The sequence below is a fragment of the Danio aesculapii genome, chromosome 12 (genome assembly GCF_903798145.1).
Source record: "Danio aesculapii chromosome 12, fDanAes4.1, whole genome shotgun sequence".
Lineage (NCBI taxonomy): Eukaryota > Metazoa > Chordata > Actinopteri > Cypriniformes > Danionidae > Danio > Danio aesculapii.
In genome coordinates, this window is record NC_079446.1 from 48,006,458 (window position 1) to 48,078,546 (window position 72,089).

The 72,089-nt window shown below is 35.2% G+C and overlaps 2 protein-coding genes and 1 long non-coding RNA gene across 4 annotated transcripts; 2 read left to right on the forward strand and 1 right to left on the reverse strand.

The window, feature by feature from the left end:
* The first annotated feature begins 8,658 nt into the window (after nucleotides 1–8,658).
* Nucleotides 8,659–14,082, forward strand: LOC130239038 (uncharacterized). Of its 2 annotated transcripts, none has more exons than XR_008838668.1 (5): nucleotides 8,659–8,856; nucleotides 9,935–10,015; nucleotides 11,052–11,177; nucleotides 12,749–12,815; nucleotides 13,672–14,082. It is a non-coding gene; the product is annotated as an uncharacterized LOC130239038 (long non-coding RNA). The 2 variants fall into 2 exon arrangements; XR_008838669.1 differs by having other exon boundaries at nucleotides 12,765–12,815.
* Nucleotides 14,083–37,007: 22,925 nt separating this feature from the next.
* Nucleotides 37,008–41,852, forward strand: LOC130238690 (legumain-like). The gene is made up of 11 exons (XM_056469783.1): nucleotides 37,008–37,088; nucleotides 37,449–37,534; nucleotides 37,658–37,755; nucleotides 39,244–39,325; nucleotides 39,407–39,477; nucleotides 39,802–39,877; nucleotides 40,355–40,417; nucleotides 40,684–40,750; nucleotides 40,885–41,003; nucleotides 41,102–41,188; nucleotides 41,363–41,852. Exons 2-11 carry the CDS (start codon nucleotides 37,469–37,471, stop codon nucleotides 41,423–41,425), a joined length of 792 nt encoding a protein of 263 aa, XP_056325758.1. The 5' UTR covers nucleotides 37,008–37,088; nucleotides 37,449–37,468; the 3' UTR covers nucleotides 41,426–41,852.
* Nucleotides 41,853–44,834: 2,982 nt separating this feature from the next.
* Nucleotides 44,835–49,753, reverse strand: LOC130238403 (legumain-like). Its single transcript, XM_056469404.1, has 11 exons — nucleotides 49,673–49,753; nucleotides 49,227–49,312; nucleotides 49,006–49,103; nucleotides 47,433–47,514; nucleotides 47,281–47,351; nucleotides 46,881–46,956; nucleotides 46,268–46,330; nucleotides 45,936–46,002; nucleotides 45,684–45,802; nucleotides 45,499–45,585; nucleotides 44,835–45,324 (listed from the first exon to the last, which is right to left on the reverse strand). Exons 2-11 carry the CDS (start codon nucleotides 49,290–49,292, stop codon nucleotides 45,262–45,264), a joined length of 792 nt encoding a protein of 263 aa, XP_056325379.1. The 5' UTR covers nucleotides 49,293–49,312; nucleotides 49,673–49,753; the 3' UTR covers nucleotides 44,835–45,261.
* Between the last annotated feature and the right edge of the window lie 22,336 nt (nucleotides 49,754–72,089).

A 72,089-nucleotide genomic window follows, 5' to 3' on the forward strand; every position in this document is an offset into this window, starting at 1 on the left:
CCTCTCTGTAGTAACAGCTCACGGTCAGCAGCTCACGTCACGTGTGATTTCGCTGCCGCAAATACATAATTTCACGAAGACAGAAATGATGGATGAATTATACCTTATCAATACAGTGTGTGACTCTTTCAACACCATTTTGAAGTGTCCATGTCGCTGAGCAACATATGTAAAAAAAACGTGAAGACTTGAAACCACCTTTGCTTCTCTCCTGAACGTGAATATGTGATTGGCAGAATCGTAGAAATGCTGGATTAATGGCTCGTTTCCACTGTACGGTTTGGTTCGGTTTGGTACAGGTCACCTTTATCAGGCTTGCGTTTCCACTAACAAGGGTACCCTTTTGGTGGGCGTGGTGTACGACAGAAAGTTTCAGTCGATGTCATTCTCGCTCGAGGAAATGTCTACAATAAAGCTGTACGGGTCATTTACATTTCATATGAGAAGCACTTCTCACAAAACAGATGCTTTACACATATAAATACTTGTGTATAAATGTTTATTAGTAATTTTTCAATGAACATGAGTTGATTATAACTGCAGATCAATGATAGTGCGAAACAGCCTACTGTAACGTCTGTAATTATATTAAATAACTAAATAAATGAACATATATAGACGCATACAGCCCCTTACAGTCTCCGAAATGTTACCAACTACAGAAGAAATACACACAGCAGACATTTTCGTCCGTATTTAGGTTCAAAACAATACAAATTATAGCCTAGTCAGTGAAAACCTCTCATCTGTGTCTGTAATCTTCAGCAGCACATGTAGCCTCTGTTAGACAGTAATTCCATCAATCTGAGTTCATATTAGTCCAAAATGTGAAGATAATAAGTTAGTTATACATAGCATTTTGTTCATGTTTGCAGATAAATAATGTGCTCCTTTTTTCCGGCTTCTCCTTTGTTTCTTCGCGCTTCACTCTCGCGTTTGTCAGTGTCTGACAGGATCGGGTTTCAAAAGCACATCAATAATCAAGCGCAGGTAATTACCATCAGCTCAAGAAGTTTGTTATTTCAGATATAATGTTAGAGACGCGCGCGAGCGCTAGCAAGAAAGCGAAACCGCTCGCGGCTCAGACTGGCTCGTAAAAAACTACGGGGCACAGGGTAAATCTGCTCTTCTTCTTGGCTTTGTGGATGTTTATCAAGACGACGACAAGGTTTGTTTGAGCCCAGGTCGACCATGGCTCGTTATTATATGTATAAATCATTCCGCTGTAATGTCTCGGCTCGTCGGCTGTGTATTTCAAACATGGCGGGTTTTTTGTTTTCATTCTGGCTTGTTGCGTAAGCGAATGACGTATCTCTGTAAACCAATGGCGTTCAGCTGCGCGTCTAGTTCCGCCTTTTGGTACCCTTTCTCGTCTTTGGTACCCTTTCGAAAGGGTGCCGAAAAAGTGGTACGGTACGGTACGGTTCGGTTCGGTACGCTTTTTGACAGTGGAAACGGCTATAAAAGCGTACCAAACCAAACCGAACAGTACCGTACCACTCAGTGGAAACGGGCCATAAGATCGTCTAGGGGGTCGAATCGAGATCGCGATCTTTTTTTTGATTAAACGTGCAGCTGTAGTAGTAGATCAATAAACCATTGTGCCGCCTCACAAGTCTTTGAAATCATGAGTTGCCTTCGTACAGGGCAAAGGCTAAACAAATAGCCTTAGCATACTTGAATTCTTCATGTTCCATGTCCTGCTCCATATGCCGCTGTAAAATTACTGTAGTAATTTAAAGTGGATCCTCTAGTGTGTTTGAACCATATAGTAAAGTGTGTTATACTGTATTTAGTATGTTTACAACTCTTTGTTAATGAATGATACACCATACTACAGTATTAACTATTGAGCTGATAAACTGTATAATAATGTAGTATACTTTATTTTTACTACAATAAGCTACGATGTGTTGTAATATACCCCAAAAAAATCCATAAATTTCTATATTTTGGGATTCATGTTTTTATTTATTTTATTTTATTCCCTTATATATTTCTGCTTTTGAATTTCATTGTGGCACTTTGATCTTTCTTCCAACAACTTTTAACCTTAGATATGTTTGCACAGCCAAGAGGTTTAATAAATTGCAAAGACACAGTGCCACCTAGTGGATTCTTCTGTCTCAACATTCAACTTGCACACATACTGTACATTGTTGTAGATGTCACTGACTACTGAATGCGTCTATCTGCATTCCTTAATATCAGTCATAGATTAGTTTCATTGTTATCTCTTTTCATCAGTCTTGAATCTGAATGTAACCTCTTTCAATGAAAACTAATCAGTTTATTACTCATTTGCTGACTTTTACAATAGTAGACAGAAAAGTTGGTATATGGAAATGGAAGAAAGCTAAAGTCTGCATGAAATTATTAAAATTTACAATGCTAATTTTGTTAGCGCAAATTATTTGATTTAAGGGTTTTTTTCCAACTGCTAACATGTTCACAGTATTCATTTCCAACATGACTGTAGACCAAAATAAACTTGTTTCACCAAACCACTGACATCAACAATTCTCATTCAGAAAACATTATAATTATAACACACTGTTATAATTATAACATACATTCTATTATAACACACTGATCTAAAAAAAAAAACACTAACAACAGACAGCATTACAGAAATTAACTACTCTTACTTCAGAGTTTTGAATACATTTCCATGTACATCGTTATTAGGGTTGGGAATCTATCTATCGTATAGAGCATGGGTCACCAAACTTGTTCCTGGAGGGCCGGTGCCCTACAGATTTTAGCTCCAACTCTAATCAAACACACCTGAACAAGCTAATCAAGGTCTTACAAGGTATACTTGAAACATCCAGGCAGCTGTGTTTTAAGGCAAGTTGGAGCTAAACTCTGCAGGGACACCGGCCCTCCAGGACCGAGATTGGTGCCCCTGGTATTGAGGGAGACCGGGGATAGTTGTAACACAGGTCAGCTGTAACACTTCCAATTTCTACAATCAGGGATTAGTTACAAATCAGCAGATTCACTTCTCACATGCTCATACTTGTCCTCATTCCACATACAAAAAAAGTCCTGTGACAGACACAGCAGAGGCTAGAGGGGGGAAACTACATTTGAGCTAAGAAAGAACTATTTTTTTACTTTAATTATTATTGGGATATCAATGCCTGAGTTGAAGTTAAACCCATCAAAGTTAACTTATGTCAATAGACCATTTCAATGTGGCAATGTCACTAGCCCATGAACATTTCCTGCTTGTCAAACTATTTCAAAACTGCAACAAGAGGCAATTCAACCATATCTTAAAGTTTAAACAGCTGCCATAACACTATTTATCAATATGTGGTCCTTTTTGGATTCTCTAAAGATATAGAAAAATGTAAAACAGGAAATAGGTCAGGACCATAGTTATTGCTTACATCTGTCACAATCACTAACCACAATAGATCGCTGGAAAACATTCACATTCTGATGAACTACAAATCTGTGGGTTTATGGACTACAGATCCAGTCATGCAACAGACACACACACTCACCTGCTCCAAGTGATCATTGATTAGACACTCACAGTTGAAGCTGCTTTTAGACTGATTACTGCACTATAAGTACAGCACACTAAAGCTGCGGTCACACTTGACTTTTCTTCTCATAGACTTCCATTCATACGCACGCGAATGCATCAGACCAGGTCGAGCAATCGCTCGCTTTTTTAATGTCTAATCATCTTGTTTAATCCCGCCATTTTTCGCAGCGCAGTACGACAGAATTTCAAGAGTTCACACTAAGCTGATGATTAATTATAAGCTTGTTTGGCATGCTGTCCCGGGAGAGAGCCCTGAGCTCATAAGATCCTCGAGCCCGGGGCTCCCTCCCGTTGCAAGGCGAGAGGGGAGTTTGAGCTCAGGTAGATCTCGAGAACTCCCCTGCTGTAATAACCAATGAACAGCCAGTGATTTGCTCTTGAGAGATAACCATTTACTAGGAGCATGTCTATAGTGCCGGTTTGGATTAGTCAATTAACTTATGTTGCATGTTTTTTGGACGGTGGGAGGAAACCGGGAAACCCGGGGGAAACCCACGTGAGCACGGGGAGAAAAAGCAAACTCCGCACAGAAATGTCTGCTGGTTTGGTAAAGCCTAGAACCAGAGACATTCTTGCTGTGAGGCAACAGTGCTAAGCACTGGGCCACCGTGTCATCCATCTAGAAAGAAGGAGGAGTAGGGGTGGATGGGGGGATTCTTCAAAACGAAGATAGCGGTGGTACGTAACCCAGGGTATTTGTAGTAGCTTAGGAGTCGTCTGATTGGTGCATTAAGAATTGGATAATGCGGATCCAGCCGCTAGCAATCATAAGCACGTGATCCTCTTGAAATTTGTTTATAACTAAACTTCACTTCGCACACACAAAGCCAACACAATCTCACGGCAATTCGTAACTATTTGATTTACTGGCTAATTTGTCTGAATTCGTACGATCTAATTCGTACGATTTAGTACGATTTGCTCATCCCCCAATGACGGTTGGGTTTAGGGGTGGGGTTAGGTGCCACGCCTCCTTTTTAAAATCATACAATTTCGTACGACTGAACTCGTACTAATTCGTACGAATTAGCCACTAAACTGACAAAACGTAAAATACTTACGTTTTCTCGTGAGATCAGGCTGCACAAAGCCCAGTGTGACCACAGCTTAACACACAGTTGTTGCTGAGTCTTGAGAATCTGTATGGGGTAGCATTACGATGAGCTTTCCTTTGCCTTTGAATCTAGCCTTGTTTTATTGTTTATCCCTGTGTGCTGCCTTCCTTCTGACCACTCGCCTGTTAGTTTGAGAGTATTCATCTGTTTGCTCCTGTGTTGACAATTGCTTGACTGACCTTTCCATGTTATAAACCCTGCGTTTAGATCCGCACTCCTTGTTGTCAGCATCCACATCACCGTTACAACATCCCTCAAAATGGTCTATAGTGTAGTGCGTCTGTGTAAATATTTTTGATGCATGTTGTTAGTGCTTTATTGACGTTTTAGCTGCAAGATGAGCATGACTACAAGACTCTGGATCAGTTGTAAGAACAAATGTCTTGGTTACTTAACAGTGGATATTAAGTGGAATATTACAAACAACCCCAAGCAGATTTAAAAGTGTATTAACTTAATTTCAGTATTTCTATGGCCCTTGGTAGATAGAGACCACATAGGCAAATAATTTTGGCCTCAGTGTTTGTCTTGTCCTCCGTGGGCTCATGATGGTCCCGGGAATCACGCAATGTGGGGGACGGTGTGAAGGTCGAGGAAATCACGATAAGGGGTGTGATGGGTTGGAAACGCGTTGGAGGGGGAGTTAGGGGTCACAGGATCAGAGGGGCAGTGGGCCACCTTCCTGATGCACACCAATTATATTTAACCCCCCACCCCCCACCCCAACGTGATTTTGCAATGTACAGTGCTCAGCATAACAGAGTACAGCCCATTTTAAAAATGAACATTTTTCAGTGAATATAGGTAATGTATTTTGGTGCATTTAAACAAAACAGATTTATTAAACAGATATATTTATTACAATTATATTTTAGTCACCAAGCATCTTTGGAAATTGAAAGATAACACAATTTAATTCAAGCTAAATATTGCAAACAAACTACAAAATTTCAACAAAATTTTTCATTGTTTTGCTTCACTTGATTTTTCCTCTTTTTATTATTTGTATTTAGTATTTTTCTATAACATATAAATTTATCTGTTGTAGTTTTTTGGACCGTTCCTGTAAGTTATTTTGTTAGATTAGCTCCAGATTTGACTTCAGTACTGACTAATCTAATGTATAGGCACAAATATGATATTGTATAGCTTCCTATTAAAAATATACATTTAAAAGAGTGATTTGTGAGGGGTGTACATATATATGCTGAGCACTGTAACATAAAATAAACAAAATGTGTTAAAGGGACCATCATAATAAATTCATACCCAATAAATTAATATGTTGCAAGCAGGCTATCGCGACTAACACAGCAAAGCATCTGCGGTTGGTTGATGTCATGTACTATAATTGCATCTGTGTCTTTAAGACTGGAAACAGGTGGCATGATTGGTAGTTTTGTAATGTTACGGAGTTCATACACACAAGAGAAGTAAAGAGTGGTGGTAAAATGTTAACCTGCGTGTGGCTGATTTAATTCAGAAGTATGTGCGATCTATAAATGAATATTTAATGATAAGACACACATACATTACAGTTTACAAACCTTGAATTAAAATATTGCACACTGTTTGATTCATTGTGCATCCCGAGTGCAAACAAATGGTGTGTGTAGTTTAACCTTGGGTGTAGCTGAGCAGCTCAGTGCTGGTTTTTGTTTGTAACTTGAGGTAAAACTAAACAGCGCATTTTCTCCGCCTCCTCATTCATAAACGGCAGGACGCGCTGCTGAGGAGACAGATTTACACTCCGTCATTCATAATCTTATACAGACTTTGCATCAAAAAAAAGTACTGTTCTTTAATCTTTTTCTTATTTGTTTTATTTATTTATTTATTTATTTTGCAAAAATCTTCAGCAATTTTTCTTGCGTAATTTCAAAGTCTCATTGCTTTCAACCTGAAGCTCAACAAACTGTAGAAAATATCCATCAATGAGCAGTTTTCCGTATTTTGGGATTCATATTTTTATTTCGTTTTTTCCCCGTTCATTTCTCCTTCTGAATCCCATTATGAGAGCTTGATTTTTCCTCCTAAAATGACATTTATGAACACCTCTAATAGTTTAAAGTGCTATGTTGTCTGGGTTGGTGTTGTGTTGTGTATATTACGCTACAAAAACCTCGTAATAAACAATTTTCTGTTCTTTTACAGACTTATTTCTTCATGTATCATTTCTTATAATATGTCAAAATGCTAAAATGTCAATAAAAGTCACTTTGTTAAACTGCAGAGTGGATTTTTCAGCATCAAAAAGTCGACAGAGCAGAGATCAACATCCAATATCAACATCGTGCAATTCACAACCAGAAATAAACGCAAAACACAAAATAGGGAAACTTAATTAACAGATATTTGTACAGTGCAGCGCCCGTCAATTTGTGTTTTTTCACAAGATATAGCTTTGTTAATGTTTTATTTCATGTGCGTAGTCTTTAATGTGCTTTTTATAATTTCAATCTGTTTAAAGCAGATTTCATAGATGTGAATTTAATTTCTTAAACTTCGGATGATGGTGTTTGTTTGTTTGTTTGTTTGTTTGTTTGTTTGTTTGTTTGTTTGTTTGTTTGCGTGATCTATTCCTGACTCTTTGCATAATGTTTTTGATCAAAGACTCGTAAGTAACTCAATTACTTTCGATGTGCTAAAATTTATGTTAAACGAATTTCAGAAAAATGAAGGCATACATGTTAAAACTGTAAAACATAATAAGGTGTTGCCTATAGGTCTATTAGATCGCCAATAAAGGAAATCAATGATCTATAATTTCATTATTTAATGCATGAAGTAGCCTATTCATAAAGCGTGTTTAATTGATCTGGAACCTTTTAATATGATTGTTTTTCTTGTAAATGATTAAAGTTGCATCAGTAATGTGTTTCCTTTTTCTAGTTTTGATCAGATCAATGAAAACGAACCTGAATATCTGCCTAAATGACTATTTAATCCTAATTTGATCTATATTTCCTAACAAAATAAGTTCTAAGGTATTCCTTTTTTATGCAAAAAATACACAATTGTAAGAGCGCTAAAGCAGGAATCTAGGTTTCAGCTGAATTAACAGTTTGTAATGATTGTCCTTTTGTGGTGAGGTTTTCTATATATTTTAAAATAAATATGGCAAAAAAGAAGGATATTTCCACCAAAAACACTTGCATCTGTTTTAAAATGTTGTTAACAGGTTTAAATAAATGTGCAAGCATGTAAATAAAATGCTGAAAATATATAGTTTTTATTTATTTAACAAAATGTGGTTTTGGCCAGGAAGATTTTATATTTGTCTAAATGTGTGATGTAGTTGTGTTGCTGTGCTAAGAGTTTAGAAATAATATTGGTAAACACTTGTTAGCAATTGGAAATAAATGTAACATTGATATTAGAAACATCATTAGGACAAACTGACCTGTAAAACTAAAACAGCCAGAATTAGAATAGTCTGTTGTGGCATTCTGCAATGAAAAAAAAGATAGATAGATAGATAGATAGATAGATAGATAGATAGATAGATAGATAGATAGATAGATAGATAGATAGATAGATAGATAGATAGATAGATAGATAGATAGATAGATAGATAGATAGATAGATAGATAGATAGATAGATAGATAGATAGATAGATAGATAGATAGATAGATAGATAGATAGATAGATAGATAGATAGATAGATAGATAGATACACGGACGGACGGACGACCGACCGACCGACCGACCGACCGACGGATATATAGATAGATAGATAGATAGATAGATAGATAGATAGATAGATAGATAGATAGATAGATAGATAGATAGATAGATAGATAGATAGATAGATAGATAGATAGATAGATAGATAGATAGATAGATAGATAGATTTTATGTTTTTTTCTTTCTTTCGCTTGGGACAACGGATAATAAAGAGTTCTGTAAGGTCAGATCAGCAATGTAATTTTACCAATATAACAACCCGATCTCATCAATCTGCGTACAAATAACACGACTTTACACTTTCCATTTGCGTGCAATGCTTACGCCAAAATCCATTTTTGCGTGCATATGATACGCCAATTCTCCCCATTCGCTTCTGTTGAGAACAGATGCGTACAAATACCACGCACCAACTCTACGGCGATGACGTCATGAACAAGACGCTCGGTTCCAACGCACAGTTCACCTGATGAGGGTCCATATTGCAGCAAGTAAGTCTTTTTTCTCCTTTTTGTAAAGAAATCACGGCGTTAACCGTATTATTTTGATAGATTTTATGTTTCTGCATCACGTCACATGGAGTCGTGTGTTAGAAACGGCAAATTGTGCGTTCAAAGTTGTTATTCAAGTGGTCGTTCGGTTAGCACAGCTGGTAGCCTAGCATTCACAGCCTGTTGCCATTGGTGATACAAAAATTAATCCGTTTTTATCATGTTGTGATATAATTAGACGGTTTTAAACATCAGAGATGACGGCAGATCAACAAATTAAATCATATGCATGCATTTTTTTTAATGAATCTTTAATATAACTCGGGCACAACGTTTCCGGTTCTTCTTCGCTGATTTCGTTATATAATCAATTACGGATATATTACGCTGGTTATTCTAAATTATAATCAACCCTTGTGTAAATCGGTGGAGGTAATTCGCTATCATTAATGAATTATTGGGGAAATGATTCGTTCATCTTGCTGGACGAGATTTAAAGATTCGAATCAGTTGAAAGTGAGTTGGGACACACGCAGGCATCATTAGTTGCGTGCAGATCAATGATCTCGTATTATGCTCCTTTTCCAGAATATTTTTTGTCTCATCGTAGATTATCAGCATATGATTTTACCTAAAGGAAATTAAAGCAAGAACAGTAGTCTTCGTCTCAAAAAGAAAAAGTAGAATATATATATGAATAAAATGAACATGAACAAAGGAACACATTTCTGAGTTAATGTATGACTGTTATAATGAGAATGAATAGTTACATATTTATGTGCAAAATGACTCAAATTTAAGAGTTACAAAGTTACAATACTATTTATTATATATGTGTATATTATTTATATATAAGGGACATGAAATATAACAATGGTAACAAAAAGGATTGTAACTTAATGCTTAAATTTGAGTCGTTTTGCACATAAATATGTAACTATTCATTCTCAATTATAACAGTCATACATTAACTCAGAAATGTGTTCCTTTGTTCATGTTCATTTTATATATATTAGGAATACGGCATTTTGTTAAATGGGAAATTGATTATTATAAATAATTTTTCTTTTGTTTGTAGATAAATGCCCGGAGCTTCAACATTTGGGAAGTGCTCCATTGTGTGGAAAAACTCAACAGTGCAAATAGAAGATGCTCAAAGGTAAATAATGTAAAATAGGCTGTATGAAACAGCAAACTTCCATTTTAATGAATTCAAGTCAGAGTAATTTATTCCAAAATCAAATAGTCTTCATACACTTGTTATGACTGACATAACATTTCATAGTTCCAGGGTCCAAACACTATATACTGTGATGCTCAACAGTGTGCTTTACTACTTTTGGAAAATCATCATTTATATCATGCATAATATCAGATCGCCTGGTTGTGATAAAATGTTTTAAATCATTAAAATATTTGTGTTTGGGAATCAGCAAATTGATATAATGTAGACAATGTAGTGAAGACTGGTTTTAAAAAGAGGTTGGCTGAAATATGTGATCTGACTAAACAGTGAATATAATAGAAACAGCTATTTTCTCAATTTTAATGAGTATAGGCTTGGACGTGGAAACCATATTCCATACGCCACAACTCACCAGGCAGGTGGACTTTAAATATGTCAGTTCTTGAAAGCCAAATAATAAAAACTTTTTTTAAAAACTAGAGTTTGTAACTTAAAGATAATAATATAAAATAATATTTGTATGTTTCGTTTACAAATTTGCTCCACAGTAGGTGTTTTCCAAAACGTACTTATTGATGTTGATGTCTGACTGTTTGTTCCTGTAAATAATTCCCTCTTAGATAGTTATGTTTTACAGGTAACTAATTATTGCAGTGATTCTAGTGTGGTCACTCAGTCCATTGAGATTTTCTATAATATGATTACCACATTTAAGAAAATAACTAATAAAAGTTCAAGAAAACAAATCTTCACTTGTGCATGCAGTAGTGACAACTTAAATAATTTAAATAGTCAATAATGGACGTGCATAATCTCTGTTCAAATGTGTACATTACTAATTAGGTTTGTAGCATCATGGGTATATTATTACAATATTCAATTTCTCTTAACTTGTTATCCAGTTAATTATATCCTTATTATAAAAGTGGTAGAAAATCAGCAATGCTTGATCAAATAGAGCACAGTTCACAGCCTATTGTGTCACTCTCTCTCTCTTTTTTTTCTATAGCTCTCTATTGGTCAGTGTGGGAAACTGCTGGACCTGAAGTGCAGGAACATAGCACAGATAAAGGTGTTCTGGAGCCAAGCACGGGAATGGGCCAAAAAAAATCTTAAAATCAAGCAAAAGCTTTTGGTAATAAAATGTTATTCTTCCTCTTTTATATAGAATAGGGAATTTTATTAACATTGTGCAGGGAAGCAACAACTATGCTGATTTCATGCAATAGTGTGCAATCAAATCAACCCAAATATCATTTCAGTATGTTAGAATCTACACAAAATCTTGCCCTGCCTATAAAATAATAATGAATAATAACTAATCATTTCAGTGGCGTTATACTGTATATAAGGCTACTTCACACAAAGTTGACACTTACACTTTTTGATTTCTGGTCATGCAGTGAATAGGTGTTCCTGCTACTGATGTTGTGCAGATTCTTTCACAGAAAGGTTTGCTCAGGTGGTTTACCTCTATAAAACACATACTAAGAACAGTGGACTGTCCTCTTACCTTTTTAATGACAACTTTTATGTAAATAATAATAACCATTTCCGCACTTCCCGAAAACTTGTTCTTGCTATGTTGTTTTGGAAGTTATACCTGAAGTTGTAACTTATGATTAACATGTTTCCTGCAACATTTTTATTTAACCATACTTTCTGTAAATCATAGCTTTCTAATGTTGTATGTAAAAAAAGATAGACCTGACATATCCTGCACAAGATGGATATATCTCTCCATACTCTTGACCTACTCTTGATTGTGGGTCGAGAGTAAAGAGAGAGATCATTGTTGAGTCTTTCTTGCTCAGCAGATGCTAAACTTATTACTAAATATTTCATCTTATAAGTCATGGTTCAACTCAAATATCTTGAACTAATGATAAAACATCTAATTGCAAATAAATGCAATCACTCATTTAAAGCACATTCAGTAGCCTACATATTAAAAGAAGCACCCAAATATGCACAAATTATGTACCAAGTTTGTATTTTGCTTGAGTGGTCATTAAATGTGTAGGATCTGGATTAAGTAAAGAGTATCCAATTGTTAACCAGTTCAGAACTACCACCATGGACAGTTCCACACAAGATCGGAAAAGGTATACCTTTATTTAAGAAAAAAACACTTTATTGGTAGTGCGAGAGACATTATCAGGTAGTGGGCTCCAAGTCTTTCTTACCTTGGAAATGTTTTTTTTAATATATTTTTTTCTCTGTTTAGATGTAAAAACCTAAGCATTTAATTAGCTTAGAAATGATTTTAACCTGCAGTTTATACAGTGTAACCCTTGGAAGTTTTCTTCATCTTTGCCTGATATTTAATTAGACTTGGTAAAGAACTTATGCCTTGAAAAGACCCAAATCAACAATGTGCTAACATAGAGGATATTTAAACATCTTGGTAAGTACCAGCGAATTCACAAGAGCTTGCTTATGATAAAATACACATCGTTTCCCATATTATTCCAAAAACAGAATATGACTGTCATCAAAAGGCAACCAAGGATTTATTAACTGTATTTTGATATATTAACTAAACACAATTACACTGGTCAGAAAAAAACAGAAATTTACCAAATGAACTGGGATGTGTAGATTACTGATATGCCAGTCAGGATCACACCTGTAGTGTTGGGTTTACTACTGTTACATCAAGGTGGAATGGTTTGTATTTACAGAATTGTTCTTTTTTCTTCACAGCTTGCCAGTTTCACAGCACATTGGACATTTTCCAGTACAATACGTGTGCAAGACATGTGAAAACAAGGTTAGTAGTTATACAATATAACTGCATTGTGTGAATCAATGTAAACTATTCTACAACAAGAGAATTCTGCTAAAATGTATGCCTTTCTAAGAAACGTTTAAACAAAAGTTAAAATATTTGAAGCTACAATGCTGTATATACAGAAGTAAACATTTAATGTTTGGGGGATTTATATGTTGTCTGATTTTGGTTGGTTGTGTAAAGGATTTGAATTAAATACTTTTGTTTTTTGATAGTGTCTTCCTAAGGGCTGTAAAGAAGTAATGTTCATTAGTACCCATGTCCATGATGGTAATCTCACCTTTCTTGGTTAAATGGCACATCATTTGTCTTTAAAAGGACAGATGAAACCTATTTAATTTAGCATGAATTGGGTGTTATTTACGTGTGTGTGTGTGTGTGTGTGTGTGTGTGTGTGTGTGTATAATAGATAACTGGACCACTGTTGTAGGCTCATTTTGATGGACTGAGACAACACTTTGTCACAACTACAGCTCAACTTATGAACTCTTTTTAAGTGGCATTTTGTTAAACAATGACTGATCCATAAATGATATGCTTTGTTATTTTCTTAAGTACTTACTGTCATAATTGAATATTCAGTTGGAAGGGGATGTACTTCATATCACACAAAATATGATTGGATTTACAATATGGGTTTTACATTTGAATGAAAACAAGAAACAACATCATATAAACAGCCTTCAATGTCAACTATATTTTAGATGTCCAGCCCATTTTGCCTGGGACATTTGTAGAAGTGTTCATAAACCATGTCAGAATCTACAGTTGTTTGTAACATATTTCAGAAACTAAACGTATAATATCTGTTTGTTTATTTTGCCATTTCTTTCAGCCAAAAGACCTGGCCCCCAGCTTGAGAACCACAGGAGAACATAGATGGTGACTGTGTCATAAAGGAAGTCTACTATTAGATCTGTTGTCAGCTTGGTGGTGCAAGGAAAAAAAAACTTCTTCCCATGAAACTGAGTTGTGTGGACAACAATAAATTTAGAATAGAATGAAATGAGTATAATCTGAAATTACGTTCACACAATCTACATTGTAGAAATGCTGTACAAAACAAGATGAATTGAAATGAGTGTGTAGAAGTCCATTCATTCATTAATTTTCCTCGGCTAAGTCTGATTTATCAGGGGTTTGCCACAGTGGAATGAACCGCCAACTCCACTGGCAAATGTTTTACGCAGCAGATGCCCTTCTAGCTACAACCCAGTACTGGGAAACACCCATACACACTTATTGACAGACACACTCATCCACTATGGCCAATACAGCATGTGTTTGGATTGGAGCACCCGGAGTAAATCCACACAAACACGGAGAACATGCAAACTCCACACAGACACGCCAACTGACCCAGCCGGGACTCGAACCAGCGACTTTCTTGCTGTGAGGTGACCGCTGAGCCACAGTGCTGCCCTGCTTGGATGTTAATAAAGTATTTTGTGAATTAAAGTCATGTTGTAGGATTTGTACTTTATTTATACACTCTCAAGTACTAGTCTAGTAACAGTTGAACTTTGAGCTCTGTCTGGGCCCAGTGTTTGACACTGAACACTGTATTATAGAAGCTTTAGAACATCTTTAGCAGTGCTTTGGTCATATTATAGCCAATTTTGATATTATGAATACGTTTCTGTTAACACTAACCACATTACTGAATCAGTACACTATATTTTTTCTGCATACAATGAATGTGCATACAATGAATGTGATCTGATTTAACATAAAGTTAATCATATAAAAGTTAGTCAAAACACACGTCAATTATTTATATATATATATATATATATATATATATATATATATATATATATATATATATATATATATATATATATATATATATATATATATATATATATATATATGTCAAATTAAAACAGTGTGCCACAAACAGTATGCATTTAATTTCCACAGTCTTAAGTTTATGTAAATTATCTGTAGCTTTAGTTCGTTGCTATGGTGATTGACACTTTTAGCCATATTTGCGTAGCTTTGACGTACACAAAAGTATTATTTTTTCATTGATAACTCAATTATATTGTATGTTATTGTTAATGATTTAATTTTGTATTATTTTCTTCTTAGAGTCTTCAATGTATTTTTTGTGTAGTGTAAAATTGCGGAAGTGCTTTGGGCTGTGGGCGGAGTTAGCGCGTTTTACACCTAATTTGTCTCAAATGTCTGAAATGAACCAACTTATTTACTTTTTGTTGACATAGCCAAGCTACGTGTCGTGTAATCACTTTTTTGATTGCACTAGATAGTTTATTTATGCAGTAGATATATCTTTTTGTAACCCTAATTTCAAACCCTACTTTGCAAACCAAAAGAACTACAAATATGGCGCTGATTTGTATGAAACTTCGTGACGCTGCTAGTAGGAATTGTAGTTTTTTTTATTTTTGTGTTTTGCTTAGAATTAGAAGTTGTAATTAGTGGGTTGACAGTTTAATGAGGGAGTTATGGAGATGGTAAACACAAATATGTTTTCAGATTTTAAATATCTTATTGTTAAATGGGATTAAATCAATTATAACCATATTTTACAGCGCCCCCAGTTGGTGCCCAATGCTGACTGTACTCACAAGATTCCTAAGATCAAGAGCTCTCCTTTACAGCTGGGCCTATGTGTGTAGGCTTCTTTTTTGCTGAATTAGAAGCCTTCAAACATGCACCAAAGTACAGATTTGATGCTCAGTTTTTCAAAGCAGGGGACATGTAAAATGTTCATACCAACATGTGCTCCTCTTCAGGTCAATACCTTTCCAACAATGTATTTGTTTCTGGTCTACAAAAAAAAAAAAAAAAAAAAAAAAAAACAATATATATATATATATATATATATATATATATATATATATATATATATATATATATATATATATATATATATAATTTTACAGACACATGCCATCTCAGAGCACTTTGAATATTCAACATATTAAGTGTGTGTGTGTGTGTGTGTGTGTGTGTGTGTGTGTGTGTGTTTGTTTCTGACAATTAAACAAAATAACAACCCCACAACATGAGGAATGCATGGTCCACAGGCACACACAAACACACCTTCTGAGGACATTGTCTAGCCCCTTCCCTTAACCATCACAGCTAAATATGTGCCTAACATAACCTTAACTTAACCTTTAAATCATATGTATTTTTTTCACCCTCAAAGTTCTTTACATGAGTGTCAGATTGCCAACATCTCTTCATTTTACTGTCTTGATCCTCATTTTGTTGGTCCAATACTCAAATCAGCTTCACAAAGACTGAGACACACACACACACACACACACAGAGATGGGTTTTCATATTTTGTGGGGATTTTTATACTGTACATTATAGATTTTATTACACATTTATATTCTTTCTCTCTTACATTAAACCTCCTCTTAAACATTGTTGGGTAATGTAATTTGAAAAATAACTATTTCCTGATTACATTAATTAGTGTTTAAATGACTATTGTTATTGGGTGAAAATAAATTAACTACTTGACGTAGTACAACAAACCATAATAAATCATATGACAGTCTGAAATGTCCAATGCAGTTGATCTGAAACTGAAATATTCTGCAAAATATCAGTTTATGACTTCATTTTCGTCTTCTGCTTATGGTATTCATAAAATCTACATTCTTCATTTTAAAGCAGATGTTCTGCACAATATTTTAGGAAAAAAAGAGAATAAAGTACTCTGCTTCTGTAAATTTCTTACTTTACTTTTCCAGTGGTTCAGTATTATTTTAAACTAGTTATTACACTCAACACCTCTTGCGCTGTTGTTCTCTTTGTAGTGTAAGTGTGATAAATCTATCTTACTATGACAGTGTAACTGGGACTTTCAATGTTCCAACATCAAAATCAAAGTCAGCCTTATTGTCAATTCAACCACATGTACAGGACATACAGAGAATCAAAACCCTCAGACCCGAACATATAACATTAATACAAAAAGGAGAGTTTTGAAAAGAAATTACAATAAATACAATCACACGTATAATCTAAAAATACAAGTAAAATAAAAAAATATATAAACAATACAATTACACTTAAGGGCATATGGCAAGCAGAGCAAACTAGAGTTGTGCAGATGCAAAACGGTATATAATGCAAAAGTATAGTGCAAAACAGTATATACGGTAGAGCAAAAAGCTTGTAAACATGATAATGATGATAAAGTGACAGTGTCTTAATAGTATACAGGGAGATAGTATGAGATAACTAGCAGTAACATGTTAGTAGTTCAAGTTAAATATTAAAGTGTCCAGTTCATTCTTTTGTCAAGGCCTGGATTTTGATTAACAGAAGTCAATCCAATAGTTTAATGACAAATTAAATTAAATATGTATTTCATATCTACAGCTTTAGCAAGAATTTACAGACATTTGAGATCCAAAAGTTTTGCAGAGCAGAAACAATACAAACATATAGTTCCTGATAATACAGCAGTGTAAATCAGCATGTTGTTACAAAGGTAAAGAACTGCATATTTCTGTCATCAGTTTTAACTAGGGCTGCACAATATATTGTCTCAGCATCCATATCACAATGTGATCATTCACAGTAGTCATGTCACAGGATCTGCAATGTCAAGTTCAGCTTCAGTTTATTTATCCTTCAGGAAATCTGAGTGGATCTATAGCTGATCAGGAACCATATTGTTGAGTGATTGTGAAGTTTGACCTTAATAGGGTGAACGAGTGCTTGTTTGCTTTGTTTAAGGCCTATGACTGTTAGATTTCAAGTGCATTTAAATCATTTGTGTACAAGAAATTATAGCAATATAAATGCATTTGCATTTAACTTTTATACAGTGAAGATCATTTGCTTATGTTTGATTATTGACTTTATTCTCAAATACAGTTAGACTCACCAAAAGAGTTAAATTAATTACATTTCATTTGTGCAGATTATCTGGCCTACAAAATCATCCCAACTGATATAAAATGAGGAGTTATTTCCAAACTGAGCTATTCAATTCATCTAGTGATATAATTAATCATATAGCAACAAATATCACAGAAAAACTCTCGCAATGTCGGATTTTTCCAGTATCGTGCAGCCCAAGTGTTAACGTCAGTGAATTTAATCATTTCCTTTAGCTTTAATGGTCTTTAAAAAAACTCAACTTTCAAACTAAATCAAATATATATATATTAAAAGAGATGTTTCTGAAGTCTAGAAACCAAAGCGATCCCACCGCTGTATCATTCTCATCCTCATCTTCATCCTCAGAGCTAATGTCATGATCCAAGTCCATTTCCCTTTCCTCTTCTTCCATCAGGCTAGGAGTTGAGTCCAGAATCCCTCTGTATGTGCATGCTACAGTCTGCTGCTATTTCAGTCTGAGCTCCTGCAGTCTTTTCTTCAGTAAACAAAGAGGCTCTTGGACCCATCCTTTGTGAATGCGTTCGGATAACCTACAAGTCCACACATAAAGAGTATTGGGATTACTGTCACACTTAGTATTTGATCAGAGAGACCTTATTTACATTACAAACAAATTGTACATTAAAAGACTTTAAATAGAAGAATAATTAGATGACAGTGTTTTGGCTATTTATTAAACCAGAATAATGGCTTTTCACTTCACAACCATATGACCTGTGAATTTTAAAGAGCAGATTTACCCTTACTTCCTGCTTGTCCACACTGAAACAGTGGCGTGTGTGTGTGCGTGCATGTATGTGTGTGTGTATGCATGTACAGCTGCAGTCCAAATTATTAGCCCTCCTGTGAATTTTATTTTTCAAATATTTCCCAAATGATGGAAGTAAATTTTCAATTAAAAAACTTTATTGATATACATATAAAGTTATTTTGTGTGTGTGTGTGTGTGTGTGTGTGCGTGTGTGTGTGTGCGTGTGCGTGTGTGTGCGTGCGTGTATATGTTAGTTACATCTTAATACAACACCTGTGTTCTGTTCCCGTCAAGGTTAAATCCTGTTCTCTTCTGCTTTGTTGGACAGTCACTGTAGTTTCTGTGTCCACATGGTCACCATTAGGTTGTTGGTTGTATCTCTGGATCTATTCAAGCAAGCGTTTCTGTTCTTGGGCAGTCTTTTGACTAATCATCTGACCCCTTTTGTTCCGATCTGTAATATGAGAAAAAAAAGCAATGATATTACAAAAGTGTTGCATGTAATTGAACAAGATGAATCAGTGTAACACCAATCTGCATCATTTACTAATACATACATTCTACCTTTAAATGCTAGTGTTTTCTTCTGACAAATGCTCACAAAGAGTGATTTGATGGACAGCTGCAAGCCACGAACAGCAACAGGACCGGCTGCAGCATTTCCTAAAGTAAAGTAAAGGTTAAAAAAGCACTCAAGTTCTGTTTATTGCACACAGTGCAGCAACAACAGACAAACTTCAGGACAATAAAGGACCGGACAACAAAAGACATACTAATATGCATATATGGTGTGTATGAACTTATATTGTGTCTTCTGGAGCAGAAAACTAATTAATTGCCCCATAAGCCTTACTGTGGCTGCACAATAGGTGATAGTGATAGGCAATATGTTCAGTGATTAACTAAATGACCCTATAAACTGACAAAAGTAACACATGGTGCTCTTGCAGATACAGAAAAGGGACAGAGAAATCCTGAGGTTTGTAGCTGCTCATTGAAAAGTAGATGTGTATAAAACAACTGAGATAACTGCACCAAGAAGGAGAACCAAAACTGCCTTTTGAAGATATGGAGCGAGAAAACAGAGCCCTGATTTAGGAGTCTAATGTGCAGTTCTTTATTACTGTTATTGATTTCCTCAAATTATACAGTTTGGTTTTACTCGAGTTGCATGGATCAATCATCCTGCTTTCACCTTTAAAAAAATAAAACTTATTCCTCTGAGTCAAAATATAAATATAAACTGAACCTGTAAATAGTGTTGATCACCACACAATAATTTAACATTAAGCTACTGCTAGTTGCATTACACATTGAACAGTCCAGTATTTATTTATAAAACATTTTACTTACCACTACTTGCCTATTTCTTGACATCAATAGCCCACTGTTTTACTGTGTCATCGCTGCAGTAGAAATGGTCCTACATCAACTCTGCAGCCAAGGCATTCTTTACTGTCTGCAAAACAGCAATACGAAAAGTTAATAAAATACTCATTTAAAAATTATTCCAAGATTAAAAAAAAAAAAAAACAATTATATATATATATATATATATATACACACACACAGAATTATTAGCCCCCCTTTGTTTTTTTTTCTTTTTTAAATATTTCCCAAATGATCCAACATACATATATATTGCATCATTTGGGAAATATTTAAAAAACAAAAAGAAAAAACAAAGGGGGGCTAATATTTCTGACTGTGTATATATATATATATATATATATATATATATATATATATATATATATATATATATATATATATATATATATATATATATATATATATATATATATATATATATAGCTGAGGCACCCTTCATTATCTACATGGGGTACAGTAGCAGTGTGATGCATTTTGGGCTTTAAGTTAAAATGCAAAAATTGAAAATATTTCATTGCTTCACAGTACATGGTGCAGTTAGGGAGGAACAAGCCCATGGAGAACAAACTGTTGGGAAAATAATAAGCCACATTAGGACAATTGTTTGAAACTGCTTGCCAGATATACAAAAATAAATGAATAATTTATTAAGCTTGCAACATGAAAAATATCAAACCTATATGTATTTGTCATTACAATGTAATTTATATGACCTATTTGCATTAAGACTACTGAGTACCAAGAGCACAATTATTAATTCAGGTTTACCTGATTTTTTTTGGGACTTAGCATGTAATGAAACAGATGGGAGAAAACTAGGCATTAACTAACAGGAGTTAAATGATTACACATTTGTTTATAATGAATGAAACTTGCCTGTATCTCCTCAACAAATAAATCTGTCAACAGAAGAGCAGCTTCTAGTTTGTGCTTATTTCCTCCTAACATTGTCCTATAAAAATAAATGTATGTCAGTTAGATCTGATATCAGACTGCAACTCAAACTTGAGTTGATTATTACAATTCAAAGCAAAGCTTGGAGCACATCAGATATGTGACTTAACATTAGTCATTTTACTTCATTAATGTTAACAAGGCTACAGTTACGTCATTTAACAGAAGATTTCATTCATTACTAAAGAATCTTTTTTGGCAAACTGTATTGGTAAATTCCTCATTTTAATGTAGCAAATGTCTTTCTGCTGGGGACACTGACTTTAGACTAAATCATGCTTAATTATTGTATATAAAATTAAAATATAGCAGAAATAGCCTAATCCGGTGTTTTTCAGTCTTTTAGACAACACAAACTAATAAATAAATGAAATAAAAAAATAAATGTCATAAATTAACAACAAAAATGTCTCCAAGATATTAATTGGAAAAAGATGTATTTTTGATGAGGTTACACATTTTTCCACCCAGCTAATTGTAGCACTGTATTTATTCATTTAATTTTTATAAAAATAATAAATAAATAATAAATTAATTTGAAACTTATTTAGTTGCTTTTTTATACCTTTTATATAATTTTATTTTAATACAATTCATTTATTATTTTAATACTTGTTTATTCATTTGTTTTACCTTAAATAAATTTTGTGTCAATTATTTTATCATATCTATTTATTGTATTATTTTATGGATTCAATTTAGTTCTTTGTTTCTTTTAAACTAACGTAAGTGATTTAAAAAAAAGTCTAACGTGGCATTTTAAAACGCTTGATAAATTATTTAAATTTAATTTCGATTTTACGTGTTATGCTATTCTCTAAATATATATATTCACGGATACTACTATGCATCTGCACCGATCTGCACGCAACTAGTGATGCCTGCATGAATTACATTAAGTTAAGGTGTCTAACGTTACTATTATAGCACTCAGATCGGCTTTTATGTTCTGTAACACCGATCTGACGTCAGGTATAGCTAATAACATTAAGACAACAATTTGAGAATAAAGCCCATTTGCACTTATTATTATTTGCACTTATTAGTCCACTTTAATGCTCGAAGTAACCACTTTAGCTAGAGGTTAGCTAAGACTCGGATCATTTTACTGACTCGGATCATTGAATCCCGTTCAGCAAACAAAACGAATCCTTTTGCCAAAAAATATTATTAAGGTTAACGTTACATGTTTAAAGCGACTTACATCGACCAACCGACTTACGCAAGCGTTGATTACAATTTATAACGTTTATGTATGTATGTATGTATGTATGTATGTATGTATGTATGTATGTATGTATGTATGTATATTAGCGAATAACAACCGGAAACTTTGTGTGAGAGTCATATTAAAGTTCAAAATGCACAACTATAATTTAATTTGTAGATCTGCCGTCATCTCTGATGTTTAAAAACGTCCAGTTATGTCACAACATAATAAAAACAGATACATTTTGTATCACCAATGGCAACAGGCTGTGAATGCTAGGCTACCAGCTGTGCTAACCGAACGACCACTTGAATAACAACTTTGAACGCACAATCTGCCGTTTCTAACACACGACTCCATGTGACGTGATGCAGAAACATTAAATCTATCAAAATAATACGGCTAACGCCGTGATTTCTTTACAAGAAGGAGAAAAAAGACTTACTTGCTGCAATATGGACCCTCATCAGGTGAACTGTGCGTTGGAACCGAGCGTCTTGTTCATGACGTCATCGCCGTAGAGTTGGTGCGTGGTATTTGTACGCATCTGTTCTCAACAGAAGCGAATGGGGAGAATTGGCGTATCATATGCACGCAAAAATGGATTTTGGCGTAAGCATTGCACGCAGATGGAAAGTGTAAAGTCGTGTTATTTGTACGCAGATTGATGAGATCGGGTTGAATATAAAGTTTTTGATCAAACATTTTAATTGGGCAAATTAAATCATTGACGTTGACAGGTCATTGTCAGTGATTTCTAGTTTCATCAGATAAAGCACGTTCACATATGTTGAGTGTTTGTGTGGGCTGTTTCTTCAGAAATTACTGGAAATCCTTAAGATAAGCCAAAGTACATATTTTTATCTGTGAAATGCAACTGTCAAGAAAAAATGCATGAAACAGCCTCCATTCATTCATCACGGTTGTTTTTTGTTTAACCGCTAACAAGTATTGTGCAGTATTGAAGCTACAAGTTCTCAACTGTTCACACAATCAGCCAAACAGGAGTCTATGCTAAGCAAACTGTCAATACTTTTTGGTTGCTTTGCATTTTGCATTGTTATAAATACACACCACTTGCTTTTGATCTTTTTTTTATTATTTTATTTTTTTTATTGTGTTTTTGACAAAAAGTACAAAACATTACAGGTATTCAATGGTATATCAAAGGTATTTATTATTATTATTATTATTTTTAACTACACAGAAACAAATGAACATAATAAAAATTATTAAGAAAAAGAAATGGATTAAAATAAAAAATAATAAAATAATCTTAATTTTTTATTTATTTTTTTAATTTAAAAAAAAACGTACGGGGGTAGAGGGCAGGGGTGTTGGAGGAGTACATTAGTCTCAATATGAATTATTAAAGGGTCCCATGTTTTGAAAAATGTTTTGGTTGATCCTCTGAGAAAATATTACATTTTTCAAAAATAGCATTACATCACTATAAGCCAAAGTGACCGTTTAGGTGGCATTGGTGATTTCCACTCTATAAGAATTCTTCTTCTGGCTATTAACGTTGCAAAGGCGAAGGTGTTTTCTATTTCTTTTGGCTATATGCATGTCCTCATTTGGTACTCCAAACAAAGCCATTACCGGATTAGGTTGAATTCTTAAATTGAAGGCAGAGTTTAAAATCTCAAATATTGAAGACCAAAATCGTCTCAGCTTATCACATGACCAAAACATATGGGTTAGGTCTGCCTTGCATGAGTTGCAACGATCGCTTGTTTCATCTATATTGGGGTATATTCTAGCCAGTTTGGTTTTGCTGTAGTGAATACGGTAAAGAATTTTCATCTGAATCAGATTAATCACATGGTGAAGTCTTGTTTATAATTTCAACTGCTTTATCAGAATCAGAATCAGTTTTATTGCCAAGTGTGCTTCACACACACAAGGAATTTGTTTTGGCTATAGAAGCTTCCAGTGTACATAAAGTGACAAGTGACAACCCAAAATAAATATGAAAAAAATAAAAATAAAATAAAAATGATAAACATTAAACAGATGCGATTAGTCAAGAAACCTGGATGTTGAGTTGTATGTACAAATTGTTATAAATATACAGGTTATAAGGTGCTGTGTACAAGTGCGAATGTATCTGAATGTTTATCCCAAGTTTCTTCTGAAATATTAATTCCTAGTTCTTCTATTGCTTTTGATCCTATTCATTTAAATGCATTTGCCATTTATTAAACTGCCTCTCATGGCTTCATTAAAGGAAATGATTTAATATGAAAATAGATGTACATATTTGAAAACCTTTTTTGTTGATCACCTTGGAATTTAATAGGCAAACAATTTTACATTTAAAATAAAAACCGCCAATTTGACATTAACTAGTAACTAGACTTTATTGCATTGATGAAAACTGCTCAATCATCCATAACCGAGGCGGGTATCATGTCATGCACACGTTCACAACGAATGAATCACTCTTTGGGAACCTATATGTTTATGCTAGACTTCCTGCGTGTCAAGATCTTATCTTTTGTAGTTCATTCTGCTGTGAAGACCCCTGATAAATTAGCGACTAGGCTGATCTTATCTTGTTTCTTTGTAGATATCTTAAGAAACTGAGAAAATATGTGAAACTGCTAAACCTGTGGGTGTCAGAGCTGTAGTTACACACAGCGCAATATGCATCCCAGTATGAGATCCTCTTTTGAAAGAATAATGTATTCATCTATATGCTGCATGTCTGATTAGATTGGTGTTAAAGTAAGAGCTTGGAAAATGTACTACACTTTTACTGAGGGATGCCAATTGAAATTAATGGTAAATTTCAGAAAGAAGTTCTAAAGGATCTGTATCTGTGGACATGTAAAGATGAACAAAATGATTCAATAATTTATATTCAGCTGGATTAAAATTTGACAAGCATATAAAACTGAAATGGAAATATTTGATTGTAAAAAGCACTGAGAAATGAAAACTTTACATACATAAAACGCATTATTTGTAGTGAAAAATAGATTTTGTCTGTCATATTAACAGCAAAGTTATGCAGTAGATAAAAACCTTTCAAATTATAGAAAATATATGTTTTAGGTATTGTTCAAAATGCACTAATGTGCATAATTAAAACAAATAGCTTTTGATTTTGACATTTAGTTTTCACAATGAATGTCATTTGTGTGAGCTGCTTTAGTGAAGTCACATCAGAAATGATTAAAAAAACAAAGCAGGGAACTTTTAGTTCTGAGTACATAATCTCATTTCAACAGTTCACTGCTTACACAAAAATGTGTACACATGCACACACACACACACACGCACACACACACGCACACACACACACACACACACACACACAAAAATAAATGCTATATAACGTTCTAGACAATTAAAGTCAGAATTATTAGCCCCCTTTTGAAATTTTTTCTTTTTTAAATATTTCCCAAATGATTTTTAACAGAGCAAGGAAATTTTCACAGTATGTCTGATAATATTTTTTATCTAGAAAAAGTCTTATTTGTTTTATTTTGGCTAGAATAAAAGCAGTTTTGAATTTTTTAAAAACCATTTTAGGGACAATATTATTAGCCCCTTTAAGCTATGTTTTTTTCTCGACTGTCTGCAGAACAAACCATCATTATACAATAACTTGCCTAATTACTCTAACCTGCCTAGTTAACCTAATTAACCTAGTTACGCCTTTAAAGGTCACTTTAAGCTGTATAGAAGAGTCTTGAAAAAATATCTAGTACTATAATATTTACTGTCATCATGGCAAAGAGAAAATAAATCCGTTATTAGAAATGAGTTATTAAAACTAGAAATCTGCTAAAAAACATATTTTCTCCGTTAAACAGAAATTGGGGAAAAAATAAACAGGGGGGCTAATATTTCAGGGGGCTAATAATTCAGGGGGCTAATAATTCAGACCTCAACTGTAACATTATATTTAAGCGATGTTACTGTACAGTTTTGTTTTTTATTGGTTTGGCTCAATTTTCACAAGCAATCGGTACATTTTAAAAACTCTGATATCCCAACAGATCATCAAAAGTGCACTTCTTTCAAACATTTCATTATATTTTCAGTTGTTTTAAGACAATACACAATCACAAAATATCCTCTTCACTACACAAAATAAGTGAAACTCTCTTTCATATCACTATCAAACTTTTGATTTGCATCTCTTATTCACTTCAATACAATTGTCTGTCATTTAATTCAGCTGATCTTAATGTTTAATCAAAGAATCATTTGTGTTTGCTCTGTGGGGGAAACCAGAGCACCCGGAGGAAACCCACGCCAACACGGAGAGAACATGCAAACTCCACACAGAAATGCCAACTGACCCAGCCGGGACTCGATCCAGCAACCTTGCAGTGAAGCGACAGCGATACTGCACCCCGGCCGCTCTATGTCTGTTTATTTGTACTGGAATCACCAATAGATATACAAATAGGCATGTATATGTACACATATACTGCAAAGCAGCAGGTGAACCGCTAATATTTGATGTAGCGGGTGGATTAATTGTTCACGTGTCATTTGTGGTGTGGGTCGGTAATAAACAGGCGCGGGAAGAATGTGCGTCATTGTAGGCAACCGTGCAGCAACTGATAGTCAGCGAGCACTTAACTTAATGCTCTTATCACAACTTGAATAAAGATTTAAGATCATACCGGTCTATTCCCTGCATTAAACCTGTTTCACACCACTCTCGCTCTTGAGCTGAAGCAGCGCGTGTGCAGTGCACATAGAGAGCAGAAGCAGCGCGCAGACGTTTGTTTTTCATTCCGGCTGATTGGCAGCGCGCAGCGGATCATGTCTATCTATATATAAATACACTTTCTATTTTCTCTTTTTTTATCTTCACCAAGGCCCGCAGCAACTTCCTAACATGCCGAAAAAATTGTGACAAAGTCAGCTGAAACTATTCACAGTTGATGACATTCTTTTAATTATTTTACAAATTTCTTTAATAAGTCATTTATGAAATGTGTTAATGTATTAAAATAGTTGTTCATATGAGATTAACAATAGTTCACCTTTTTTCTGTTAATTATTGCTTTCGTTGTTGTGAAGTTTTCCAGTGGCCTGTATAATGAAAATATAAAATAGCAATGTCAAAGCTAAGTCTACATATAGCAAATTCACAGTTGAAGAATTATTAGCACCCCTGAATTATTAGCCCCCCTGTTTATTTTTTCCCCAATTTCTGTTTCATGGAGAGGAGATTTCTTCAACACATTTCTAAACATAATAGCTTTAATAATTAATTTCTAATAACTGATTTATTTCATCTTTGCCATGATGACAGTAAATAATATTAGACTAGATATTGTTCAAGACACTTCTGAACAGCTTAAAGTGACATTTAAAGGCTTAACTAGGTTAATTAGGTTAACTAGGCAGGTTCGGGTAATTAGGCAAGTTATTGTATAAGGATGGTTTGTTCTGTAGATTATCGAAAAAAATTAGCTTAAAAGGGCTAATAATGTTGACCTTAAAATGGTGTTTAAAAATTAAAAACTGCTTTTATTGTAGCCAAAATAAAACAAATAAGACTTTCTCCAGAAGAAAAAAATATTATCAGACATACTGTGAAAATTTCTGTGCTCTGTTAAACATCATTTGGGAAATATTTAAAAAAGGGAAAAAAAATTCAAAGGGGCGTGAATAATTCTGACTTATCAACCCTCAAATTATATATATATATATATATAAAGCCATGTTTGCTGTGTTTTAAAATATTTTGTACGTATGACATATTTTATAAATCTAAATATGAACTTGGTGAACATATGAACTGTATGACATATATCTGTTATTTGCATATTTTTCCATTTTCAGATTTCTTTATGGGAAAACATTGAGTCATTTAAATATGCAAGCAAAATATTGTAAAAGCAAAAAAAAAAAAAGCATAACATTTATTTATAATACATTAATATAATTTACAAGTAATATCATTTAAAGTTTCCTTTGCAAGTTACTTATACTTATCTAATCGTGATCATCGAGTGAAAATAATTGTAATTGGTATTTCTGAAAGTTCCTGCAGCAATTTGTAACTTGCAAATGATCAGATAACAGTCAGACAAGGTGAAACATAATAAGTCTATGAACATAATAAATGAATTATTGCTTAAACATTACAGTTTTTACAGACGCTTGGACTCATTTCTCAATACTTTGGTCAAAACTCTTCACACAATTCTCCTAACCGACTTTCAGCTTGGCACAGCAGTTCATTTCACATTCAAAATGCACGACAACTACCAAAACACTTTATTCAGGTCTCAAATAAACTCATTCTTCTAGAACACTAGCAAAGGTTGACAGCCGACAGACACACTTTGTCACCCATAAAACAATGAGCCAAAAACACTAACAACATGTAGCATTACACAGTGTTTTCTTGTGTAAAACAAGCACACATGTCTGTTTATAACTGCAGTATATGTTACTGGAATGAGTCAGACATGATGCAGAATTCATCAATATTTAATGTTGTTTATTTATTTGTAATAATTCCAAAATACAAGAATTTGCATACACACATCCACTGATACAGATACAACAGTAATGCTGATCTGGCTGATTAAACTGCATTTTTAGATTTGAAATATGTTTCAATAAAAAATAATAAGTTTCAATCAAATATTGCTGTTGAATTTTGCTCTTATTCAGTTTTGCATTATGTTGTTGTTTTAAACAGAAGTTTAACAGTTCTGAAAACAGTATGTAATCACATGCAAAATATCCTGCAAGTGCACAGATTTATGTCAATTGTTGTGTCTGAGTGAGAAAAGAGTTGATGAAATTTGAGAGATGTACTCATTGAATGCATTTTGTGCCAAAACAATGAGAATTGATCCTCAGTTTAGCCCACATAGACTTCTGTTGTGCTCATTGTGTGAAGAGATTTGCAAAAGTGACCTAGGTATTGAGAAATGTGTATAGCGTCTGTAAAAAAAACTGTAAGATCAGCTGAATTAAATGACAGACAAATGTATTAAAGAGAATGATAAGAAATGCTAATCAAAAGTTTAATAGTGATAGCGTTATGAAAGGCAGTTACTGTGAATATTCTTTGTGTGGTGATTTTGTGATTGTGTATTGTATTAACACAACTGAAAATATACTGAAATGTTTGAAAGACGTGCACTTTTGATGATCTGTTGGGATATCAGTACTAAACGTTTTGAAAATGTACTGATTGCTTGTGAAAATTGCACAAAACCAATAAAAAAACATTTATATTTACGATTACAGACAAATAATCAAAAGAGAAAAGCTCAGTAGTCATGAAGCTCACTGACAGGTTTTTTTTTTTTTGGTCAGAAAAAGCACATACACATATTTTCGGTCTAGTTTATGTGGGTAGTGTTTCTTGAGAAACTATTAGAAATCCTTCAGATAAGGCAAAGTACATTTTCAACTGTCAAGAAAAACACGTAGAGACAGTCCGCATGAAACTAGCATGAAATTCCTAGCTCTGTCTGTCAATGGATCACCAGCTTTCTGACAGATAGACAGCAGCTAGTCAGAATGGGCAAAATCACATCACACAGCCGCACCATCAGCACTGGTGCCCCCCAGGGATGTGTTCTTTCTCCACTGCTCTTCTCCATGTACACCAACGACTGCACTGCAAAAGACCCCTCCATCAAACTCATTAAGTTTGTAGACGACACTACTGTTATCGGCCTCATCCAGAACGGTGACGAGTCTGCATACAGACAAGAGGTGGAGCGGCTGGCGTTATGGTCCAGATACAACAACCTGGAGCTGAACATGCTCAAAACAGTGGAGATGATAGTGGACTTTAGGAGAAACCCCCCTGCACTCCCCCCACTCACCATCATGAACAGCATTGTGGCAGCAGTAGAGTCATTCAGGTTCCTGGGCACCACCATCTCCCAGGATCTGAAGTGGGACACTCATATAGACTCTATTGTGAAGAAAGCCCAGCAGAGACTGTACTTCCTTCGTCAGCTGAGGAAGTTCAACCTGCCACAGGAGCTGCTCGTACAGTTCTACTCAACTGTCATCCAATCCATCCTCTGCACTTCAATCACCGTCTGGTTCGGCTCAGCTGCCAAAACCGACCTCCGTAGACTACAGCGAATAGTCCGGACTGCTAAACGAATCACTGGCACAACCCTTCCTACACTTCAAGAACTGTACTCTTCCAGAGTGAGTAAAAGGGCTCGCAAAATCACTCTGGACGTCTCACACCCAGCACACTACCTGTTCGATCTGTTACCGTCTGGTCGGCGCTTCAGAGCACCAAGCACAAAAACAGCCAGACACAGGAAAAGTTTCTTTCCTCAGGCTGTCTACCTTATGAACAGTTAAATATTCCCCTACTGTGCAATAAATATGTGCAATACTTTCTCATACGCACTTGTACACAGCACCTTATATCAATATACAATGCAATACCTTCTACATTCGCACTTGTACACAGCACCTTATATCAATATACAATGCAATACCTTCTACATTCGCACTTGTACACAGCACCTTATAATCTGTATATTTATGACAATCTGTACAAACAACTCAACATCCAGGTTTCTTGACTAACCGCATCTGTTTAATGTTCATCATTTTTTGTTTAATTTTTTTATTTTTTGTGTTGTCACTTTATGTACACTGGAAGCTTCTGTAGCCAAAACAAATTCCTTGTGTGTGTGAAGCACACTTGGCAATAAAACTGATTCTGATTCTGATTCTGATTCTGAAACAGCCACCATGAATGTATTAATTTATCCAAAATCTTTGATTCAGAATCACTGCTTTTACATATTTCTCTTTACTTTTTGTGAGTAACTCTTTGTCAATCTTCAGATAATCAATCATTCAGACCATAAAATAAACCAGAATATTGTTGAATTACTAACAATCCATCTTTCATGTAAAGAACTTAATGCAGTGTTTTAAATACACATCATTTGCTTTTCATCTTATTCATTTATTACATTTGCCATTTATTAAGCTGACTCTCACGGCGTCATTAAAGGAAATAATTTTATAGAACAGGTTATTCAATTCAATTCAATTCAATTCACCTTATTTGTATAGCGCTTTTACAATGTAGATTGTGTCAAAGCAGCTTCACATAAAAGGTCACAGTAAATAGGAACAGTGTAGTTCAGTTTGTAGTGTTTAAATTCAGTTGAGCTCAGTTCAGTGTGGTTTAATAATCACTACTGAGAGTCCAAATATTGAAGAGCAAATCCAACGATGCGCAGCTCTACAGATCCCGAACCATGCAAGCCAGTGGCAACAGCGGAGAGGGAAAAAAAAACTTCACTAATTGACGAAAGTGAAGAAAAAAAAAACTTGAGAGAAACCAGGCTCAGTTGGGCACGACCATTTTAATTTCTCCGCTGGCCAAACGTCTTGTGCAGAGCTGCAGTCTCAGTGGCGGAGGCTGGAAGCTGGCCTCAGCGAAGACTCGTCTGTCTCTGGAGCGTCACAGGAATCAGTCTCATGTTCTCCACTCTTCCATGACCATCACAGTAGCTGCTCAGGATATGGCCTGGTCCAGGATATGGAAACCTTGGGATCATCTCGTCGTTGGTCTTGAATCGAATCAGTGACTCTGCATAGTCTGAGGGCCTCGGGAAGAGTTATGAAAATAAACACTTGGAAACCTTTTTTTTGATCATCTTGGAGTTTAATACGTTTTCACATTTAACTCACGGTTCAACAGTTTACATTTACCTCATTTCTGTGTGGAGTTTGCATGTTCTCACCGTGTTCATTTCCTCGCATAAAATAACCAATTATTGGCATCATGATTTAACAATACCCCAAATTATTTATTTTTTCAGAAGCAAGCGGCAAATGATCAAAACCCATACAGTACTATAATCTCAGACAGAACTGTGTGAATAATATAAACAATGGTTTAACTGTAATTAATGAATGAGGGCATGTTTTGAAAGATTAATGTTTTACAGTTTCTCCCAAGTGCTTACACACAAAATCTTTTCATGTCACACAATTTCTGAAACCTCTCACTCAAAATGCTAAACTATACCCCAAATCTTTAAAACCAGAAGCTGTTACTCAGCCTTGAACTCAGATTTTAATGCATAAAACACTTTTTTCAAAACCCTAAACACAACTCTACCTGAAACTCAAAAGTCTAACTGGTAGTGATTTGCTTTCCATTTCCAAATAAAAAACTACACTTTTCAACAGGTCACACACACACACACACACACACACACACACACACACCTCACACATTCCTCACACACCTCCGAACAAAACCCCACTTGAAAGACGGTTGTAACAACATTATTTGTCTGTTTCTTAAGAAATCGGCAAAGAAAAAAGATAAGATCCTGACACAAAACGAATTCTAACCCAAGCATAAAAAAGTTCAGAACGAGTGATTCCTTATGAACGTGTGTTCAGGAATTTGTTTTCTTCATTGGTTTATGGATGATTAAGCTGTTTTCACTAATAAAATACAGTTTAGTTCCTGTTAAATTGTTAGTTCAAGAGTTCACACTTAGCTCACGATTTATACATAGCTTGTTTGACGTTCTGTCCCGGGAGAGAGCCCTAAGCTCAAGGGATCCTCGAGCCAAGGGCTCCCTCCTTTCACAGGGCGAGGGGAGACTGAGCTCAGGTCGATCTGAAACTCCCTCGCTGCTGAGGCCAAGGTGAACTTCCTGAGAGTAAGACATTAGAAAAAGATTAGGCTTATTTTATCTATAATATAGAGCACATTTGGATGGTGGGAGGAAACCGGGGAACCCGGGGGAAACCCACGCGGACACGGGGAGAACATGCAAACTCCGCACAGAAACACCAGATGGCTCAGTGAAGACCCAACGTCATTGGTATACTTGCTGTGAGGCAACAGTGCTAGTCACTGGGCCACCGTGCCGCCCATTCTTGATAAAGGTGGAAGAAGGGGAGGAGGGGGGTTTCTTCCAGACGAAGATAGTTGTAGAGAGGAAATGAGGATATATATAGTGACTTGGGATCCTTTTACTGGAGGATCATGATTAGATAATGTGGACCAGCCGGGTCAATCATGAGCACATGCTCCTCTCGAAATTAGTTTAATATTAAACTTCACATTAAATGTCAATTTTTATTTTAAAGCTGAAAATGTTTGCCTAGGCTAAAGTCAAAGTGAACAGCTGTTCATATTGTGAATTAAAACACAAATATATTGCCTGTATTTTGTTCCATTGTCAATGAGAAACAGTTTATTGCAGTTATGTAAATACATAAATCACAGCTGATTTCCATCTAGAAAACACACTCATGTGTTGAGGTTTTTTCCAATCACATGATCAAATGTTCTAAAAGAGGACTCATTATAGGTTTCTGAAAGGAACAGTGAGCGCATCAAAGAACTCCGTCACCAATACGTCCAGGTAAGGTTATGCAATACAGTCATTACTGTACTATACACAGTGTGTTTCGCAGTAAACTACTTTATAAACCTGGAGTTCATTACTACATACAGTAGATTTACAGTGCAGTTCAGCATTTACAAACACTGTGTCTAATTACTTTCAGAGAGTCATGGAGTTGGAGGTCAATCAAGTCCTACATGAAATGATCTATGTTGACGAGGCTGGCTTCAACTTGGGGAAAAGGCGTCGCCGTGGGAGAAACATAATAGGTCAAAGGGCCACAGTGACAGTGCCGGGCCAGAGAAGATATCAGGTCTGATGTGGATGAGAACATGAGTCAAATGCAGATTACTTTGTTTTTTGTTTTATTTTTTATAATTGCGATGCTTTTTATGTGTGTATATCTTGCTGTAATGTTCTTTTGCAAATAAAGTCTGTACTGCAGCATTTCTGCGTCTGTATTTTTATTGTTTTACATAAACTGTACATTTTATAAAGCTCCTCTGAGATGGTCATTCATTTTTTTTGTATTGAATTTCTGCAGCATAAGAAACAATATGCATGCATTTACTAAACCCAACAAAACTAAAAGGTAGAGAGGCTTCAAATATAAGAGACCTGATACATGTGTAAAATAATGCAGTGTCTGTAATCTCAGCTGATGATGGTGTTTTTTTGTCAGTGTATTCTGATTGACTAAATGTTCCTGTTGGAAGAGAACATGTGTTCGTGTTTTGAATAATGATTTGATTTTGAAACATGTTTGCAGTGTTTTGTTAGACATGGTGTATTGTGTGAGTTTATTACTGTATTTTGAACATTAGTTTTGGGGTTTAGTTTAGTGCTTTGAGCATGAAATTAACCGTTTTGCCAATTGTGTGTTTTAGGTGTGTTTTAGGTGTGTTGGTGCGGTAAGAGTTTAGAAAACTTGTTAAATGTATTGAAAAAACTGTCATAGCCATTGTAAAAAACTGTAAAAGGCATTACTTTGCTGCTGTTTTACTAGAGGCACATTTTCCAGTTTTACAGTAAACTAATCGCACTTGTAAAATTTAGATCAATACATTAATCTTTCAAAACCTGATCTCATACTGGGATGCATATGCCGCCATGTGTAATTACAGCAGTTTCACAAAACTGTGACAAAAGCTTTATTCTTGTTTAAAAGGTTCATATTGGGATTTCACATATATAAAATATGCTATATATGCAAGAGATATTATAAAAATGGCACACACATTCATCTAACGTTTTAACAGTCACTAGACTGTATTTAATTGATAACAATTGCTCAATCATCCATAAAGCAATGAAAGAAAATCCTGTCACGCACACGTTCATAATGAATCAATAACTCTTTCTGAACTTATTATATGTTTGTGCTAGAATTCCTTTGTGTCAAAATCTTATTTCTCTGTGGTGACCGCTAATAAATTAGGGACCAAGCTGATATTATCTGGTGTCTTTGGTGATTTCTTAAGAAACTGAGAAAGTATGTGAAACTGTTAAACCTGGGGATGTTTGAGCAGTAATTATACACACGGCGGAATATGCATCCCAGTAAGAGGTCAGGTTTTGAAAGATTAATGTTTTCATCCAAATGTTACTAGTGTAACTACAGCTCTGACACCGACAGGTTTAGCAGTTTCTCATACTTTCTCAGCTTCTTAAGAAACACATAATACATTCAGAAAGAGTTATTGATTCATTATGAACGTGTGCATGACAGGACTTTTTTCATTGCTTTATGGATGATTGAGCAATTGCCATCAATAAAATACAGTTTAGTTACTGTTAAAACATTAGATGATATCACAATGATCGTGTGTTCTGAAACAATGATTAAGTGGAATGAAAATATGGCCAACTACTATAAAATCTTGACAATCAGAGCCATGAATTTAATGTAGGGGGCAGTGGGGTATCAATGTTCCTCTGTGTTGAGCTTCTTCACTGGTGTTTTGAGTTTACACTGGAAATGCATGCAATGCTACTGTAGCATTAGCTCAAGTTTACAGTTAGTTTTACTCATTACATTTTTGCACAAACATCTTTATTTTCTACTCTTTACATTTAATAATCGGTCTTGTTACTTTCGTTACTTTGATATAGGCACAATCTATATTAGTTCTGTTCATCGCACAATTTTAACTCCTTTTTGATTCAGTCAATCTTTATTTTTCTTGTCATTTTGCATCTGCGCGCACGTGCACGGCTTTTTCAGACTCTGATCACGCACCGTAAGTAAGCTGGTTTGTTGAGCTTACCAAGGGAAGGGCAAGCAGCTTGTCTCTTTCATTCCTGTTTATTATGTAACTTTGAATTGTCATTGTGTATGAAATTGTGTGCTATATAAATAAACTTTCCTTGCCTAACCTCTCAGTTTCTTAAGAAATCATCATAAAATAAAAACAATCTTTAAAAAAGAGTGATTCATTCGTTATGAATGTGTGGAAGGAATTTTTCTTTGTTGGTTTATGGATGATTAAGCCATTTTCAGCAATAGAATACAATCTAGTTACGGTTAAAACATTAGCTGAAACGTCAAATTGGCTATTTTTATTTTAAAGGTGAAAATGTTTGCCTACTAAACTTCAAGTTGATTAACAAAAAGGTTTTTAAACATTCACACATATTTTCATAACCTTTTTTATAAAGAAATTACCTTTAATGAAGCCATGAGAAGCAGCTGAATGAATGTCAAATGTTTTAAAATGTATAAGAACAAACGCAAATGCTGTGTATTTAAAACGGTGTAGTAATTCAACAATATTCTTGTTTATTTTATTGTCTGAATGATTAGCTTAAAGATTAGGACAAATAGTTTTGACAAAAAGTCACAAAAAGTAAAGAGAAAACATGTAAAAGCTGTGATTTTGTATAATCAAACAGCTTGAGTTATATTAATGAATTCATGATGTCTGTTTTGTGCTGACTATCTCTGCATTATTTTTTTGGACAGTTGAAAATGTACCTTGGCTTATCTGAAGGATCTAATCATTTCTCCAAAAAAGTTAACGTGTAAATGTGGGGGTTTTTTTCTGGTGAAAAGGATTATTTCTCTTTTGATTACTTGTGTGTAAGTGTAAATGTAAATAAATGTAAAGTAGTTTTCTTGTGTCCACTGAATTTATTAGATCTGCAAAGTTTTTATTTTAAGAGTCTAAACAACCAAAGTCAGATCTGAAGAACATGTACAGTAATTGATGAATGTGCTGCACAAATAGCGCAAGGGAAAAGATAAAGGACCTACGAAAGATGTTTAAAGTGATGAAAAAACTATTTATTTAATAAAAAAAACATTGTGGAAAAAGCAAAAACAAAACTTAGATTAATATTACATTAATATGTACATTAATTACAACTCATCTGGTCTGCATCAAAAGTAAGGTCATTTGTCTTTCTTTTTATACATTTTTTAAAAATGTTTAATTATATCCTTAGTTAATTTTGCTCTGTGCTCAAAAGCTTATTGCATGTTACTTATTTAATCTTTGGCGATTTTTTTTTTTTACAACTTACATGGAAATATTGCGTAATATTAAATGGAAAAGCACACCAATATCTCCGCCCATGTGTCTCAGATCAAACTGACAGACATCCTATATAAAGACAGACACGGTCAGATTAAAGTCAACCAAACACCTAGAGAGACACAGAAGAACAGCTGAGACTTCACACAGGTACTGTATGATCCAGTCCACTGTATGAATAATCTGAATCAACAATCATTTTGTATGAAAATCTAGTGTCTGTTGTTTTAATAGTTATTGCTGTTTAACAAGGTAAACCACTGGTCTTTTTAATAGTTGCTGATTAGGGATTGGTATTTCAACACTTTAGAGATTAATTCTTGAGCTTTTTAACCTGCTTGTGCATATTCTTTTTTGTTTCTTAAGACACAATGTGCAAGAATTTGCAAAAGCATGTTTAGATGATTAAACCCATCAGAACAACATCAGTGCAGATTTAAATATTAATATTAATAATATAACAACAACAGTTATTATTGTTATATATTGCATTTATTTTAAATACCCTAGACTTTGAAAAGCCTCAAGAAATGTCTGAAAAAACTTGGGTTCTCCTTGTTGCTGGCTCACAGAGCTGGGACAATTACAGACACCAGGTTTGTGCTTCTTTTTCTTTGTTATTATCAAAAAAATTCTTATGTATTTGCTGGATAAAAATTTGTTTATGGCTGTAATTAAACATGACTAAAATGTTTTGTGTTTGTCTGTGTCTGTGTTAGGCCAATGTGTGCTGTACATATCAATTATTTAAGAAACAAGGAATTCCTGATGAGCAGATTGTGGTGATGATGTATGACAACATCTCTGAAAATTCCAAGTGAGTTTTGTCCTGCAGCTTTTGACTCTTATGTGTTTCAAAGTGAAGCTTGATCTTATATTGTGTCCCAATGTCCAATCTATCCATTCTAAATATAATAAGAGCTAATGTTGCCCATAAGTAGGGCCAGACGGAATCTGCGGACGTTTTTTGCTATTTCTGGGGAGAATTTTGGTAAAAATCTGCGGATTTCTGCGGAATTATTTCGGGATTATCATAACTAAAACCTTAATATCTGAAATAAAAATAATATTATTTTAACTTTAATTTAATCAAATCCAATTAGATTCACTTTATTTGGTAAACAAAGCAAGTCTCTCTTATAATATCTCTACTAAAAGTCAGAAAATATTACTGTACAAACTGCATTGTACATAAATCAGGTGAACATTTTCAATAATTTTACTGTAATTAATAAAAAAACTGAATAAATATAGATTTACACACATTTACTCAAGTAAATAAACAGAATTAATGATGGGCTAAAAATCTACGTAATTCTGCGGAAATATGCGTAATTCTGCGCGCGCAGATTCCGTGTGGGCCTACCCATAAGCCATTGCATTTGGAGGGAAGCTTCAGTTCAGAGCTTCAAACACAAACAAAGATTTATGAACTCATCAACAAGAAAAAAGATCATTGGTTAAGGAGAGAAGAGAGAGAGCCTTATTATAAAGCATAAGTGATTAATCGAACCAGATGGAAAATGGTGTTAATGGTGTAATTTCATCCACTAATATACAAAAAGGAGTAATAGTCGTTCACTTTTTCAGAGACCACACCTATTGAAGGTGGTTCTGACCAATGACACAAAATCTTTTTTGTTTGACTCCTGGTACATTTGCATGGTAAAAAAAGCATTTACACTTTTGAGAATGTGACCTTTTACTCAGCCATCTACTCTGGCATTTTTATGCAGCGGGTGCCCTTCCAGTCAGAACACAGCACTGAGAGTAGACGGACTCGTGAACCCCCAATGCTGGGAAACACTAATACACTCTGTCATTCACACACACTCAACGGCCAATCTTGTTTTGTAGGGAGCATGTGTGTCTCTCTCTGTCTTTCTGTGGCTGTTGTAGGAGATTGAAGCGAACTCACATTCTTTAGGGCTGTAAATCTTGACTTTGCCATAGTTACCAAGACTTCAGTGGGAGTTGCAAGTATACTGTAACACACTGCCTGTTTCTTTGGTGAGGGTTGGTGTGTATTATACTTGGTAAATATTACATGAATTGCATTACGTGTGTTTGATCGGTCTCAGACACTACTTGATTTCAAGTTTCCCATCACAGCCATTTTATTTAGAAACAGTCTTGTATTGGTGTTTACTTTTTTTTGTAATTGAACAGAAGTGTTATAAACGTCAACATTTTTAAAAGAGAAAAATTAGGACAAAAGCAAAATAAACATTAACATCATTACAGGAAAGGTGTGATGGATGGTGCTAATTGTGTTTAACTCTTTCTTCTTCTTCTCTGTCTGCAGCAATCCCTTTCCTGGAAGCATTCGCAGTGTTGTTGATCAAACAAACGTGCACAAATCAGTGCCACATGACTACACTGGAAAAGTAACTTTTTTTTCTTTTCATTAATGTGAAACATCCTTTCATGTTTTGATTGGGGATCTGAGCATAATTATTATCTTACAGAAGGTGAATTCGAAGAATTTTCTCGCCATTCTTCGAGGGGATGACAGTGCTGGGGGGAAAATCATAAGAAGGTTCGTGTTTGTTGATGATTCAGTGTTTAAGTTTATTTTACTTTTGTGCAGTTTTTTAGGGGTCAATCTTTGAGTTTGTTTGTTTGTTTTACAGTTAACTCGTTAATAATTCAGCAGTTGACAGCACTATCAGCTGTCAAATGTTATAGAAATTCTACATGAAGATTTGAAACTGATTTGTCTGAAATGATAATTTGCTGATCTAATGTGCAGTTAAATAATTGTGACAGACCTACTGCTTCTGTTCTTGGTCTTGTTATTCCTGCTTGTAGCTAACATGATTTTGTAGCTAAAATAAAGCACCGTTATTTTCATTTAATGCAGTGGAAGTAATGACAACATACTCATCTACATGTCAGGAGCGGGAAATAATGGCAACTTTAAATTTCCTGAGGACTCTGTAAGTATAAAAAGCAAAGTTTCAAAAGATCACACATATATATATATACACACAGGGGCGTAGCAACTGGGGGGGATGGGGGGATACGTCCCCCTCACTTTAGAGACAGACCATTTAGAAACAGGTGATTAATAATTATATGAACATATGATCTCATACAGCTATATATATATAAACACAGACTGAGGTTTTTGATTGTTGTGACTGCACATTAGGGCATTATCATTCTGAAAAAGCAACTGTAAATATTTCCATGGTAAACTACAAAGGTTACCCTCACTCTCTTGATGTGGGACACACTACGACTAGAAATGTTTCTCTTGTTGTGCTTTGGCTTTTAATGATTGCTTTTAGTGACACTGCTTTTCCTCTTGTTATGTGTTTTAGTATTAAGTGTGTAATTTAAAGGGATAAAAATGATATTGGGATTGTGTTTAATTGGACTACTTGATGATTAATTCTGTATTTTTAAAACAGCTTACTGCACATCAGTTCACAACAACAATAAACACTATGTCTGAGAATAAGAAATACTCAAAGGTACGTATTCAGTGAATCTTGACTGAAGATTGAATATTCTTAGCACCATTTGTACAGTTATTCTTTGTTAAATGACAAATGAAACTGATTATTTGCTGTCAGTCCTGGCCTCTTCCACATCACAGAATAAATTCCAGCCTGTAATCTGAAAGCTAATTCAGGCCTGGTGTATAATCTCGCTTTTAACATTCACAAAGCTTTCAAATAGGGGCTAATATTTTCTGTAATGATATAGAAAACACTATTAACCTCTGTATTTTTTGCAGATGGCGATCTTCATGGATAGCGATAACTCTAAATCAGTGTTCACAGGCCTTTATGATAACATCAGTGGTGAGATTGCACTTTTTTTTTAAAAAATGGTGCTTAATTTATTTCATGAAAATTTAATAAAATTAATCAATGAATTAAATGATAAGGCATTGAAAAAACAAAGGAAAAATCTAATGTGTATATGTCCTCTCCAGTCTATGCAGTGGCATCATGTGACTCAAATAACCAGAACAAAAGTGTTCAGAACGACACTGACAGGGGCATTTACCTCTCTGATCAATTCTCAGCTGCTTGGTTGACGTTCATTTCTACGGTAGGAGTTTGTCATCAATGAGCTTTAACTGCATTTGCCAAGTCCTAATATCTAGATCTTTCGTGTGAAAGCATGCTTATTTGTCTGAACTTTTACAGGCTGATCTTAAAAAAGCTACATTCAGTAAGCTCTTTAACTACATAAAAAGCAAAGGTGAATCCTGTCCCAGCGCGTTTGGAGATCAGGTATGAAAGTCCAACACTTTATGAGAATAGATCTTCTCTTTCTAAAACTTTCAATGAATATTTGATTAGTTTCATTATTAGAATCTTTCACAACTAAACACGAACAAGCATGTCAAATATCCATAAACGGTTTCTAAGCTGCTGTTGATTTTTCTTTCTTTCTCTCTTTTTTAGGAAATTCCTCAACTTCGGATTGGTGACTTTCTGCGAGTGGGAGGCTGTTCAGACTGCGCTTGAGAAGACTTCTTCCTGAAGCACTGATGAAAATGATCAGCATAATCTGATGGCTTTTTCTTTTCTTCTTTCAAACCTCTGCATTAATGATTAGAACTGAATCGAGTGCAACATTATATACGCTTACTGCTGACAGTTTGTGCTTAGTGAGATTTTAAAATGGCTTTTAACTGAAAGAAATGCTTTAGACTAAATTGATGTGTTCTTGCTAAAGGTATTTTTTTATTTCAAAACATCATATTGATTTCAAATTGTATGTGATTCAGTCATTTTACGTAACTGTAGCTAATGAACTATGAAATCTGACCATTTTTATTATTTAGTTAGGACTGGGTTTCTTTCTTCTTTTTTGATCTAAAAGGACTTATTGGGACTGTGTGTGTGAACTACTTACAACCAAAAAAATTAATAAAACTGGGAATAAGGGAAACTGCTGTGGTTTTGTGCTTTATTTATTATACATGGTCATCATTTTTACAATGTCTTATTATAGAGCATGTAGAGTATCCAACAGCTGTGCCTTCATGGGTGCATCAACCTAGAAATATTTCTAATATGCTGAATTGATGCTTAAGAAACATTTTATTATCACAAATATGTTGGAACCTGTGACTAAGTAATATTTCAAAGCAAGTGTTTATTTCTTCTAGAAATATGTTTTATAAAAGAAAAATGTAATTGATGAAAATCAAATTCCAATTGTATTATGCTGCACGGTGGCTCAGTGGTTAGCACTGTGGCCTCACAGCAAGAAGGTCATTGGTTCAAGTCCCGGCTGGGGCAGTTGGCATTGGAGTGGAGTTTGCATGTTCTCCCCGTGCTGGCGTGGTTTTCCTCCGGATGCTCCGGTTTCCCCCACAGTCCAAACACATGCACTATAGGGGACTTGGGTAAGCTGAATTGGCCGTAGGGTGTGTGTGTGTGTGTGTGTGTGTGTGTGTGTGTGTGTGTGTGTGTGTGTGTGTGTGTGAATGAGAGTGTATGGGTGTTTCTCAGTACTGGGTTGCAGCTGGAAGTGTATCTGCAGTGTAAAACATATGCTGGTTAATTTGGTGGATCATTCCACTGTGGCAACCTCTGAAAAATAAGGGACTAAGCCAAAGGAAAATGAATGAATGAATTGTACATGTGTATGTCTCTGTTTAATTGTTTTAATTTTAGTTAGATTGCTGTTTTATACAGTTATACTTATAAAATGTAAGGACGTGTCATTGTAGTGCAGGTATCAAACTGGTCTTTATATTCTACAGCAAGGCATTATATTATATTGACATCTAACTGTTATACACTGTATCTTGATATACATTAAACATTTTTACACAATAAACCAAAAATGTATAACGTTTCTAAACACAACATTTAAACAATAAAAGTGTTTAAAAAAAGCCAGAACTGTTGCACCGCAACAACTTTCCGATATGCGCGCCACTGACGTCACCGTCTGTGCTTCCAGGTCAGAGAGCAACTGTCCATCAAAAGCTCATTAGCCAATCAGTGTAGATCGCTGTTAAGCCCGCCCCCACGAGAAGTTTGTGCCAAAACAGCAAACGAAAAACTACGAAGCGTAAGCGAAAACTGTGGCAACGCATTCAAAATCCATGATTCGCGAAAACGATTCTTTGAAAATCATTAACAAAGAATGAAGCATATTTGAAGAGCATGTTAAATTCGTGCGACTGAGTTCATTTTTTTGTTTTCATTGTGTTTTTCTTCTTTTGCAGTGGCATATTTTTGATCATTTCTTGGAAAGTTACGTTCAGTTTTATAAAGTTACGTTCATTCTTATTGGCACAAAAATTATTCCATAGTTTACAACCAATAATTTGCGCTCCGAAAATGGGTTTCGATAGCGTTCTGAGTGGATTACGGAGTGTTTTTGTGACGCACAACTTTGAAAGGTGTGTGTTAAAGCTGTTATAATCTGTCAGATCTGTGGTTCAAGCGCGAGAGAAAAACAGTATCGTAAGCCATGTTTCTTTTCATTCTGCTTAATCACGTGCCCCCAAAAAAGATATTTACAATAAACAAAACAATATGATGTCTTTAGACTGCTTTCTTTAATAACTACATCACACAATACTTGTACTTTCAGTACTTGAGTAGTAAATTTTGAAATAAACTACTTGCAATACTTAAGTACAAAAAATGTTGAATACTTTAGTACTTCCACTTAAGCATGGTGCTTAAAGAGCACTTTTACTTCTACTCAAGTCACTTTTTGATAGAGTACTTGTACTTTTACTTAAGTCTGGGTCTCTAGTACTTTATACATCTCTGTTGAGAAGCCTTAAATGAATAAAAGCGGTGTTAATAGTGAAATCGGCTATTCATTGCATTCCTATTAACGATATCAGTGCATTGTACAAAAACATATCCATGTTTTGGGCTGCTCGCGCCACTCGCTTAATGTCAGGTGACTCACGCTCTGCACAGCCTTCTACTGCAGCTCGTGCTGTATTGAACAGAGGCACGTCACTTCATAACTATAGCGGCCGTTTTTTTGGCTGAACTAAATGTATTTTTGATGCCTTGGTCACACTATTTGGAGGGCCGGAACAAATTGCCTCGGGGGCCAGGTTCGGCCTGCGGGCCGCCAATTGAATAGCCCTGGTGTAGAGTCTATTGTTATATTATTACTTTATTTTGTTATTGTTTTTACTATTTCAAGGTCACGAGTAGTAGTGTAAGCATTTTACTGTGTATGTCTCTGTACGCGGCAAATACAATTCATTCATTCATTCATTTTCCTTTGGCTTAGTCCCTTATTTTTCAGAGGTTGCCACAGTGGAATGATCCACCAAATTAACCAGCATATGTTTTACACTGCAGATACACTTCCAGCTGCAACCCAGTACTGAGAAACACCCATACACTCTCATTCACACACACACACACACACACACACACACACACACACACACACACACACACCCTACGGCCAATTCAGCTTACCCAAGTCCCCTATAGTGCATGTGTTTGGACTGTGGGGGAAACCGGAGCATCCGGAGGAAAACCACGCCAGCACGGGGAGAACATGCAAACTCCACTCCAATGCCAACTGCCCCAGCCGGGACTTGAACCAATGACCTTCTTGCTGTGAGGCCACAGTGCTAACCACTGAGCCACCGTGCAGCATAATACAATTGGAATTTGATTTTCATCAATTACATTTTTCTTTTATAAAACATATTTCTAGAAGAAATAAACACTTGCTTTGAAATATTACTTAGTCACAGGTTCCAACATATTTGTGATAATAAAATGTTTCTTAAGCATCAATTCAGCATATTAGAAATATTTCTAGGTTGATGCACCCATGAAGGCACAGCTGTTGGATACTCTACATGCTCTATAATAAGACATTGTAAAAATGATGACCATGTATAATAAATAAAGCACAAAACCACAGCAGTTTCCCTTATTCCCAGTTTTATTAATTTTTTTGGTTGTAAGTAGTTCACACACACAGTCCCAATAAGTCCTTTTAGATCAAAAAAGAAGAAAGAAACCCAGTCCTAACTAAATAATAAAAATGGTCAGATTTCATAGTTCATTAGCTACAGTTACGTAAAATGACTGAATCACATACAATTTGAAATCAATATGATGTTTTGAAATAAAAAAATACCTTTAGCAAGAACACATCAATTTAGTCTAAAGCATTTCTTTCAGTTAAAAGCCATTTTAAAATCTCACTAAGCACAAACTGTCAGCAGTAAGCGTATATAATGTTGCACTCGATTCAGTTCTAATCATTAATGCAGAGGTTTGAAAGAAGAAAAGAAAAAGCCATCAGATTATGCTGATCATTTTCATCAGTGCTTCAGGAAGAAGTCTTCTCAAGCGCAGTCTGAACAGCCTCCCACTCGCAGAAAGTCACCAATCAGAAGTTTAGAAATTTCCTAAAAAAGAGAGAAACAAAGGAAAATCAACAGCAGCTTAGAAACCGTTTATGGATATTTGACATGCTTGTTCGTGTTTAGTTGTGAAAGATTCTAATAATGAAAATAATCAAATATTCATTGAAAGTTTTAGAAAGAGAAGATCTATTCTCATAAAGTGTTGGACTTTCATACCTGATCTCCAAACGCGCTGGGACAGGAATTACCTTTGCTTTTTATGTAGTTAAAGAGCTTACTGAATGTAGCTTTTTTAATATCAGCCTGTAAAAGTTCAGACAAATAAGCATGCTTTCACACGAAAGATCTAGATATTAGGACTTGGCAAATGCAGTTAAAGCTCATTGATGACAAACTCCTACCGTAGAAATGAACGTCAACCAAGCAGCTGAGAATTGATCTGAGAGGTAAATGCCCCTGTCAGTGTCGTTCTGAACACTTTTGTTCTGGTTATTTGAGTCACATGATGCCACTGCATAGACTGGAGAGGACATATACACATTAGATTTTTCCTTAGTTTTTTCAATGCCTTATCATTTAATTCATTGATTAATTTTATTAAATTTTCATGAAATAAATTAAGCACCATTTTTTAAAAAAAAGTGCAATCTCACCACAGATGTTATCATAAAGGCCTGTGAACACTGATTTAGAGTTATCGCTATCCATGAAGATCGCCATCTGCAAAAAATACAGAGGTTAATAGTGTTTTCTATATCATTACAGAAAATATTAGCCCCTATTTGAAAGCTTTGTGAATGTTAAAAGCGAGATTATACACCAGGCCTGAATTAGCTTTCAGATTACAGGCTGGAATTTATTCTGTGATGTGGAAGAGGCCAGGACTGACAGCAATAATCAGTTTCATTTGTCATTTAACAAAGAATAACTGTACAAATGGTGCTAAGAATATTCAATCTTCAGTCAAGATTCACTGAATACGTACCTTTGAGTATTTCTTATTCTCAGACATAGTGTTTATTGTTGTTGTGAACTGATGTGCAGTAAGCTGTTTTAAAAATACAGAATTAATCATCAAGTAGTCCAATTAAACACAATCCCAATATCATTTTTATCCCTTTAAATTACACACTTAATACTAAAACACATAACAAGAGGAAAAGCAGTGTCACTAAAAGCAATCATTAAAAGCCAAAGCACAACAAGAGAAACATTTCTAGTCGTAGTGTGTCCCACATCAAGAGAGTGAGGGTAACCTTTGTAGTTTACCATGGAAATATTTACAGTTGCTTTTTCAGAATGATAATGCCCTAATGTGCAGTCACAACAATCAAAAACCTCAGTCTGTGTTTATATATATATTTTATTATATATATATATACAGGGGCGTAGCTGACATTTTAAAAGTGGGAGGGGGGGGGCAGCTGTATGAGATCATACGTTCATATAATTATTAATCACCTATTTCTAAATGGTCTGTCTCTAAAAGTGAGGGGGACGGATCCCCCCATCCCCCCCAGTTGCTACGCCCCTGTATATATATATATATATATATATACACACGTGTGATCTTTTGAAACTTTTCTTTTTATACTTACAGAGTCCTCAGGAAATTTAAAGTTGCCATTATTTCCCTCTCCTGACATGTAGATGAGTATGTTGTCATTACTTCCACTGCATTAAATGAAAATAACGGTGCTTTATTTTAGCTACAAAATCATGTTAGCTACAAGCAGGAATAACAAGACCAAGAACAGAAGCAGTAGGTCTGTCACAATTATTTAACTGCACATTAGATCAGCAAATTATCATTTCAGACAAATCAGTTTCAAATCTTCATGTAGAATTTCTATAACATTTGACAGCTGATAGTGCTGTCAACTGCTGATTTATTAACGAGTTACCTGTAAAAAAAACAAACAAACTCAAAGATTGACCCCTAAAAAACTGCACAAAAGTAAAATAAACTTAAACACTGAATCATCAACAAACACGAACCTTCTTATGATTTTCCCCCCAGCACTGTCATCCCCTCGAAGAACGGCGAGAAAATTCTTCGAATTCACCTTCTGTAAGATAATAATTATGCTCAGATCCCCAATCAAAACATGAAAGGATGTTTCACATTAATGAAAAGAAAAAAAAGTTACTTTTCCAGTGTAGTCATGTGGCACTGATTTGTGCACGTTTGTTTGATCAACAACACTGCGAATGCTTCCAGGAAAGGGATTGCTGCAGACAGAGAAGAAGAAGAAAGAGTTAAACACAATTAGCACCATCCATCACACCTTTCCTGTAATGATGTTAATGTTTATTTTGCTTTTGTCCTAATTTTTCTCTTTTAAAAATGTTGACGTTTATAACACTTCTGTTCAATTACAAAAAAAAGTAAACACCAATACAAGACTGTTTCTAAATAAAATGGCTGTGATGGGAAACTTGAAATCAAGTAGTGTCTGAGACCGATCAAACACACGTAATGCAATTCATGTAATATTTACCAAGTATAATACACACCAACCCTCACCAAAGAAACAGGCAGTGTGTTACAGTATACTTGCAACTCCCACTGAAGTCTTTGGTAACTATGGCAAAGTCAAGATTTACAGCCCTAAAGAATGTGAGTTCGCTTCAATCTCCTACAAACAGCCACAGAAAGACAGAGAGAGACACACATGCTCCCTACAAAACAAGATTGGCCGTTGAGTGTGTGTGAATGACAGAGTGTATTAGTGTTTCCCAGCATTGGGGGTTCACGAGTCCGTCTACTCTCAGTGCTGTGTTCTGACTGGAAGGGCACCCGCTGCATAAAAATGCCAGAGTAGATGGCTGAGTAAAAGGTCACATTCTCAAAACTGTAAATGCTTTTTTTACCATGCAAATGTACCAGGAGTCAAACAAAAAAGATTTTGTGTCATTGGTCAGAACCACCTTCAATAGGTGTGGTCTCTGAAAAAGTGAACGACTATTACTCCTTTTTGTATATTAGTGGATGAAATTACACCATTAACACCATTTTCCATCTGGTTCGATTAATCACTTATGCTTTATAATAAGGCTCTCTCTCTTCTCTCCTTAACCAATGATCTTTTTTTCTTGTTGATGAGTTCATAAATCTTTGTTTGTGTTTGAAGCTCTGAACTGAAGCTTCCCTCCAAATGCAATGGCTTATGGGTAGGCCCACACGGAATCTGCGCGCGCAGAATTACGCATATTTCTGCAGAATTACGTAGATTTTTAGCCCATCATTAATTCTGTTTATTTACTTGAGTAAATGTGTGTAAATCTATATTTATTCAGTTTTTTTATTAATTACAGTAAAATTATTGAAAATGTTCACCTGATTTATGTACAATGCAGTTTGTACAGTAATATTTTCTGACTTTTAGTAGAGATATTATAAGAGAGACTTGCTTTGTTTACCAAATAAAGTGAATCTAATTGGATTTGATTAAATTAAAGTTAAAATAATATTATTTTTATTTCAGATATTAAGGTTTTAGTTATGATAATCCCGAAATAATTCCGCAGAAATCCGCAGATTTTTACCAAAATTCTCCCCAGAAATAGCAAAAAACGTCCGCAGATTCCGTCTGGCCCTACTTATGGGCAACATTAGCTCTTATTATATTTAGAATGGATAGATTGGACATTGGGACACAATATAAGATCAAGCTTCACTTTGAAACACATAAGAGTCAAAAGCTGCAGGACAAAACTCACTTGGAATTTTCAGAGATGTTGTCATACATCATCACCACAATCTGCTCATCAGGAATTCCTTGTTTCTTAAATAATTGATATGTACAGCACACATTGGCCTAACACAGACACAGACAAACACAAAACATTTTAGTCATGTTTAATTACAGCCATAAACAAATTTTTATCCAGCAAATACATAAGAATTTTTTTGATAATAACAAAGAAAAAGAAGCACAAACCTGGTGTCTGTAATTGTCCCAGCTCTGTGAGCCAGCAACAAGGAGAACCCAAGTTTTTTCAGACATTTCTTGAGGCTTTTCAAAGTCTAGGGTATTTAAAATAAATGCAATATATAACAATAATAACTGTTGTTGTTATATTATTAATATTAATATTTAAATCTGCACTGATGTTGTTCTGATGGGTTTAATCATCTAAACATGCTTTTGCAAATTCTTGCACATTGTGTCTTAAGAAACAAAAAAGAATATGCACAAGCAGGTTAAAAAGCTCAAGAATTAATCTCTAAAGTGTTGAAATACCAATCCCTAATCAGCAACTATTAAAAAGACCAGTGGTTTACCTTGTTAAACAGCAATAACTATTAAAACAGCAGACACTAGATTTTCATACAAAATGATTGTTGATTCAGATTATTCATACAGTGGACTGGATCATACAGTACCTGTGTGAAGTCTCAGCTGTTCTTCTGTGTCTCTCTAGGTGTTTGGTTGACTTTAATCTGACCGTGTCTGTCTTTATATAGGATGTCTGTCAGTTTGATCTGAGACACATGGGCGGAGATATTGGTGTGCTTTTCCATTTAATATTACGCAATATTTCCATGTAAGTTGTAAAAAAAAAAAAATCGCCAAAGATTAAATAAGTAACATGCAATAAGCTTTTGAGCACAGAACAAAATTAACTAAGGATATGATTAAACATTTTTTAAAAATGTATAAAAAGAAAGACAAATGACCTTACTTTTGATGCAGACCAGATGAGTTGTAATTAATGTACATATTAATGTAATATTAATCTAAGTTTTGTTTTTGCTTTTTCCACAATGTTTTTTTTATTAAATAAATAGTTTTTTCATCACTTTAAACATCTTTCGTAGGTCCTTTATCTTTTCCCTTGCGCTATTTGTGCAGCACCTTCATCAATTACTGTACATGTTCATCAGATCTGACTTTGGTTGTTTAGACTCTTAAAATAAAAACTTTGCAGATCTAATAAATTCAGTGGACACAAGAAAACTACTTTACATTTATTTACATTTACACTTACACACAAGTAATCAAAAGAGAAATAATCCTTTTCACCAGAAAAAAACCCCCACATTTACACGTTAACTTTTTTGGAGAAATGATTAGATCCTTCAGATAAGCCAAGGTACATTTTCAACTGTCCAAAAAAATAATGCAGAGATAGTCAGCACAAAACAGACATCATGAATTCATTAATATAACTCAAGCTGTTTGATTATACAAAATCACAGCTTTTACATGTTTTCTCTTTACTTTTTGTGACTTTTTGTCAAAACTATTTGTCCTAATCTTCAAGCTAATCATTCAGACAATAAAATAAACAAGAATATTGTTGAATTACTACACCGTTTTAAATACACAGCATTTGCGTTTGTTCTTATACATTTTAAAACATTTGACATTCATTCAGCTGCTTCTCATGGCTTCTTTAAAGGTAATTTCTTTATAAAAAAGGTTATGAAAATATGTGTGAATGTTTAAAAAACCTTTTTGTTAATCAACTTGAAGTTTAGTAGGCAAACATTTTCACCTTTAAAATAAAAATAGCCAATTTGACGTTTCAGCTAATGTTTTAACCGTAACTAGATTGTATTCTATTGCTGAAAATGGCTTAATCATCCATAAACCAACAAAGAAAAATTCCTTCCACACATTCATAACGAATGAATCACTCTTTTGGACCGTTTGTGTTAGAGCTTTTTTTTTTTTTTTTTTTTTAAGATTGTTTTTATTTTATGATGATTTCTTAAGAAACTGAGAGATTAGGCAAGGAAAGTTTATTTATATAGCACACAATTTCATACACAATGGCAATTCAAAGTTACATAATAAACAGGAATGAAAGAGACAAGCTGCTTGCCCTTCCCTTGGTAAGCTCAACAAACCAGCTTACTTACGGTGCGTGATCAGAGTCTGAAAAAGCCGTGCACGTGCGCGCAGATGCAAAATGACAAGAAAAATAAAGATTGACTGAATCAAAAAGGAGTTAAAATTGTGCGATGAACAGAACTAATATAGATTGTGCCTATATCAAAGTAACGAAAGTAACAAGACCGATTATAAAATGTAAATTCATTATTTCCTTTAATGAAGCCGTGAGAGTCAGCTTAATAAATGGCAAATGTAATAAATGAATAAGATGAAAAGCAAATGATGTGTATTTAAAACACTGCATTAAGATCTTTACATGAAAGATGGATTGTTAGTAATTCAACAATATTCTGGTTTATTTTATGGTCTGAATGATTGATTATCTGAAGATTATGACAAAGAGTTTTGACGAAAAGTCACAAAAAGTAAAGAGAAACGTGTAAAAGCAGTGATTCTGTGCAAAGACCTTGGATAAATTAATACATTCATGGTGGCTGTTTCATGCTGACTGTCTCTACGTGTTTTTCTTGACAGTTGAAAATGTACTTTGCTTTATCTGAAGGATTTCTAATAGTTTCTCAAGAAACACTACCCACATAAACTAGACCGAAAATATGTGTATGTGCTTTTTCTGACGAAAAAAAAAAAACCTGTCAGTGAGCTTCATGACTACTGAGCTTTTCTCTTTTGATTACTTGTCTGTAATCGTAAATGTAAATGTTTTTTTATTGGTTTCGAGAAATTTTCACAAGCAATCAGTACATTTTCAAAACGTTTAGTACTGATATCCCAACAGATCATCAAAAGTGCACGTCTTTCAAACATTTCAGTATATTTTCAGTTGTGTTAATACAATACACAATCACAAAATCACCACACAAAGAATATTCACAGTAACTGCCTTTCATAACGCTATCACTATTAAACTTTTGATTAGCATTTCTTATCATTCTCTTTAATACATTTGTCTGTCATTTAATTCAGCTGATCTTACAGTTTTTTTTACAGACGCTATACACATTTCTCAATACTTAGGTCACTTTTGCAAATCTCTTCACACAATGAGCACAACAGAAGTCTATGTGGGCTAAACTGAGGATCAATTCTCATTGTTTTGGCACAAAATGCATTCAATGAGTACATCTCTCAAATTTCATCAACTCTTTTCTCACTCAGACACAACAATTGACATAAATCTGTGCACTTGCAGGACATTTTGCATGTGATAACATACTGTTTTCAGAACTGTTAAGCTTCTGTTTAAAACAACAACATAATGCAAAACTGAATAAGAGCAAAATTCAACAGCAATATTTGATTGAAACTTATTATTTTTTATTGAAACATATTTCAAATCTAAAAATGCAGTTTAATCAGCCAGATCAGCATTACTGTTGTATCTGTATCAGTGGATGTGTGTATGCAAATTCTTGTATTTTGGAATTATTACAAATAAATAAACAACATTAAATATTGATGAATTCTGCATCATGTCTGACTCATTCCAGTAACATATACTGCAGTTATAAACAGACACGTGTGCTTGTTTTACTCAAGAAAACACTGTGTAATGCTACATGTTGTCAGTGTTTTTAGCTCATTGTTTTATGGGTGACAAAGTGTGTCTGTCGGCTGTCAACCTTTGCTAGTGTTCTGGAAGAATGAGTTTATTTGAGACCTGAATAAAGTGTTTTGGTAGTTGTCGTGCATTTTGAATGTGAAATGAACTGCTGTGCCAAGCTGAAAGTCGGTTAGGAGAATTGTGTGAAGAGTTTTGACCAAAGTATTGAGAAATGAGTCCTAGCGTCTGTAAAAACTGTAATGTTTAAGCAATAATTCATTTATTATGTTCATAGACTTATTATGTTTCACCTTGTCTGACTGTTATCTGATCATTTGCAAGTTACAAATTGCTGCAGGAACTTTCAGAAATACCAATTACAATTATTTTCACTCGATGATCACGATTAGATAAGTATAGGTAACTTGCAAAGGAAACTTTAAATGATATTACTTGTAAATTATATTAATGTATTATAAATAAATGTTATGCTTTTTTTTTTTTGCTTTTACAATATTTTGCTTGCATATTTAAATGGCTCAATGTTTTCCCATAAAGAAATCTGAAAATGGAAAAATATGCAAATAACAGATATATGTCATACAGTTCATATGTTCACCAAGTTCATATTTAGATTTATGAAATATGTCATACGTACAAAATATTTCAAAATACAGCAAACATGGCTTATATATATATATATAGAGATAGAGAGAGAGAGAGAGAGAGAGAGAGAGAGAGAGAGAGAGAGAGAGAGAGAGAGAATTTGAGGGTTGATAAGTCAGAATTATTCACGCCCCTTTGAATTTTTTTTCTTTTTTTAAATATTTCCCAAATGATGTTTAACAGAGCACAGAAATTTTCACAGTATGTCTGATAATATTTTTCCTTCTGGAGAAAGTCTTATTTGTTTTATTTTGGCTACAATAAAAGCAGTTTTAAATTTTTTAAACACCATTTTAAGGTCAACATTATTAGCCCCTTTAAGCTAATTTTTTTCGATAATCTACAGAGCAAACCATCCTTATACAATAACTTGCCTAATTACCCGAACCGGCCTAGTTAACCTAATTAACCTAGTTAAGCCTTTAAATGTCACTTTAAGCTGTTTAGAAGTGTCTTGAACAATATCTAGTCTAATATTATTTACTGTCATCATGGCAAAGATAAAATAAATCAGTTATTAGAAATTAATTATTAAAGCTATTATGTTTAGAAATGTGTTGAAGAAATCTCCTCTCCATGAAACAGAAATTGGGGAAAAAATAAACAGGGGGGCTAATAATTCAGGGGGGCTAATAATTCAGGGGCTAATAATTCTTCAACTGTGAATTTGCTATATGTAGACTTAGCTTTGACATTGCTATATTTTCATTATACAGGCCACTGGAAAACTTCACAACAACGAAAGCAATAATTAAGAGAAAAAAGGTGAACTATTGTTAATCTCACATGAACAACTATTTTAATACATTAACACATTTCATAAATGATTTATTAAAGAAATTTGTAAAATAATTAAAAGAATGTCATCAACTGTGAATAGTTTCAGCTGACTTTGTCACAATTTTTTCTGCATGTTAGGAAGTTGCTGCGGGCCTTGGTTAAGATAAAAAAAGAGAAAATAGAAAGTGTATTTATATATAGATAGACATGATCCGCTGCGCGCTGCCAATCAGCCGGAATGAAAAACAAACGTCTGCGCGCTGCTTCTGCTCTCTATGTGCACTGCACACGCGCTGCTTCAGCTCAAGAGCGAGAGTGGTGTGAAACAGGTTTATTGCAGGGAATAGACCGGTATGATCTTAAATCTTTATTCAAGTTGTGATAAGAGCATTAAGTTAAGTGCTCGCTGACTATCAGTTGCTGCACGGTTGCCTACAATGACGCACATTCTTCCCGCGCCTGTTTATTACCGACCCACACCACAAATGACACGTGAACAATTAATCCACCCGCTACATCAAATATTAGCGGTTCACCTGCTGCTTTGCAGTATATGTGTACATATACATGCCTATTTGTATATCTATTGGTGATTCCAGTACAAATAAACAGACATAGAGCGGCCGGGGTGCAGTATCGCTGTCGCTTCACTGCAAGGTTGCTGGATCGAGTCCCGGCTGGGTCAGTTGGCATTTCTGTGTGGAGTTTGCATGTTCTCTCCGTGTTGGCGTGGGTTTCCTCCGGGTGCTCTGGTTTCCCCCACAGAGCAAACACAAATGATTCTTTGATTAAACATTAAGATCAGCTGAATTAAATGATGGACAATTGTATTGAAGTGAATAAGAGATGCCAATCAAAAGTTTGATAGTGATATGAAAGAGAGTTTCACTTATTTTGTGTAGTGAAGAGGATATTTTGTGATTGTGTATTGTCTTAAAACAACTGAAAATATACTGAAATGTGTGAAAGAAGTGCACTTTTGATGATCTGTTGGGATATCAGAGTTTTTAAAATGTACCGATTGCTTGTAAAAAATTGAGCCAAACCAATAAAAAACAAAACTGTACAGTAACATCGCTCAAATACAATGTTACAGTTGAGGTCTGAATTATTAGCCCCCTGAATTATTAGCCCCCTGAATTATTAGCCCCCCTGTTTATTTTTTCCCCAATTTCTGTTTAACGGAGAAAATATGTTTTTTAGCAGATTTCTAGTTTTAATAACTCATTTCTAATAACGGATTTATTTTCTCTTTGCCATGATGACAGTAAATATTATAGTACTAGATATTTTTTCAAGACTCTTCTATACAGCTTAAAGTGACCTTTAAAGGCGTAACTAGGTTAATTAGGTTAACTAGGCAGGTTAGAGTAATTAGGCAAGTTATTGTATAATGATGGTTTGTTCTGCAGACAGTCGAGAAAAAAACATAGCTTAAAGAGGCTAATAATATTGTCCCTAAAATGGTTTTTAAAAAATTCAAAACTGCTTTTATTCTAGCCAAAATAAAACAAATAAGACTTTTTCTAGATAAAAAATATTATCAGACATACTGTGAAAATTTCCTTGCTCTGTTAAACATCATTTGGGAAATATTTAAAAAAGAAAAAATTTCAAAAGGGGGCTAATAATTCTGACTTTAATTGTCTAGAACGTTATATAGCATTTATTTTTGTGTGTGTGTGTGTGTGTGTGTGTGTGTGTGTGTGTGTGTGTGTGTGCGTGTGTGTGTGTGTGCGTGTGTGCATGTGTACACATTTTTGTGTAAGCAGTGAACTGTTGAAATGAGATTATGTACTCAGAACTAAAAGTTCCCTGCTTTGTTTTTTTAATCATTTCTGATGTGACTTCACTAAAGCAGCTCACACAAATGACATTCATTGTGAAAACTAAATGTCAAAATCAAAAGCTATTTGTTTTAATTATGCACATTAGTGCATTTTGAACAATACCTAAAACATATATTTTCAATAATTTGAAAGGTTTTTATCTACTGCATAACTTTGCTGTTAATATGACAGATAAAATCTATTTTTCACTACAAATAATGCGTTTTATGTATGTAAAGTTTTCATTTCTCAGTGCTTTTTACAATCAAATATTTCCATTTCAGTTTTATATGCTTGTCAAATTTTAATCCAGCTGAATATTAATCATTGAATCATTTTGTTCATCTTTACATGTCCACAGATACAGATCCTTTAGAACTTCTTTCAGAAATTTACAATTAATTTTAAATGGCATCCCTCAGTAAAAGTGTAGTACATTTTCCAAGCTCTTACTTTAACACCAATCTAATCAGACATGCAGCATATAGATGAATACATTATTCTTTCAAAAGAGGATCTCATGCAGGGATGCATATTGCGCTGTGTAACTACAGCTCTGACACCCACAGGTTTAGCAGTTTCACATATTTTCTCAGTTTCTTAAGATATCGACAAAGAAACAAGATAAGATCAGCCTAGTCGCTAATTTATCAGGGGTCTTCACAGCAGGAATGAACTGACAAAAGATAAGATCTTGACACGCAGGAAGTCTAGCATAAACATATAGGTTCCCAAAGAGTGATTCATTCGTTATGAATGTGTGCATGACATGATACCCGCCTCGGTTATGGATGATTGAGCAGTTTTCATCAATGCAATAAAGTCTAGTTACTAGTTAATGTCAAATTGGCGATTTTTATTTTAAATGTAAAATTGTTTGCCTATTAAATTCCAAGGTGATCAACAAAAAAGGTTTTCAAATATGTACATCTATTTTCATATTAAATCATTTCCTTTAATGAAGCCATGAGAGGCAGTTTAATAAATGGCAAATGCATTTAAATGAATAGGATCAAAAGCAATAGAAGAACTAGGAATTAATATTTCAGAAGAAACTTGGGATAAACATTCAGATACATTCGCACTTGTACACAGCACCTTATAACCTGTATATTTATAACAATTTGTACATACAACTCAACATCCAGGTTTCTTGACTAACCGCATCTGTTTAATGTTCATCATTTTTATTTTATTTTTATTTTTTTCATATTTATTTTGGGTTGTCACTTGTCACTTTATGTACACTGGAAGCTTCTATAGCCAAAACAAATTCCTTGTGTGTGTGAAGCACACTTGGCAATAAAACTGATTCTGATTCTGGTAAAGCAGTTGAAATTATAAACAAGACTTCATCATGTGATTAATCTGATTCAGATGAAAATTCTTTACCGTATTCACTACAGCAAAACCAAACTGGCTAGAATATACCCCAATATAGATGAAACAAGCGATCGTTGCAGCTCATGCAAGGCAGACCTAACCCATATGTTTTGGTCACGTGATAAGCTGAGACGATTTTGGTCTTCAATATTTGAGATTTTAAACTCTGCCTTCAATTTAAGAATTCAACCTAATCCGGTAATGGCTTTGTTTGGAGTACCAAATGAGGACATGCATATAGCCAAAGAAATAGAAAACACCTTTGCCTTTGCAACGTTAATAACTAGAAGAAGAATTCTTATAGAGTGGAAATCACCAATGCCACCTAAACGGTCACTTTGGCTTATAGTGATGTAATGCTATTTTTGAAAACAGAAAACATTTAATATTTTCTCAGAGGATCAACCAAAACATTTTTCAAAACATGGAAGCCTTCAATAATTCATATTGAGACTAATGTACTCCTCCAACCATGAATACCCCCCCCCCCCCCAACACCCCATCCCCTGCCCTCTACCCCCATAGGTTTTTTTTTTTTTTTTTATTAAGATTATTTTATTATTTTTTTTTGTAATCCGTTTCTTTTTCTTAATAAATTTATTATGTTCATTTGTTTCTGTGTAGTTAAAATAAATAAATAAATAAATAAATAAATACCTTTGATATACCATCGAATACCTGTAATGTTTTGTACTTTTTGTCAAAAACACAATAAAAAAAAATAATAATAAAAAAAAAAGATCAAAAGCAAGTGGTGTGTATTTATAACAATGCAAAATGCAAAGCAACCAAAAAGTATTGACAGTTTGCTTAGCATAGACTCCTGTTTGGCTGATTGTGTGAACAGTTTAGAACTTGTAGCTTCAATACTGCACAATACTTGTTAGCGGTTAAACAAAAAACAACCGTGATGAATGAATGGAGGCTGTTTCATGCATTTTTTCTCGACAGCTGCATTTCACAGATAAAATATGTACTTTGGCTTATCTTAAGTATTTCCAGTAATTTCTGAAGAAACAGCCCACACAAACACTCAACATATGTGAACGTGCTTTATCTGATGAAACTAGAAATCACTGACAATGACCTGTCAACGTCAATGATTTAATTTGCCCAATTAAAATGTTTGATCAAAAAACTTTATATTGGTAAAATTACATTGCTGATCTGACCTACCGAACTCTTTATTATCCATTGTCCCAAGCGAAAGAAAGAAAAATAACATAAAATCACATACACAGACACACGCATTTATATGTACAGTGCTTAATACTATATATATGAGCTCACCCATTACAAATCTCTCATTTAAATGAATATTTTCTATAGGATGCTTTACAATATTATATTTGTGCATATACTGTAGATTAGTCAGTACTAAAAGCAAATCTGGAGCTAATCTAACAAAATAACTTATGATAATGGTCTAAAATTAGTACACCCAACTGTATATGTTAGGGAAAAATATTAAATATAAAATGTAAAAAATTTAGCTGAAATATTGTAGTTGGTATTTAATATTTGTTAACAAGAATGTTAATATTTTATATTTCTATTTGGTGACTAAAATATAATTTTAATAAATATCTCGGTTTAATAAATCTGTTTTGTTCAAAAGATCAAAATATATGACCTATATTCACTAAATACTCATTTTCAAAATGGGCTGTACTCAATTAAGCTGAGCACTGAATATTGTTTTATTAGCCACATGCATTCAGCATTAATCACCTGCTTTTATAGCAAAAGGTAAACTGCAGACTCACAGACATTTGTTCTGTCAGTTGTCTTGGTCATTCACAGTGACTCATTCACACATATTCATCCATCCATCCATCCATCCATCCATCCATCTATAGATAGATAGATAGATAGATAGATAGACAGACAGACAGACAGACAGACAGACAGACAGATAGACAGATAGATAGATAGACAGATAGACAGATAGACAGATAGATAGATAGATAGATAGATAGATAGATAGATAGACAGACAGACAGACAGACAGACAGACAGACAGACAGACAGACAGACAGACAGACAGACAGACAGACAGACAGACAGACAGACAGACAGACAGACAGATAGATAGATAGATAGATAGATAGATAGATAGATAGATAGATAGATAGATAGATAGATAGACAGACAGACAGATAGACAGATAGATAGATAGATATTTTTTTTCATTGCAGAATGCCACAACAGATTATTCTAATTCTGGCTGTTTTAGTTTTACAGGTCAGTTTGTCCTAATGAGGTTTCTAATATCAATGTTACATTTATTTCCAATTGCTAACAAGTGTTTACCAATATTATTTCTAAACTCTTAGCACAGCAACACAACTACATCACACATTTAGACAAATATAAAATCTTCCTGGCCAAAACCCCATTTTGTTAAATAAATAAAAACTATATATTTTCAGCATTTTATTTACATGCTTGCACATTTATTTAAACCTGTTAACAACATTTTAAAACAGATGCAAGTGATTTTGGTGGAAATATCCTTCTTTTTGCCATATTTATTTTGTAATATATAGAAAACCTCACCACAAAAGGACAATCATTACAAACTGTTAATCCAGCTAAAACCTAGATTCCTGCTTTAGCGCTCTTACAATTGTGTATTTTTTGCATAAAAAAGGAATACCTTAGAACTTATTTTGTTAGGAAATATATATCAAATTAGGATTAAATAGTCATGTAGGCAGATACTCAGGTTCGTTTTCATCGATCTGATCAAAACTAGACAAAGGAAACACATTACTGATGCAACTTTAATCATTTACAAGAAAAACAATCGTATTAAAAGGTTCCAGATCAATTAAACACGCTTTATGAATAGGCTGCTTCATGCATTAAATAATGAAATTATAGATCATTGATTTCCTTTATTGGTGATATAATAGACCTACAGTATAGGCTACACCTTATTATGTTTTACAGTTTTAACATGTATGGCTTCATTTTTCTGAAATTCGTTTAACATATATTCACATCGAACGTAATTAAGTTACTTAATGGTCTTTGATCAAAAACATTATGCAAAGAGTCAGGAATAGATCACGCAAACAAACATACAAACAAGCAATCAAGCAAGCAAGCAAACAAACGAACAAACAAACAACAAACAAACAAACACCATCATCCGAAGTTTAAGAAATTAAATTCACATCTATGAAATCTGCTTTAAACAGATTGAAATTATAAAAAGCACATTAAAGACTACGCACATGAAATAAAACATTAACAAAGCTATATCTTGTGAAAAAACACAAATTGACGAGCGCTGCACTGTACAAATATCTGTTAATTAAGTTTCCCTATTTTGTGTTTTGCGTTTATTTCTGGTTGTGAATTGCACGATGTTGATATTGGATGTTGATCTCTGCTCTGTCGACTTTTTGATGCTGAAAAATCCACTCTGCAGTTTAACAAAGTGACTTTTATTGACATTTTAGTATTTTGACATAATATAAGAAATGATACATAAAGAAAGAAGTCTGTAAAAGAACAGAAAATTAATTATTACGAGGTTTTTGTAGCGTAATATACACAACACAACACCAACCCAGACAACATAGCACTTTAAACTATTAGAGGTGTTCATAAAAGTCATTTTAGGAGGAAAGATCAAGCTCTCATAATGGGATTCAGAAGGAGAAATGAACGGGGAAAAAACGAAATAAAAACATGAATCCCAAAATACGGAAAACTGCTCATTGATGGATATTTTCTACAGTTTGTTGAGCTTCAGGTTGAAAGCAATGAGACTTTGAAATTACGCAAGAAAAATTGCTGAAGATTTTTGCAAAATAAATAAAACAAATAAGAAAAAGATTAAAGAACAGTACTTTTTTTGATGCAAAACCTGTATAAGATTATGAATGACGGAGTGTAAATCTGTCTCCTCAGCAGCGCGTCCTGCCGTTTATGAATGAGGAGGCGGAGAAAATGCGCTGTTTAGTTTTATCTCAAGTTACAAACAAAAACCAGCACTGAGTTGCTCAGCTACACCCAAGGTTAAACTACACACACTATTTGTTTGCACTCGGGATGCCCAATGAATCAAACAGTGTGCAATATTTTAATTCAAGGTTTGTGAACCAACCGCAGATGCTTTGCTGTGTTAGTCGCGATAGCCTGCTTGCAACATATTAATTTATTGGGTATGAATTTATTATGATAGTCCCTTTAACACATTTTGTTTATTTTATGTTACAGTGCTCAGCATATATAAGTACACCCCTCACTCTTTTAAATGTATATTTTTAATAGGAAACTAAACAATATTATATTTGTGCATATACATTAGATTAGTCAGTACTGAAGCCAAATCTGGAGCTAATCTAACAAAATAACTTACAAGAACGGTCCAAAAAACTACAACAGACACATTTAAACGTTATAGAAAAATATTAAATACAAATAAAAAAAGAGGAAAAATCAAGAGAAGCAAAACAATGAAAATGTTGTTGAAATGTTGTAGTTTGTTTGCAATATTTAGCTTGAATTTGATTGTGTTATCTTTCAATTTCTAAAGATGTTTGGTGACTAAAATATAATTTTAATAAATATATCTGTTTAATAAATCTGTTTTGTTTAAATGCACGAAAATACATTACTTATATTCACTGAAAAATTGTAATTTTTAAAATGGGCTGTACTCAGTTATGCTGAGCACTGTACATTGCAACTACATGCCAGCTAATTCTCATTAGAGTATTAGTAGTCTTTTAGGTGAGGGTTAGTGGAAGCTGACATGTACTCGCATGTTTTTTGTAATTGGTTAAATGTCTTTTGGTGGATCAGTGTCAGAAGATGTTGAGCAGATATTCTACATATACTGTAATGAGAATTAGTTAGCATGTAGTTGCAATATAACTTATAGTTAAACAAAATGTGCAATAGAAACCATCAAACTAAAGTGATACCATTTATTGCAATTACAATTAGCTTTGCCATCGTTCTTCACCAAATGTGGGGGGCCCCCTGGTCAGTAATCCGTTCAGGGGGTGAAGACGGTTGCGAAAATCACGCTGGATTAGGGGGGTGGGGGCAAGGGGGGGGGGGGGTACATATAATTGGTGTGCATCAGGGGGGTGGCCCACTGCCGCTCTGATCCTGTGACCCCTAACTCCCTTTCCAACGCGTCCGCCACCGTCATCCCAGATACCCATCACACCCCTTATCGTGATTTCCTCGACCTTCACACCGTCCCCCACATTGCGTGATTCCTGGGACCGTCATGAGCCCACAGAGGACAAGTCAAACACTGAGGCCAAAATTATTTGCCTATGTGGTCTCTATCTACCAAGGGCCATAGAAATACTGAAATTAAGTTAATACAGTTTTAAATCTGCTTGGGGTTGTTTGTAATATTCCACTTAATATCCACTGTTAAGTAACCAAGACATTTGTTCTTACAACTGATCCAGAGTCTTGTAGTCATGCTCATCTTGCAGCTAAAACGTCAATAAAGCACCAACAACATGCATCAAAAATATTTAGACAGACGCACTACACTATAGACCATTTTGAGGGATGTTGTAACGGTGATGTGGATGCTGACAACAGGGAGTGCGGATCCAAACGCAGGGTTTATTAAATGGAATGGTCAGTCAAGCAACTGTCAACACAGGAGCAAACAGATGAATACTCTCAAACTAACAGGCGAGTGGTCAGAAGGAAGGCAGCAGTCAGGCATAAACAATAAAACAAGGCTAGATTCAAAGGCAAGGGAAAGCTCATCGTAATGCTACACTATACAGATTCACAAGACTCAGCAACAACTGTGTGTTAAGCTGTGGTCACACTGGGCTTTGTGTGTGCGAAATTCTGTTGTACTGCGCTGCGAAAAATGGCGGGATTAAACAAGATGATTAGACATTAAAAAAGCCACCGATTGCTCCATGATTTAAATTTCTGTCCAGAGAGGTCCTGTTTTGATCCTCAATTGGTCTCACGCAGTCAAGTGATGCGATTTCGCAGGTCAGAGTTCACCAAGCTTGAATTTTGCACAAACTTGACGCATGACCTTGCATTTCCGGTCTGACGCATTCGCGTGCGTATGAATGGAAGTCTATGGGAAGAAAAGTCAAGTGTGACCGCAGCTTTAGTGTGCTGTACTTATAGTGCAGTAATCAGTCCAAAAGCAGCTTCAACTGTGAGTGTCTAATCAATGCTCACCTTGAGCAGGTGAGTGTGTGTGTCTGTTGCATGACTGGATCTGTAGTCCATAAACCCGCAGATTTGTAGTTCGTTAGAATGTGAATGTTTTCCAGCGATCTATGGTGGTTAGATCGCTGGTGATTGTGACAGATGTAAACAATAACAATGGTCCTGACCTATTTCCTGTTTTACATTTTTCTATATCTTCAGAGAATCCAAAAAGGTCCACATATTGATAAATAGTGTTATGGCAGCTGTTTAAACTTTAAGATATGGTTGAATTGCCTCTTGTTGCAGTTTTGAAATAGTTTGACAAGCAGGAAATGTTCATGGGCTAGTGACATTGCCACATTGAAATGGTCTATTGACATAATTTAACTTTGATGGGTTTAACTACAACTCAGGCATTAATATCCCAATAATAATTAAAGTAAAAAATAGTACTTTCTTAGCTCACATGTAGTTCCCCCTCCCTCTAGCCTCTGCTGTGTCTGTCACAAGACTTTTTTTGTATGTGGAATGAGGACAAGTATGAGCATGTGAGAAGTGAATCTGCTGATTTGTAACTAATCCCTGATTGTAGAAATTGGAAGTGTTACAACTGACCTGTGTTACAACTATCCCCGGTCTCCCTCTATACCAGGGGTCACCAATCTCGGTCCTGGAGGGCCGGTGTCCCTGCAGAGTTTAGCTCCAACTTGCCTTAAAACACCTACCTGGATGTTTCAAGTATACCTTGTAAGACCTTGATTAGCTTGTTCAGGTGTGTTTGATTAGAGTTGGAGCTAAAATCTGTAGGGCACCGGCCCTCCAGGAACAAGTTTGGTGACCCATGCTCTATATGATAGATAGATTCCCAACCCTAATAACGATGTACATGAAAATGTATTCAAAACTCTGAAGTAAGAGTAGATAATTTCTGTAATGCTGTCTGTTGTTAGTGTTTTTTTTTTTAGATCAGTGTGTTATAATAGAATGTATGTTATAATTATAACAGTGTGTTATAATTATAATGTTTTCTGAATGAGAATTGTTGTTGTCAGTGGTTTGGTGAAACAAGTTTATTTTGGTGTACAGTCATGTTGGAAATGAATACTGTGAACAGTTTTGAAAATGTGGCTTCAGTATTGCACAATTCTTGCTAGATGTTAGCAGTTGGAAAAAAAAACCTATTAGCAATGTAAATTTTAATAATTTCATGCAGACTTTAGCTTTCTTCCATTTCCATATACCAACTTTTCTGTCTACTAATGTAAAAGTCAGCAAATAAGTAATAAACTGATTAGTTTTCATTGAAAGAGGTTACATTCAGATTCAAGACTGATGAAAAGAGATAACAATGAAACTAATCTATGACTGATATTAAGGAATGCAGATAGACGCATTCAGTAGTCAGTGACATCTACAACAATGTACAGTATGTGTGCAAGTTGAATGTTGAGACAGAAGAATCCACTAGGTGGCACTGTGTCTTTGCAATTTATTAAACCTCTTGGCTGTGCAAACATATCTAAGGTTAAAAGTTGTTGGAAGAAAGATCAAAGTGCCACAATGAAATTCAAAAGCAGAAATATATAAGGGAATAAAATAAAATAAATAAAAACATGAATCCCAAAATATAGAAAACTGATAATTTATGGATTTTTTTGGGGTATATTACAACACATCGTAGCTTATTGTAGTAAAAATAAAGCATACTACATTATTATACAGTTTATCAGCTCAATAGTTAATACTACAGTATGGTGTATCATTCATTAACAAAGAGTTGTAAATATCATACTAAATACAGTATAACACACTTTACTATATGGTTCAAACACACTAGAGGATTCACTATAAATTACTACAGTAATTTTATGTCGGCATTAGAGCAGGACATGAAACATGAAGAATTCAAGCTCATGCTTAGGCTATTTGTTTAGCCTCTTTGCTCTAACAAGCATTTGCATGCATTGGTGTACGAAGGCAACTTATAATTTCAAAGACTTGTGAGGCGGCACAATGGTTTATTGATCCACTACTACAGCTGCATGTTTAATCGAAAAAAGATTGCAATCTCGATTTGACCCCCTAGACCAGGGGTGTCCAAACTACGGCCCACGGGCCATCTGCGGCCCGCAATCAGTTTTGTGGCGGCCGCAAGGCTTTTTATAAATATGAAAAGAATCTGGCCTGCTGTACAAAATGAACATAATTCAATAAATAACCACCGGGTGTCGCTATGACATGCCTTCAATTAGGCAGCAGTTCCTCTTATGAAGTAAAACGAACCAAACAAACTGAAGGAAGCGTAATTGATAATCATGTTTTGGCGAGTCATGGCGCAACCAAGAAAAAGGAAAATCAACAGTGAGTGCAGGAAATTTCAGTCACGTTGGGCCAAAGATTGTTTCTTCACAGAGGTCAGCGGGAAATGTGTCTGTTTAATTTGCCAGGAATCAGTTGCAGTAATGAAGAAATATTAGATTAGATTAGATTCAACTTTATTGTCATTACACAGTGTACAAGTACAAGGCAACGAAATGCAGTTTAGGTCTAACCAGCAGTGCAATAGCAGCAAGTGCAGGATACAGGTATAAGTTATAAAGTGCAGTTATAGAAAAACTATGGTGATATTTACAGATGGATGTACTATCAACATTATATACAGGTGTATTAGCTATGAACAGATTTACAATAAATGAATATATGTACAGGATGCTATTAATAATCAGGAGTGGCAGATAGATAAACATAATTACTAATGTCCATGTGCAGTGGGTATGTACAGTTCAAATAAATGAATCAGTGCAATGAATATGTGCAAACTTTAAATGTGCAAATGTTAAATAGTGCAGTGATTGTGAGGAGTATAAGTTAGAGGAGTGTGGGGGGTGTATTGGGGGGGCAAACAAGTCAGTGAGGGGCAGAGTTCAAAAGGCAGACAGCTCTGTGGGAAAAGCTGTTCCTCAGTCTGCTGGTTTTTGTCCGGGGGAGCCTGAAGCGCCTGCCGGAAGGCAGGAGAGAAAACAGTCTGTGAGCAGGGTGAGAGGTGTCCTTAAGAATACTGCGTGCTCGGCGCAGACAGTGTTTCTTCTGGATGTCCTCTATGGCTGGCAGTGTAGTCCCTATGATGCGTTGGGCAGTTTTCACCACCCGCTGCAGTGCCTTACGCTCAGCAACAGAGCAGCTTCCATACCAGACTGTGACGCAGTTGGTCAGGATGCTTTCTATTGTGCAGCGGTAGAAGTTCACCAGGACGGCTGATGAAAGCTGGTTCTTCTTAAGTTGCCTCAAGAAGAATAGGCGCTGATGAGCCTTCTTGACCAGGCTGGAGGTGTTGGTGGTCCAGGAAAGGTCCTTTGAGATGTGGGTCCCCAGGAATTTGAAGGATGAGACAGGCTCAACGGCCATCCCATTGATGTGGATGGGATCATGCGAGCCTGTTCGTCCCTTCCTGAAGTCCACAATGAGCTCCTTGGTCTTGCTGGTGTTAAGGAGCAGATTATTGTCGGTGCACCAAGTGGCCAGATGCTGTATCTCCTCCCTGTAGGCAGTCTCATCATTATTGCTGATTAGACCAATCACTGTGGTGTCATCTGCAAATTTGATGATGGTGTTGAATCTGTTCACAGGCCTACAGTCGATGGTAAAAAGGGAGTAGAGGAAGGGGCTCAGCACGCAGCCCTGTGGTACACCAGTGTTGAGTGTGACGGTGGTGGAGCAGATGTGGCCTGATCTAACATTCTGAGGTCTGTTAGTCAGAAAGTCCATAACCCAGTTGCAGAGAGACGTGTTGATATCCAGGTCTCTGAGTTTGATCAGTAACTTAGAGGGTATGACAGTGTTGAATGCTGAGCTGAAGTCAACAAACAGCATTCGTGCATAAGTGTTTTTATTGTCCAGGTGTGTGAGGACAGAGTACAGTGCTATGGAGACGGCATCTTCTGTGCTCCTGTTGCCATGGTAGGCAAACTGATGTGGGTCCAGTGTGGATGGCAGAGAGTCTTTCAGATGTGCCAGGACCAACCGCTCGAAGCACTTCATGATGATGGGTGTGAGTGCTACAGGGCGGTAGTCATTCAGGCATGTTGGGCTGGAGTGTTTGGGCACTGGCACAATAGAGGTGGTTTTAAAGCATGTTGGCACAGTTGCTAGGTTAAGTGACAGGTTGAAAATGTCTGTGAATACCCCAGTGAGCTGTTCTGCACATGCTTTGAGGACGCGCCCAGGGATACCGTCTGGTCCAGCAGCCTTACGCACATTGATCCGACTCAGTGCAGTGTAGACTTCTGAGGAGGTGAGTGTGATAGTTGAGTGGTCGGTTGAGGTAGTGTTCCTGGTGTAGGGTTCTGTATTGTCTCTTTCAAAGCGGGCATAAAAGTCATTTAGCTCGTTCAGGAAGGAGACATTTGTGGCTGTGGGGGTGGACTGGCTGGGTTTGTAGTTGCTGATGGCCTGGATGCCCTGCCACATGCGCCGAGGATCAGAGTTGGAAAAGTGCTCCTCTAGCTTTAGCTTGTAGCAGTGCTTGGCCTTTTTGATGCCCCTCTTCAGATTAGCCCTGGAAGTGCTGTAGGCCTGTGCATCCCCTGATCTGAAGGCAGTGTTGCGTGCCTTCAGCAGGAGGCGCACCTCCTTGTTCATCCATGGCTTTTGATTTGGGTATGTGGTGATCTGTTTCTGGGTTGTAACACTGTCTATGGTGGTGTTGATATATTCCAGAACAGAGGAAGTGTAACTGTCAATGTCTGTGTGAGAGCCACATGTGGCCTGGGAAGCAAACATACTCCAGTCTGTGTGTTCAAACCTATCCTGGAGTGTGGAGTCCACCCCCGCTGGCCACACTTTGATGGTCCTTACTGATGGCTTCACACGGTTGACGATGGGTGAGTACTTGGGGGTGAGAAACAAAGAAAGGTGATCTGATTGACCCAAGTGGGGGAGGGGGGTCACAGCATATGCTTCAGCCATGTTTGTGTAAACTTGGTCTAAAGTTTTGTTTCCCCTTGTGTGGCAGAAAATGTTTTGATGGAATTTGGGGAGCACTGTCTTTAAGTTTGAGTGATTAAAATCCCCCGCAACAATAAAAGCAGCCTCCGGGTGAGCAGTCTGTTGTTTGCTGATGGCTGCATGAAGTTCATTCATAGCGAGCTTGGCATCAGCGTCGGGAGGGATATAAGCGGCAGTTATTATGGTGGAGGTGAACTCCCGTGGCAGATAAAACGGTCTACATTTAACCATTAGAAATTCCAGGTTAACAGAACAATGTCTCCCAACGACGACAGAGTTTGTGCACCAAGCTTTGTTGATATAAATGGATAATCCTCCGCCTCTGGTCTTACCGGAGTCATCCGCCGTTCTGTCTGCTCGGAATGTTTGATGCTCCGTTAGCGATATAGCGTTGTCTGGTATCCCGCTGTTTAGCCATGTTTCTGTGAAAATCATGACATTACAGTTCCATAATCTTTTGCTGTGGTTGATGCGCAGTCGAATCTCATCCATTTTGTTCACCAGTGACCGTACATTGGCGAGAAAGATGCTGGGTAAAGAGAGCCGGTGTGGTGTTAGCTTTAGCTTAGCTCTTAGCCCGCCGCGCTTCCCCCGTCTTTGTTTACGTTCTCTGCGCCGCCTCCGAGCACTTCCGCCCGGCCAGGCAGGGCTCTTCGGCCCGGGTGTTCTGGCGATCTCAGGGATGAGTCGAAGATTGTTAATAAAACTGTCCGGAATGCACAATCCAATATCCAAGATGTCCTGTCGGGTGTACGATGTAAAGGCACTGCTGTTCTGCACGAACAGACCCGAAATGAGCAGGAATAATACTGCAAAATTTCAGAAACTGGAAAGACACTGAGCCTCGCGAACCGAACGCGCCGCCATCTCGCCGCCATCTCGTCTCTTCTTCTTCTTCTTCTGTGGTATTTTATTGGCAGCTTGCAAACTTAGTGCATTACCGCCACCTTCTGGACTGAGATGTGATCATTAGGGATATGTGTATATATATATATATACTGTATATTAAACAAAAAAAAATAAATAAATAAAAAAAAAAAACTCCAAATATTACATTTCTAGATCCTATTTGCTAGCTGTGTTGTTTTCAGAAACTGTATAACTGCATTAACTGTTGAACTTGCTCCAGACAGACTCAATATGTGCTTCAATGTCATGTTCTTAAATACTTTCTGCAATTGTTCTCTTTCTTCTGAATATTTCCTACAAGACAGTATAACGTGTTTTACGGTTTCTGGTTCATTACAATATGCACACATTCCATTTTGATGTTTCCCTATAATACATAATCCACTGTTTAACCCTGTATGTCCTATTCTTAATCTTGTAAACCATGTTTCCTCCTGCCGTATTAGTAAATTGTTCTTTTTGACTATTACCTCCTGTTGAATTTCGAATAAATGTCTGCCTTTTTCATCTTTGTCCCATTTCTCTTGCCATAATCTATTTACTCCATCTTTAATTATTGTTTTTATTTCTGATTTGCTGAGAGGAACCTGTATTTCTATTTGATTTGATTTAATAGCTTCTTTTGCCAGTTTATCTACCATCTCATTACCTTCTATACCAGAATGAGCTGGGACCCATACAAACTGTATATTAATCCTTTGTTGACTCAATTGGAATATTATCTGATGTACTTCGTTTAAAAGATCCTGCCTGCAAGCAGATTTCCCACTTTGGATACTCAACAGAGATGACATTGAGTCTGAACAGATCACTGGTTTGTATGGCTTGACTTCCTCTACCCATTGTAGTGCTATTATAATAGCCATCATTTCAGCAGAGTAAATGGAGAGGTGATTTGAGGTTCGTTTTTGTATTTTTGCTCTATATTTGGGAATGTATACTGCCGCCCCAGTTCTACCAGTTGATTCTTTTGATGCATCTGTATATATTTGTACTGTTTCATTATACATTATTTCTAAATACTGCTTAACATTTTGATTTTCTCTTTCTGATTTAATTACCTTCTTTATTTCCAGATTTATTACCGGAAAACAAAACAACCAAGGTGGAATTGTACTTATATAGTTATTTATACTACAAGAGATATTACTGATCCCCATTTCTTCTGCCTCTTTGGTACTGCTCCATCCAAAGCTTCTACTATTAGTGCGACCATATTCCCAACATTCATTTAATACCATTTTTGTGGGGTGTGTAGCTGCTTGTCCTTTTAGATTTATCCAATATGTTAAAGAGAGTTGTAATCTCCTGAGATTTAATGGCATCTCTCCTGTTTCAACTTGCAGTGCTGGGATTGGAGAGGTTCTAAAAGCTCCGCAACATATTCGAAGTGCTTTGGCCTGCATCCTGTCAAGTTCAGCTAATGTGGTTTTTGCTGCTGATTTATACACTACACTTCCATAATCAAATATTGTACGGATTATGGCAATGTATATCTTTTTCAAAGATGACCCTGTTGCCCCCCCAATTATATCCTGCCAAACATTTTAGGATATTAATTGCTTTTTTGCATTTATCTATCATTTTTTGAACGTGATTTTTGAAGGTAAGCTTACAATCAAACCATACCCCTAAATATCTTATTTCGCTAGCTTGTTTAAGATGTTGTCCATACAATTTAAGGTTTATTTCAGGTTTTTTAGTTTTTTTGGAAAAACAGATAAATTGAGTTTTTTCCACTGATAGATGAAATCCCCATTCAAATGACCATTTTTCAACCTGACTAATTGCTGACTGCATTCTATTCTGTAAGTTATCAATTTTACGGCCCCTTACCCACAACGCACCATCATCTGCATATAGTGCTCTATTTATCCTATGTTCCACTCCATCGAAAACATCATTTATCATTATATTAAATAGAACTGGGCTACACACACTTCCTTGTGGGGTACCATTTTCTACTGAATATGTGCCTGATGTCCTGTTCCCTATTCTAACTTCTATGGTTCTTTCCATTAAAAAATCTTTAATCCAATTGAACATTTTACCACCTACACCCATATTATTCAGTTTAATTAACAATCCCTCTTTCCATAGCATATCATACGCCTTCTCTATGTCGAAAAAGGTTGCCAAGACTGATTCTCTATTTATTTGTGCTTTTCTAATTTCATTTTCTAGACTTACTACCGGATCCATTGTTGTTCTTCCATTGCGGAACCCACTCTGAAAAGGTGTAATTATTCCCCTGCTTTCTAAATAATACATTAACCTTTTGGCTATCATTCCTTCCATAAGTTTACATAAGTTAGATGTTAAGGCTATAGGTCTATAACTTGTAATTTCTGATTTGTCTTTGCCAGGTTTACCTATTGGGATTATTACTGAGTGTTTCCATACTCTGGGCAACTGTCCCTTTTCCCAAATTTTATTATAAAGATCGACTATTAAGGTTTTTGCTACATCAGAGAGTTGATCAATCATTTTGTAGCTTATTCCATCTTTCCCTGGTGATGTGTTTTTGACTCCTATCAGTGCTCTCTTTAATTCAAACAGTGTGAAATTAGCTTCTAATGGACTCTCCCCTACATCTTTTTTCTCCAAAACTTCTTTATTTTCTTCAATGATCCTTTGTCTATTAATTAGCTCCTCGTG

What these genes read in the sequence shown, in the direction of transcription:
- LOC130238403 (XM_056469404.1), bottom strand. Translation starts at nt 49,292, where the DNA reads ATGTCTGAAAAAACTTGGGTTCTCCTTGTTGCTGGCTCACAGAGCTGG. An exon ending in GGGGGGAAAATCATAAGAAG is followed by an intron (nt 46,957 to 47,280) that starts GTTCGTGTTTGT and finishes CATTTAATGCAG; the next exon opens with TGGAAGTAATGACAACATAC. An exon ending in TTAAATTTCCTGAGGACTCT is followed by an intron (nt 46,331 to 46,880) that starts GTAAGTATAAAA and finishes TTTTTAAAACAG; the next exon opens with CTTACTGCACATCAGTTCAC.
- LOC130238690 (XM_056469783.1), top strand. Translation starts at nt 37,469, where the DNA reads ATGTCTGAAAAAACTTGGGTTCTCCTTGTTGCTGGCTCACAGAGCTGG. An exon ending in CACATGACTACACTGGAAAA is followed by an intron (nt 39,326 to 39,406) that starts GTAACTTTTTTT and finishes ATTATCTTACAG; the next exon opens with AAGGTGAATTCGAAGAATTT. An exon ending in GGTTGACGTTCATTTCTACG is followed by an intron (nt 41,004 to 41,101) that starts GTAGGAGTTTGT and finishes GAACTTTTACAG; the next exon opens with GCTGATCTTAAAAAAGCTAC.